The 71,823-nt window shown below is 43.8% G+C and overlaps 2 long non-coding RNA genes across 2 annotated transcripts; both read left to right on the forward strand.

Moving 5' to 3' along the window:
- Positions 1-5,959: 5,959 nt before the first annotated feature.
- On the forward strand, positions 5,960-30,626 carry LOC112958701. The gene is made up of 3 exons (XR_003251480.1): positions 5,960-6,021; positions 14,512-14,684; positions 30,128-30,626. It is a non-coding gene; the product is annotated as an uncharacterized LOC112958701 (long non-coding RNA).
- Positions 30,627-37,920: 7,294 nt separating this feature from the next.
- On the forward strand, positions 37,921-41,489 carry LOC112958730. Its single transcript, XR_003251482.1, has 2 exons — positions 37,921-37,981; positions 40,698-41,489. It is a non-coding gene; the product is annotated as an uncharacterized LOC112958730 (long non-coding RNA).
- Positions 41,490-71,823: the final 30,334 nt, after the last annotated feature.

The following is a 71,823-nucleotide window of genomic DNA, read 5'->3' on the forward strand; positions in this document are numbered from 1 at the left end:
GGTTTCTGCCTGCTGTGGAGCAGGTCTGCAGCCACAGTTAAGCCGTGGTTAACAAGTCAGTGCAAACAGATTTTGAGGAAATTCAAGCTTTGGTGGTTAGCGTGAGGAAGGGAGCTTTGAGAATCCGAGGCTGTGATTGTGACTCACCTTGTGACCCAGGGCAGAGGACTCATTCACCCAGTGCCTCTGTTGTTCTTCTCATAAAACATGGATATCACGGGGCTTAATATTTTCTTTATGCAATCCTTGGCTGGAAGAAGCAAGCAATAACAATAGTAATCAGAGGATTAGATGGTGAAATAAAGCCTCAGTATGGCAGAGTTCTTGGTGCCAAGGTGCTTCATGTGGCTCTTCTGTAAATCCTGTGTTTGAAAGAGTGACGCTATGGATCTGTGGAATACTTCAGGCCGGAGAGGAGAAGGCATCACATCCTGCAAACACCATTGCTTCCCATCCCTAAGAATACAAGCATGAACATGATGCTCTTGGGATCCACAAGCTGGGCCAAGTCTTGCATTGTGCACTTGGTTGCTTGGCCTCCACTGGGAGAAGAATCCAGCAGTGTTAGTGGCATTAAAATCCCTCCTGAATCTCCGCTGAAGCAATGATGCAGAGGGTCCAGATCTTCTCCCAGCAAGAATGAGCTTAATGGGCACATGGGCATTAAAAAGTCGCTCCCTGAAGCATAGTCACCAAAAAAACACTAGCTCCAAATCCTTGATTGTTTTTTCTAACAAAATCTCTGTGGGTCTGTCAAGAAGATGGAAGGACATGTCAGAGAAAGCTCTGTTCTCTCCATGTTGCTGTGACCTCCTGAGATGTAGCATGAAGATCAGACATCCAAGCACAGTCATTTTAAGGGTGCTAAACTGCTAGCTGTGTACATGCTTTCCTTAGCAAACCTGCACCAAGAGGATCTCCAATTCCCTTCTGTTCTCACCCTATTGACATTTTGCGTTAAACCAGTTGCGTTATTTTAACCAGTGTCTCAGTCTCCTCCCCATCTCCTTTGGAGTTCTGATATTGCTGTAATATTGTGAAATTCACCCTGCAAAACACTCAGGGCAGAAGTTACTATTTCTCTGCAAGAGGCAATGCATAGAGTTGAAGTGGAATAACCCAAAACGTCTGCTCCTGGAGCACATCAGCAGAGAAATCTAAGATCTAAGTTAAGTTTAAGCTTGGAATATTTTCCATAAACACTTTTTTTTTTTCCTTTCTCTTTTTTTTTTTTTTTTTCTATTTTAAGTACACTTTCTGAGTGTGATTTGTGTGGAGTATTTTTTGGCTAAGTAGTGCTTGTTTTCAAGGAAATTTAAGTTTATGTAAACATTGCAGTATTTTGCTCAAAAGACTATATTTTATAAGGGCTGTATTTGTTGTGAAAGGAGAGTTAGTTCTGCATGAAAACTGGTATTTTTTTTTTTCAGAGAGAGGTTTGACACAAAAAAAAACGTAGAAACTTCCAAGTTAAATTTTTGGTATTTGTTTTGGTAGAATAACTGGCCTGCCTGGGCCTTGCTATAAGTCTTGCTGACTCATGGTACGAATGTAGCCTTACCTTAAACCTAATTAAGCACTTAAAGACAAACCTATGTTTGATGCCACAATTTAAGAGACCTTTATTATGTCCCTGGTTCAGTAAGTCTGAGTGATAAAACACAGCGTGGCATCTTTATGAATATGCTTCAGTCTTATTGACTTAAGACATCTACAAGTGGGATTTGGAAGCATAAATGGACATATATATAGTATTACATCCTTTGCATGATGATTGTGATCTGTTTTATAGCAGTTGTTGTGTTTTGAAAAGATTTTATTGGCAATTTCTGGCTGTTTAAGCCTCTACTCATCAGTGCTAATGGTGAAAAACAGTATTATAGGAAGTAAGGAGCTGTCATCTGGGAAGAGTATGTTGGCTGAGCTAAGGACTAAGCACTGAGAAAAAGAGGAATGTGATTTTTCTTCATGGCAACATGGCTTCTGTGACCTGTGGTTACGTGCAGACCAGGGGAGTGATGCGTCCGAGCTGACAAAGCAAAGCAGAGCGAAAATGGGAATAGAACCAAGAAGCCCCGAGTCTCCTTTGCCCCAGACAGTGGCACAGACCACACATCAATACTGCATGGCAGGTTATAGAAAGCAAAGGGTGATAGGACATCTAAGTGAGACATCAGATAAGGAAAGAAAGGTAAAGACGGGACATGAGATAAAGTCGGGTTGCGCTGATAACGTCTACCTTTGGAAAGGATGCCAAGGAGAGAGAAATGAGTTTGCTGCCAGTGTGCTTGACTTGGGACTTGCCCAGGAAAGCTGCCTGGAACTGATTCTGCTCCCCCTACCCCTGTGTCACACCAGGCTTTTTCCACTGGCAACTTGCAGGGACCTGAGGGGACTGAAGCTCGTGAAAGGTGAACTGGCCCTTGGGGCAGGGGATGCTGTGGAAGCTGTTGAGCTGAGCTCCCTGGAGGAGCATTTAAATTCACACCCTGCAACGTTTGCATTGGTTTCCTGCCCTCTCCAGGGGGCTGTTTCCACTGGATCCCTGTGCTGGGAGCCTTCTCCTTCTCTAAATGACCACTGCATTTAATCTAAACAGCCAGGTGACTCCAGCACAAAGCCAGTGGCAGTAAGCTCGTGTTAATAATTACCCTGGGCCTCTTGCACTTATGTAAGCCTGGACGTTCTGTAACACAGGCGCTTGGCTTCAACCTGCCCTTTCTGTCGTGGAGAAATACCAAGAACCTGCCAACGCACATAGAAAGCAGTTTGGAGCGGGCTGGGATTTTCCTTCTCCCCTTCTGACAGCACCTATGAAACTTGTTAGTCACTCACTTCAGTGGTTGCCGTGCTTTGTTTTCTTGTTATTCAGAGACATTGCTTTTAAAGGATGGGTTGTGCTAAGCTCCCGCTGACTTCAGGACAAGCCAAGGACTGTGACTGGCGTGGGTTATCCGGGGAAAAAATCACAGCTAAGGCAGGGACCTCTGATCTTGCCAAGTCCTTGGCTTCTCTTGATTGTTGCTTCTGGGACCTTAGTGTTCTTGTGGCTTTTATTTAGTGGCTTTAAATTTCTGCTGGGGAGGAGGTTAGTTTGAAGATACATGTTGTGAGAAAAACAGATGTTGTGAAGAATCTCCTGGTCTTTACATCTAGTGTGTGTTTGCATGCAGCTACAGCAATGGGACTTAATGACTCTTCTTTTCAGATGTTCCTGTATCAGAGGGTTGTAACTAGCTGGTGCTCAGCATCTTACAGGTGCGCATTTGGGTCTGCTGTGTCAGCTCACTGCAGGTCCTCCTCCAGCTGCAGCTAGAGCAGGTCCTTCATTCCTTGCTGCAGTCCCTACTCAAGTGTTTCTGATGGTTTTGTGGTCAGAATGATTCAAAGCCTGTGTAAGCACTTGCTCTTGTCCACAGCTAAGGCTGGATGAGCTGCTTGGCCCGCTGAGGAGGGCGCTCTGGAGAGCTTCCATCAGCTCACCTGTGTTGCCCAAAGGAGCGTATGTGCTTTGGCCTGCATTTTGCTGAGCCATGGCCTGCTATCTGAGCAGCCGGTGGTTTAGAGCAACGTCTGAGAAGGCTCCAGCCAGCAGGAGCAGAGGGCAGCGCTATTATGTTGTTATGTAAAACGGGAGTGAAATGCATGAATGACGAATAACTGCCGGGAGGGCCGTGATCTTGTCTTGCTTGCACCGATGCACGTCGGGCAACTCTTCTGCTCTTCATATTGGAGTCATAGCCATTATGAGAGGTTACGTTCATCTCAGGTGAACGTGGCCATCTGGAAGGAAGCAGAGGGAGGAAGACAGAAACTGAAGCACTGCACAGTTTAACAGGCACGATCTTGTCTTCTCCAGAACAGAGTGATAGGGCTCCTTCGTGCATGCTATATGGCAGAAGAAGGGTCATCTCCATTAGCAGCCAGTGTCAAAGCAGCCCATGTCCAGTGCTTGGAGGCAATAGCAGCCTTATGGCAGGGGGCTTAGGAGGGGGTAGTTCCAGGCCTTGTGCCTGGGATAGTTGGCAGACATAAAGAAAAAGTACTGGAAACTCTCAGGTCCTTCCTTGTAGAAGGATACTGCTTTTTCCGTTTCTCCAGCTTGTTCCAGAGAGGCCATGAACAGTCTTAGCATATCCCCCCGCTCAGTCTCCCTAAACAGAAATCTTTTTATCTTTTATCTGAGCTCCTTGGTGGAAATGTCTGTCCAGGAATTGTTTTGCATGTGGCTGAGGGTGGCGTCCCAAAAGGAGTCCAGCAACCCGCAGAAAGAAAGGCACAAAGAATTACTGTTCTGTACCTAAAAAAGCCTCTGGCACCTGCTTCCCCTACTGACTCCAGTGGGCATTGGCTAGGGCTCTGCTTGTTATTCCAGCACTAGGGTTGCAAATATAGAGATTGGGCTATTGGGCTGAAAAGAATCCAGGCATTTAATAAACTTGCCTTCCATAAGTGAAGGAGAGATGTGAACGTTTGGGTTTGGCTAAGGTCTGCTAACTGTTTCTGAGAAGTCTATAAAAGGCAGCCAGGTAGTCTCTCACTTTTTGTTTCTGGCGTGTGTTGTTTTTCCATGGACAGCATGTCCTGGACCTTAGAGAGCTGGCTGGAATTAGATTAATTCAGGCCGGCTGTCCCTAGTGGCGGAGAACGCCTTGGGAAGACAAAGGGCTTGGAAATTTCATTATGTCAGAAGGGCCGCCCTGCAGCCGGGGCAGCTGGAGAAATCCCTGGGCGCTGCTCGCAGCGGTGAGTGGGTTCCTGGTGGGTTCCTGGCCTGGAGCCTGTGTGGGCACCAGCTTTGCCGTGCTGATTTGGGGTCTGGCTGTAGCACCGTGGGGCTGAGAAGTGGGTGTGGGTGTCCAGGGAATCCAGCTGCTCTAAATGGTACATCTCAGCCTTGGCTGATGTGAAGACACCTTCTGCTACAGGGAAGGCGGATGCTGGTCTTCTCTCCTGGAAGGGATGGCTTTGAGAGAGGAAGTGGCAAAGGCGCTTGGGGAAGATGAACGTTGGCGTCACTGCCCTGGCTCTGCTGAGGAAGGCTGGGACGGGCTGACGCGCGGTCTGTCCTCTCTCCCAAAGCTGGGTTAGTCATTCACCGCGGCAAGCTGGCCGGTAAACTCTTCCTCTTGCTTCCTAGGAATTAATGGCACAACTGGAGGCTGTTCATTTACCTGCCTCCTGGTACCTTTTGTCTCCTCACAATGTATTCCAGCAGCTGATAAATAAACACACACTAGTAACATATTTCCCTGCAAGAGATCGTGGGTTTTCTTTGGCTAACAACCCTTCTCAAGGACTGCCTGGTTGTTGGAGCACTTGCCCCCCACTCAATATTACTGTCAGGGCCTCGCAGATAATCCAGGCTTGTGTACGAGATCAGTGACACTCATGAAAGTTTAATGCAAATCAATCCCTGTCATGCTTCAAGAAATGATTAGCAAATTAGAAGGGGTCCTGATGACTTCATGGTAGATACCTGATACCCTCTCAGCGATCCCTAGTGGATGGAGGACCACGAATCCAGAGAGAGCTGGAGCCACCCTCTGCACTTTGCTCCTGTGATTTCACCCTAATTTTAGTGGAACAAATTAGCTGTGCTAAATTAATAATAATATTTGGCACTTCTTTATCACCTTCCAGCTGAGGACCACAGCATGCTTCTCAGCAGGGAATTAAGCTTTGCCATCCTCCTGAAGAGTAGCTGCCAACTTTATTATGCAAAGCTAGCAAAAAGATTTAATTGATTTGACCAAGATTTATTGGGGACCTTGTGGCAGAACTGTAGAGCAAGCCCAAAAGCACCACTTTCACCAGCCCAGGCCTTAATCACAGCCAGAATCACTTCTGTGTGATTTTAAGACATACAGATGCAATTAATCAAGCATGATGAAAAGAGAGGGAACCCCCCTGGATAAGACTGAGGTCTGTGCTGTTGATAACCATGAGGGCAAGTGCAAGGGATGGTAAATGTGTTCGCTTTGCTGATGTGTGGGCTCAGTGCAAGGGAAGCTGGAGGAGGTATGTTGTGCTCCTTGAAGGATCCTGGGGAGCGTGACACAGAAGGGTGGCTTTGGGGCAGGAGGGGAACAGTCTGGGCCCATCTGCTTGTTGCTTTGAGTCCTTATGAATCCAGCCTTCAGTGATCTCTGCCAATGGGCTCGTGCTCTCCATTTCTGATGGAGATGACACTTGTTCCCATAGTAAAGTGGTAAAAAATAGAACTTCAGCTTCATTTCTTTTTATTGATGACTTTATAATGTCATAAAGCACCTCTAGGCTGCTTAAGACTTTACCCTTATGCATGGTCAAAAGCAGACTGGTCAGGTGTGGGGTGTTGTGTTTTTTTTTTTTTTTTGTTTTTTTCGGGGGAAGGAGGTGTAATATTTTTTTTTGTGTAATTTTCAAACCATAATGTTTTTTTTTCTTTTTTTTTTCTCCTTTTTTTTCCCCCCTTCCCCCCCCCCCCCGGGCTAAAATCCAACTTGTTATCCCTTCCTATTCATCTTCCTGATATAAATATATATTTTAAATTTGATTATTTTGCTGACCAGGACTCTTCTTAAGCACATTCATTTTAAAGAAAATAACAGATCATTGATTCACTGTGAGCTATCTATCTAGCTGTTATCTATTAACACAAACACTTTACATTGTGTAAGAGTTCCTGATTTGAGAGTTAGTACAGCAGAACTGTCTGATTCAATCTCTGCTGGTTATTATGATCTTCTATTCAGTTTCTGGAACTAGGTAACTTGTTTTGGGATTAATAAACTCCACCCTTCTTGATGAATACTTCTGATTATTATTATTTTCAAGGCACTTTATTGGCTCAGCAAATAACTAGTCACTAGCTAGAGTGATGAGTATTGAGAGAGATTGAGGGATTCTTATTCATAGTGACTAGATATACATAGCCCAGCTATATACTTGGTCTTATTGTGGTCACATAGCTCTGGCAGGACTTACAGCTGGGTTTCATGAGCATCCATTCAGGATTCTGGGTCACAGAAACACTTTTCTTCTTGGAGCTTTTCCTCAAAGGTCCCTCATCAGGTGACATATGTATCTACATTAACACAGAAGGCCTCAGCCTACAAGGAGTGAAGGTCAGTGTACGTGGTGGAGGGCTCTCCATAACACATTTGCCTCTGCTCTCTTCTCCTCTACTTCAAATGACATCTTCAAAAAGAACTGCTTTTGTTGAAACTTCAGCAATTCTTTAAGAAATGTGACTTTCGTAACAAAAGCATAAAAAGCTCAATGGATCAATGCTAGTAGACATTTTTCATTGGAGAAAGCCATTTCCTGCTTGCCTTCAGAAAATACCACCTCAATGTCCTATGTCTACAGCCTCTAAGTGCAACCATATGATAAAAGCCCTTTGCTGTTCCCCTTTCTTGGTGTCAGTCCCCAGACTCCACCCATGAAGACCATCTGAGGGCTATTTTCATACTCTGGGCAATCAGAGTATGCTAAAGAAGACTAAAGGACTCGGTGAAAGTCTTCCTGTGGAGGCAGCCACTACAGAATAATATATCTCATTAGTGTTGCTTATTGGCTAGGCACTTTCATGAGCAGAGGAAAAAAAACCATGAACTTTAGAGAGAAAAAAAAAATGCAGAGAAAAGAGGTTTATATCTTCAAGATCATATTTTCAGTCATTTCTAATCTGTGCTCTCCACAACTGTTTTTGCCAATCAGATATATTGCTTAGGCAACACTAGGGTATGAGTTCCCCTGGCTTTTCAGATGGCGACAGGGCATCGGTGACAGAGGTGACCTCCTTGACAGAGGCAGAAACGTGATGTGCAGCTGTTGACGTCCTGCCTCGTGTTTAATCTGCAAGCCTGCGGCTGCCAGCTTGATAAGCGGCACGTGGATTTGTAGACTGCCCCATTCAGGCTCCAAGTGCAGAGACCAAAATGAGAGAAGGGCTCTTGCTTGGGGGCAGCCTTGGTGCTGCCGCTGAAGACAAGAGCCTTGCTGAAGTTGTCAGAGCTCTGGTTTCACCCTCAGTTTGTACCCGAGCAACCTTCCTGCTCAGGCTTTGCTTGCCAGGGCTAGTGCTGGGACACAAAGGCAATATTGACCGGGCTCTGAGGCTAATCAGAGGCCTTGGATGAGGGCATCAACTGCCTCCTCCCACAGAGGCTGCTCCAATGAAGGGGATGGCAATGGGGTACCTACAGTTTGAGGCAGTCGGGAGAGAGTTTGGGTGCGAATCGCTCCGGGGTGAGCAAGGAATGAAAAGGCAATGGAGAAGGAATGGGCAGATGTGAGTGAGGAACTCTAGAGTAGATATTGGGTTGAGGGAGGCTGTGGATGGACTGGTTGAACCTTCTAGGTTTTTGTTCTTGCTTTATTGTTTTTTGCCTCTTGTGGGAGGAGGAAACAGGGTCTCTGGAGCAGGGGGAAAGGGTTGAGGTTGGAGGGGGCAGAGTTTTTGCTGGTGTTTGAACCCACACAGCAATGAGTTGCAAGGAAGCTGAGGTGCTCCCTAGCCGAGGTGTCTGACCCTGGGTCCTCTCAGCTTTCCATCTCCCTAGGGAGAATGTAAGGCCTGTCTTTGGTTCAATTAGATGTCAGGGCCTAAGTAGAGGGCACATTGTGTGCCTCCTGTTTGTGCTCCTTCCTGGGCCCTTACTCCTTTTCCCTCCTCTCATACACCTTTCTTCTGCTCCCGTGTCAAGCTGTAAAAGCAAACCTCTTGTTAGACCTTCATTTTCCTCTTTGCTGAATAAGTAGGCTGTGCTCTGAACCGTAGAGGCAAACCTTTGGGCTGTTGGGCAGGGGGAAGGTGAGGAGGAGCGAACAGTTTGGCCTCTGAGCTCGAGCATTTCCTAGTATGGGGCACAGTCCAGATTTTTCCACATGTGGGCCGGAGCCCAGACATCACCCTGACAACATGCAGGAACATAAATACAAACAAAAATAACTTCCAGATGAGGGATGTATGCAATGTTTTGTCTTGCTGGCATTTATGCTTGCTTATTTGGCTGAGGATGACAATGAGCCCTGTTTATTGCAACAGGGCAGCGGGAGGGTGCTAAGAACAGCAAAAGTGCCTCTTCAGCTGGGTCTTCATCCTGAGGGGGCAGGAAACTCATGGCAGCCACCTCAGGGAGGCCCTGTGCAATGGTCAGAGGGAGGAAGGAGGCAGAAATTGCCATGTTAGAGGGTCTTTTGGGAGACCCTGAATCACCGCTAAAGGTTTGGGGGCTCTTGCTGTCCCATCTCCTCATGTTTGCTGCTTCTGCTTCTCAAGATGCTCTCTCCTTGTGTCCTCATTCATCCTTCATGCTCAGGTAAGACCAACCCTCCAGAAGTGAGAGCAGCCTCCTCAGGAGAAGACATTTGTATTTTATCTTCTTCACTTGCAAATGATATTTGCGAGTGACATCAAGGTGATTTTGGCTAGGAGAAACTGTGTACAGCCAGATGGCAGTGGGAGCAGAGGTGGTTTGAACATGGGGGTATTTCTCCATGGGGGAAAAAGGGAGCTGTAGCTCCTCATCTTCCTGTAGTACTATTTGCTCATCCCTTCCTGCATCATGTACCCCAGTCATAGGCTACATAGTCCATTTCCAACATCTCCTGTAGAGATTTGTTGTGTGCATACAAAAGATTCCTTTTCTATCAGAAGATAAAAACGTGACCTCTGGTGTATATGTGTGCATATATATAAAAATAGATCGATATATCCCCAAAGACTGTACAAAAATATGCTGCTCTATGCAGTGCTAGGATACTCGAGCATAATTCTGTGCTGCAGCCCTCAGAGAGGTCACAGTCTACCTGGCCATTGAATTCCGATCTCATTTACCTGCAGCAATTTAGGGCAACAACACTGAGGACAGGAGTTTAAAACAGTTGAAAGAAAAAGGCTGACTGGTGCTGGTTGCCCTAAATATCCTCTTTTACTTTCTGGAAAAATCAGGCTGTGGATATAGCATGGGTATATTACAATAGCTGGTCCCCCACATTGCTGTTTCATGAGTTTATCAGTCTAGCAGATCTAAAAACAACCAAATAAATCACTCAAATCAGGCAGGAAGCTAACAGATTTGCCCACCTGTTTATTAATAAGCACATACACACGAACCTATATTTCTGTATTAGACCACGGCTCTGTGTCTCCTGTGGGTATAAAAAGAAAAACACCTGGCAAAGAGTGAATGCAGCAAGGCAAGCACAAAGTTTCCACAGCAAACATATTTGTGTTTGCTGAGCAAGTGTTGCCTTAGGAAGGCAGGCGAGGTGAGCAGCTCCCGCTCTAGCAGAGCTGGTTGCCGAGCTCAGAAGGAGCTGGCTTTCCAACAGCTATAGCTTTTTGGATCACAGTTAGATAGAGGACAGAGATGAAAGACGGTTCCTGCGGGCATCCTTCCAGCCCCTCTCTTGGTGCAGACCACGCATTCCTCCACACGCTTCTTCCTCGGAGCTTGGCTTCAGCAAGGAGCCAGCAGACACTGGGAAGCAGAGCCTGGGTGTTTTATTTTGCTGGGGTTGATTGCATCCTCAGGGCTGCAATCCTGTTCCTCACCCTTGTGGAAATGGCTCTGCCCTGTGTTCGCTCTGCTGATTCGCAGCAGAGCCTTTCCCCGCATCAGCACAGAGGGCAGAGGTGTTTTGCAGTGAACCTTTCCTGGGTGGATTCATGGTCACTGGCTGGCAGAGCTGTACAGGGTAAAGGACAAAGCTGTTAAGGGGTAAAGGACAAAGGAGACATGGGGAGGAAGCTGCGGGAAAAGCATGGTTAGGGTGTGAGAGGGCCAGGGGTACAGACCCTGGGAAGAAGAACGTTGGGAATGACTGGCTGTGTTGTTCACATGCTGTGAGATGGAGATAGACAAGGATGAGTAGGTATGTCCATCCTGATGACTCCTCTTCTTTTGCCTTCTCATTCCTGCGAAAAGGAGATGTCAGGTTCATGCTAAAGTGTGCTCTGAGCCTAGTGGTCACGCCTAGGCCTGACTTCTCTAACATATTTATAAAACGTTGGGTCCTGCTGCCCACCTTGCTCCATCAGTCATGACCATAAAGATTCTTTTTATGAAACTGCTGAACATCACAACCATATTCCACAGTTTTATTTAACATGGTGAATTTGCAGAGCACTCAGAAGCAAAATCTGACTGTTTAAAACAACCACTGTGATCTTTTCTCAGAGTTTGGTATGTGAGGGAAGGAGGAGCAGAAGTGCTGGAATGGGCTGTGATTCAGCTGCAGGTATGGCTGATAGCTGGAGTGACCTGCATTTTCTGCCTGGGATCTGCTCTATTTAGCCAGAATTACAAGATGCGGTGAACCACCATTCCATCCTTGCACTGAAACCCTTGAACAGTCTGAACAAATAGCATCCAAATGTTTTATGTCAGCAGCTACTATCTGTAATGGGATCTCTCAAAGAGAAGCTTTGGAAGACAGCAGGCAAAGGATTTTTTTTTGGGGTGGATAGAACCCTTTTGAGCCAGGATTGAAAGTAGAGAGGTGTTCTCATGTTCATTTAGGGTAAGTATCATCAGAAACATGTAGGAACTAGTTTGGACAGATTGTAGCTACAGCAAATTGCTGAAAATAATGGTTTCCTGAAATCCTTTGGCCTCCCTAGACTGAGGGAGGTCTGCTGTTTTAGGAACTAACCAAACTAGGTATCTCAGATGCAGCCTTCCTTAATGGGCAAGCATAAAGATACTCCATCTACTAGGCCTGTCTTGGCTGTTCCCAGATGTTATTTCATTAATGAAAAATAGCAGTGAATATTGAAAGCTGTGGAAAGTATAGACTGCCAGACATTTGAAATAGCAGCGAGGAAGGCTAGACATGTTTAAGCAATAGCAGGGGATGGGTCACCTAATTTTGCTGCAACAGTCTTACTTCCATCTGGTTCTGTCTGCCGGGCCCAAGGCTAAGGATAATTAACCTGTGGAAATCTTTGCCAAAGCACAAAAATCCGATGAGCCTACAAATGGGTCGCACTCATTCTCTTTCACTCTTAAAATAAAATAATGAGTAATAGCATTAGTTTGTGGAAACTGTTAAAAGCAACACACTTAGTTAGACATATGCACATTAGGTGACTGCCAGACATAAAAGATGAGGGAAATATCTCTTTGCATAAGTGTGTTGTTGCATGATTTCTGGTAGGAGGGCTTTGGCAAATCTTAGAGCCTGCACCGCTGAGCGGCTGGACATTGTTTGGGATATGTATGAAAATTTCAGTGATCTGGTCGTTCTATAGCTATTTCTGAAGGAACTTCAGGAGGCAGCTGCTAACACAGCGAGCTGCATACTTTTAAACAAATAAAGGGATTTAGGTTAAATATTAACTTTTGGTCATTTCAAATCTGATAGCTTTGGCCTTCAGGTTGATCATTTAATGAGCTCCTTCCCGTTGCTACAGCAACTGCAGCCCTGGAAGACCTTGATGTTCAAGTCAGCAAAAAAAAGAAAAAATAAAATGCAGCTAGGTCTGAAATTTGTTTAGGCTTCTATTGATAAGTGTCTGTGTTGCGAGTCAATTGTTCAGACAAACAAGGCTTGGAAATGTACCATGGAGTTTAATGCAATCCTTGCGAAACCCTATCCTAATCCATCGGCTCTTGCGCATTTGGAAAAAAAAAAAAAAAATTAAATTTGTGCCCTCCTCATGACATGCACTAAACCATTCAGTGGTGTTGTTTTAAGAAAGCAAACATACTCGTTTGTTCTTCTTGCTGAGTTGTCGTTGTACACGATGTAATTTTGGCCCGTGAATGTGTTTGCCCTCTGCAATGCGCCGTGCACCACTGGGACGTCGGAGGTGTGATATAAGCTAACTTTTGGGAGAACAGTCCTCATTAGTGTCCCCCTTCAGCACGTGTTTGTTCATAGCATCGCAGCAGACATCAGCTTCTTCTCTATCCCTTTCAAGTACAACTTCTGGCCAGAATGTCCTTCCATTTGGACCTCTCTCAGATTTAAAGCAGTCACGATCTCCCCTCCTTGCTGATCTCTTGTTCAAACAGTAGCTGAGATGGCTCTTCAGCTGGGGTGGATCCGTATTGTCTGATGGGAGTCCCTGCAGCTGCACCTTTTCAAGCCAGATGAGGAGTTGCCTAGTCCTTTAGCAGGAGAAACTCTTTGGTTCTGTCCTCTCCTCCAAATATTAATCTAACCCTGTGCTTTGAGTTATCTTCCCCTTAATTTTGAAGGGCAACTCTTTGGTTGTAGTGCTGTGCCAGGACCATTGCACCTCACCTCTGGTAGGAACATAGATCCAGAATGTGGATGTAAGTAGAATCCACATATTTTTCTTCCCAGGGAGAGGTCTCTCTCATGGAGGTATCATCATTTTAGTGGAATTTAGAGCTACAGATGTCTACCTTAGTGCTCACCAAAGCTGCTGTTATGTTTGGTGTATAGCCCTGAGGGCACGATGTTTGTGTCATGTTTCACAATTGTTTTAAAACATAAAGTTTTATGGCTTGAGCTAAAGTACAGCTGCCAGGAAATGGCTTTTCCTGTCCTGTGGAGTGCTTGCAACTGTCAAAAACAGTCTTGCTCTGTGCTGAGATGGACTGATAGCCCTCAAAAACTTGAGCACTGAAGTAGCTCATTGAAACTAGCTAATGCTCTGGTAATTCATGTTTCTTTGGAGGAAGGAGAGATGTGTTCAAATTTAGTCTTAATCAAGGATACCTGGATCCGATTTCCCCTGCACCAGGAGTGGCCAGCTGGGCCAATAATTAATTGCTACGTCAGGTTTTTCTGTTTCTGCTTTGCTTTTGAAAAGTCTCGAGATCAATTTTGTAGTGACAACTTCAGTAGAAATGCTGTTATTTCCAGAACTATTTCAAAAATAGTATTTTTTGTCAAAACTCCTAGAATATTTTTTTATCCAAAGCCTTTTGAAGTCGGCGAAAAACTCTTCTTTGCTTCAAGAGAATTTTAATTTATTTTCAAAATACTGGGCTAAATACACAATCACATTAGGAACTTGCTCTCTCGATGGAGGTCTGTATCTATCATTGCTTTTCGTCTGCACTGATGAAAAAGAGGAAGGGGCCTATTAGATAAAAATCTGGGCTTCACAGTGGTTTGGAGAAATAAGGTGCAACAATCACAGTGGTTTGGAGAAATAAGGTGCAACAATCATTTGGCTTTCTTGACTGCTGGAAAATAGCCCAGCAAGGACAGCTTGCTGCAAAGGACAAGCATGACCACACAGAGACATCCTGGTCACACATGTGTTAACATGAATTCACTCTGTGATTTAAGAGGAAGAAAAAAAAAGGAGGGGGAAAACAAAAACAAACTCTAAACCAGCAACACAGCCCTTCCTTCCCCCTTGAAATTTTTGGCTGATAAAACACCATAGATTTAAACAGGTCTGGAAGAAATTCAAGAGGCAATAGTTGCAACATCATTGTTTCTTTCCTTTTTTTTTTTTTTAAGCATCTATGTAATTAAAACCAAACGGCAACAAAAGACAAATGAAATCACCTCTCCACCTAACTTCTTCCACAGGCCCGCGTGCTCGCACACACACAGTCTTGGTGAGCTCTTAGCCTGGACGTGGTTCAAGTCGTGGAGGGATCCAATTCTTCTTGTGAAGACGAAGAAAGGAAAGCAGCCAACTTCATGCATCAAGTGGAACACTAATCCTGAACTACGAGGAACAACTTCCAAGCCTTCAGATGGTGAATTATTTATCTGCTGACATAGAACAATATGCACTTTGTAGTCAATGTACGAGATTCCCCAGTGTGTGTCGCGCTAGAAAGTAAGGGGGTGTGGAGTTATATAATTATCTTCCTGTTTTTTTTTCTTCTTTTTGTTTTTTTTTTTTTTTTTCATGGGGGCAACACCCGCTCCCTCCACAGCTCTAAAATCTCTAATGAGCCACAAGGGAATCCAAATGTCTCCAGCAGCTCCTTTTGAGGTGTTTGATTATTATGTTTCTAGGGCCAAAGGATGGTTTTGGCAAAACTCATAGGAGTCGAAGCCCTGGGATTATCTGTCAGTCCCCAGGATGGTTTCAGCAGAGCATCCCAAAGGGCCCCAATCAGTGTGCTAGGGTTTCCTCTTAGTTCCCTCCTTTTTTTTTGTTTTTTTTTCCCCCTCTCCTGTGTTTTATTATTTCTCTGGCTTTTTGTTTTGTCTGCAAGCGCTCACTGCAGGACTGTAGTCTCCATCACTGCCTGTAAAACACTGATCCCACCCCTGCTGACGGGAGGAGAATAGAAGCAGGGTTCATTCTTCACCAGGCAAGAGCCACCTTGGAAAGCGAGGCTTTGCCTTGGCATCTTCTGCTGTGATTTCTTTGCTTGAAGTCTTGTGTCTTGTCTGGAAAGGCCTGGACTTGGGTTGTTTCTAAGAACTACCCAAGCTGTCATGACTTTTCTACAGCATTGTAAAAAAAAAAAAAAAAAAATATATATATATATATAAACAAATTAGCTTTTATAATTAGCAGCTATCTAGAATGAGAAGACTTTATATCTCATGACTGAATCTTCAAACTAGTTTTAATTCTTTTAACTTTTCTGCAGACCATTGCCTGTGACTAGCGAACTGGTGTCGTGCTTCCCATCATCCCTGCAGCTGCCTGAAGTGCCAGAAACAGAGCTAGTGCTACCCCTTTTCTAAAAGGCCCCTGCGTATTTACCCTGAAGGATGTAATTCCATCTTATGAGCCATAAAAAAAGAAAAAAAATCAGCTATTTAGACGTGTTGAACACACCGATGTCCTGATGGGAATGAGTGCAGGTGACTGGTAGACAAGTATCATTTCCTTGCAACCGGACCAGGAATGTTCCTGCCCTCTGTGTCAACTTTTTGAAGGGAGGCCCGGGGCTCAAGAGAGAGGGGCTTTTCCTGCAGCTGGTCACCCAGGTCAGGGTTCGGGCACATTGCGTTGCCCTTCTCTGTTTGGTAGATCAATAGAGGACTTCAGTCTCCACCATTTCAGCACCTTTCATCAGAGCTCTGCTCTCTTGCATTCAATGTGTGAACCAGTTTCATGTGCAATTATTGTAAAAGGTATCTCAAGATTGCACCTGGGGATAAGGGTGCAGGTATTTTTTTGCCCAGGTGCATTGGCTCTGCTCTTAGAAACGACGGCTTTTGGTGCATAGCCCTCAAAGCAGAAAAGCATGAAAAAAATACAGGGCTGAGGGAACGAAAAGAAGGTCAGGGATGTGATGGTTCCATCTCAGATTCTGCCATGAAATAACTTCACACGTTCTATTTCAGAGAGCTCAGTGGGAAACGAGGCATCTTTTAACAGCAATATTGTGGACAGGATGCCAAAAATAAACCTTTTTTTGTGTGTGTGTGCCTGAGGAAGCCACTGTCAGCTCTTGCAGTGTCATTCAGAGCAGGAGAAAGCAATGTGGAAGCGCAAGCAAATGCTTTTTTTTTCCTGGGCTAAAGTAAGAACTAGTTCTCATGGTGGTCTGGGGATTTACTGGTGGAAAGCTGGCGAGACCTTGCTGTGTTAAAGGAGATGGGAGACCAGCTCTACCGAGACTGCTCAGGCTAAGTATCAGTGAAGCTGTGGATTGCATCTGTTCTCTTAGGCTCAGCTCCCTACCTTGGTGGTTGTTTTTGCAAAAGAGCATTGATTGCTGTAACTGCTGATTAGCACTTTTTTTGATAAAGGTACTATAAACCACAGCTTTATCTTGTGTTATCAGCTCCAGCAAAGGGAGAAACCACAGACGTGAAGCTTTGCAACCTTTTCTGCTTTCAGCCAGCCAGGTCAGCACAATAACAGAGCTCACGTATATATCTCCTTTAAGGGTCTTTGTTTCTTTTTCTCAGCATTGCAAACATGTGCAGCGCTCTCTGCAAACATCTAATCCCCAACCATAATGTGCCTGAATGGCCTAACTATTTCCAGCCTTCATCACCTTCACTGTCCTGGGCAGGGATTGCCAAAGTTGCTCTTTGCCTTCGCTTTCTCTGTGCTTGCACAATTTTCCTGTTGAGCACGTTGCAGAACAGCCTGGTGCCTGATGAAATATCTTGCAGATTTGACAGGACACAGTGTAGATCTTCACGCTGCAGGCTCGCAGCAAAAAGCTGCACGTTGCAATGGGCTCTGCTCTGAAGCCAGAAGGCTTCACACTTCCTGATCACTGTATTAATGCTAAAGGCAATGCTGTGGTCTGGTGTTCTGAAAAAGAAACAACTCAACCTTGCACTGAGTTCAGATTTGCATTCAGAACCGATGGCCTTTCATACTACAGAGTTTTCTGCCTTAAGACCTTTTCATTGATAATTTGGGGATGCCAGCAATGCCAAAGCGTTTTGCAGTATGTATTCAGAGTGATATTCAGTGCAATGAGCGTGCATTAGGGGTAGAGGTAATGTAAGGGTATTTGGGTTGTTTGCACTGCTGAAATTCTCTATTGCCTCTTTAGAGCTGCACGTGCCCAGGTCTCCTTAATTCAAATTGTGCTGCTTCTGTGCTCGTGTTTGCTTTGCACTGGTAGAAATGGCTCTGCCTGGGTGTCAGCAGGAGGGGTACATGTGGGAGCTCAGCTGAACGTGTCCTTGGTGGTTGCAATTGTGCTGCCCTCTCTGCCCTGCCATCACCTGGGCCTGCACTCCGCGGAGCAGAGATCAGCCTGCATCTCCTAGAGAGCTGCCTGGGGACCGAGAAGGAAAGTGCCTCCGGAACAGGCGTCTGCAGCAGGGGCTGAGGTGCTCCTCTGCCTCTAGTCCAACACGATCTCTTTGGTCACATTTGGACACCAGGGAAGCGGGTACAGGAACGGCCCAACCTTGTATTTCCTGATGAGCTGCTCAGCATCGTTTGTGGTCATCGTTTTGTAAATATTTCTTCAGGAGAGGTTTGTTCTCCTCCCAGCTGCAGGTTACAGCGTGTTGTGAGATTGGCTTGCAACAGTTTTGTACTCAGAAGCTCAGGTGCTTGGTCCAAGCATTTACTTAAAGATATATTGTTCTAGATTCATTTGAAATGTGGTTAATTTTTTGGACAATGAAGCAGTTGATTGCTTGCTGCAGGATAACTGTGCACACCTGTACAGGCAAAACAACACAGGTGACTGCTCTAAGCACCCTAAGTTACATTTTTTACATTCAATTGGTATGGGTATTTTAGCACCCAGTTCCTTAAAGACTGGAGAGCTTTAAGGAGGAAAGATTTTCCCTTTGCTTTGGAGTTTCTCCTTTATCTCTTCCCTTTCTAATAATATCACTCTTTCCTCATGTCTTTGCTGAAAGCTTTTTCTGTGTTAAATAATGCTGCAGATGGAGCAAAGCAGCCTTGCTCAGGAGTGAGCAGTGCCTTTCTGTGTAGAAACGGGCCACCAAAAGCAGTGTCCTCTCCTGCAGCCTCCAATCTCCTCTGGAGAGCAGCGTGCTGATCTCAGCAGGCCTTGTACCTCCCCCAGGATCCATATGGCTCTGTGTGCTGAGTGGATTTGTCCTGGGTGCTATGACAATGCCAGACATTGTGAAATCTGGATAGCTTTGACTTCTATGAACTTGGAGGTGAATGTGTGGCTTCCTAGGCTGAGGCCTGGTAGGAATCCACATAAGAATAAATAAGTTTGTGTTTCTGATGCCCTGAGCTTTGGAGAACTTGGCCTTTAGTTCTCATGGGTGTTTGTTGATGGCAAGTCCTCTCCTCCTGAGAAAGGCACAGCTCTGGGACTGCTGACAAGGCTCATTGAGCTGGAAACGTGACCCTCTGTAACTCTTTTTGGACCCTGTATCTGCTTAGCAAGTCTTTCACTTTAACCTGTGCACTCATGTGGCACGTTTTTAATCCTTCACTGTTTCTGCAGAACAGTTAAAGTGAGGGATCATCACTCAACCTTCCATGTCCCTAACAAGGGCACCGAGCGAGCCAAGAGGAGCGTGTCGCATGTGCCCCGTGCAAGATCAAGCCAGGGCCTGGCAGGAGGAAGTCGGGGCACCAAATTCTGCAGTAAGGTGATGCTACAAAGCCTGGCCACAGTGGGTTACCTGCCCACAAACATGGGCTCTCCTCATTCCTCGTAGTGATAGGGCTGCAAGGAGCTGAGCGTTTCTGTGAGAAAGAACAACACAGGAGTAAACAGCCTTGAGCTCCAAACATGTCTTGGTTGGTTGCTCCTGTTTTCCCATCTGAGAAGCAGTTCAGCTAAGGGAAAGGTGATTGAACTGTTACCAAAGGGGAAAAAACACCTATTAAATGTCTGAACATTGAAATACTGGAAACAGATCCCTTGTGTGAGTGACTGTTTGCCTTGGCCGCTGACCTGTCCTCACCAATCTTCTCTCTCTCTTTTTTTTTTTTTTTTGCTGCTTACAAAACTGTGTTTGAGAGCTCTAGGATGGTCACTGACATGGAGAGGAGCAGGGCTGCGATGGTGTCCTCGTCTGTACCAGTAAACAGGGTAGCCTGGAGAAATGGTGACAACAACAGGACATTTGAGCCCTTTGCGGATATCTGGAGATTAAGGAAGGGAGAGGAAAGGGACGCTCGCTGCACGTGACCAAAGTTAGAGCATTGAAAGTAAAAGGCTTAGACTGAGCGATGGAAACTGTAGGTTTAAATGTCAGAGTTTATTTCCTAGCTGTTTTCTGTCAAGTTGTTGGATAATCCCAAAGGGAAGAGGTGAAAATCTCATGCACAGAGATTTCTCAAATTTTCTTTGGATTAAGGGTGCTGCAGAGAACAGATTCTTGGGGGAGAAAAAAAAAAAACCCAAAACCCCAAAACAGTTGAACCAGATAATCTAGGAGTCTTTTCCCATCTCTAAAGTGTGATTTATGCTATAAACGCTGCCAGACCCTGCAAGTTAATCTGTTGTGTTAGAAGTGACTCAAACGCTCTTATCTTTTTATACCCCTCATGATGTTAAACATTTGGTTTGCCTGGAAAAGTTGGAGTTTCCAGGACACACTTCACTGTGAATGGTTTTTGTGAACTGTAATTAAGAGGCAATAAATCCACATAAGAGGGAAACCTCTCAGCTCTTGTGCTGGCTAATAGGAAAGGATATGAACTGATTATTTTTTGGAAGGTTACATTTTTGTGTGAACTTGGAAGGAATAAAAAAGCAAATGGTGCTTTTGAAGGTCCAGTTGGGGCAGAGGCCACCAAATCCTTCTTTACATTAACTGTAAAAAAATGTATTTGTGCAGCTATTTCTTGGATGGAAGCTAGCAAAGTGACAGCTGGTTTAAATTAGGAAAGCAGATGCAATAGCCGAGCAATTACAATTTGATCATGGGCCTATGCGAGACAAGGGGATTGTTTGCAGGCCAGGCTTAAAGTGCTGGTTTGGGCAGGATTAGAACTCCAGGTGAGAAACCTTGCACTCACCACAGCCGTCTGTGGAGGCTGCTGGGTGTAATTCTTTTCCCACTGCAGTTTTTTCCATTAACATTCTGGTCCATCCCTGTGTGATTTGGTAGCGGGTATGGATCTTTGGAAATGACCAACTGAACTGTGGTCCTTTGGCTTTATTGTAGTGTTTTTCTGACTCTCAATGGGATAATAGACAGGAGACCTCTGTGGCTAGCTGTAACTCTGGGCAATTTCCTACCACTGTTCTGGGGATGATTGCAGATATTTCCTTCGTGTTGCCTGAGGAATTTGCTCCCAGGCAACGCTGTAATTGTTATCAATGGATATAGGGTTATTACAGAGCTCAAAAGGAGTTTCACATTGCTGCAGAGATATTGAAAAAGGTAATTCTTTGTCCAAAAGAGTTCATATTCACTAGAGTTACTTCTTACAGCCGGTTTAATGCCTGCTTGAAAAGAGTTGTTCCAAGACTGCCACAGGTGCAATTTTCCCTCCTACCCTTTCTACTCTTTCGCTGCTGTCCTCATCCTTAGCTCTTTTGCTGGCTCTTCTCTCTGGAATGTACCTCTCCATGACTGTGTCTAAGCTGTAAGAGATGGTGATGCCATCATGGTCTCTAGATTGAGTTCAGCAAAGATTTAATAACTGAGATTATATTAAAAAAAAATCCCGAGAATACAAGTCCTGGACCCAATACAGGTGCTAGATGTCTGTATGTATTTATATGCCCAAATACAGACTGTAAAGGGAAGTAATTAAAACTCCCAGTTGGCCAAGCTCAGCATTATCGTGTTGCTATCAGTCGTAGGGCTGCACTGGAACAAACATCTCGCACAGCCGAGAAGGTCAAATGCGAAGTCATCAGAGGAAACATGCACACTCATGCATTTAAGGAATTATGCAAAAACACAACCTGTAACATCCTATCAACAATAGGAACATCTCCTGTGAGGCCGTTCCTGCCCTCTGCCATTCTCCCCTTCAGCTCAGAGCCCATTTAGGCTAAGTTGAGAGCAACCTTTTTTTTCAGACTTAGAATCTGGCCCTTGGGCTCTAGGCCTGACCCTGAAAATAGCAGCCCTGGCCCATATGAGGCTGAGTCTTCTCCCCTTCTCACTCTGTTTAATGTCACTGACAACTGTGTGTAGGAGGATTATTCTTGGCATGTACAAGAGTACTCGTGAAGCATCGCTGCGCTGATTGAAACGTGGAAAATGGTGCCAGGTCCTGCCCCATCCCTCCCTTTGCTGCCTTCTCCTCAGGGAAGTTTGCCAGGATGGCCAAGTGAGACCCTCTTTAACCCCTTAGAAAGGGGAGAGTGGGAAACCCAAAAAACAGTCCCTATTCTGCAGCTTTTTGTAAAAGTCAGGCTTAGACAGCTCCCATGTCAACATCAGTGTGATCCCAGAGCTCCCTGATGTGGCAATGCTGGGCTTGGTGCCTCCATGATGTCAAATGATGCTGAATTGGAGACTGTCCATATGGGGCAAGAAAAGGGGCAGAGGACCTAGTTGTTGGAGGAGAAGATATGGTTTCCAAAGCTTTGAGGCTGGACGCTGATCCTGACAACTGGTCGTTAGAAATCACAGCTGGGTCCTGAATCAGCCCGGTTCCCTCCTGTCCGGAGCCGGCTCCTGTCCTGGGGGACCTGCTGTTTGCATCTGGCTTTGTAAATGTCTCTCTTCATCTGCTCCTCTGATTTGGACCCTGAAATGGTGACCTCATGTGATACAGCAAACGGTGTGGGAATCTCCCTGGCCTCCTTCAGAGCGTTGGTTGATGTGACTTCAGCAGCTCTGTTCCTTTCAGTCTTGTCTTCGCCTCCTGCCCCAGCTCCAAGCCTTCTCTTATGCTATTTCCTCTATTTCTTCCATGAGCAAAGCAGAGCAGGTGTGCAGTCTCTTCCCTTGCCTTATTGTTCTAAATCCTCCCCTTATCACCAATCCTTCCTCTCCTGGTGTCCTCACAAAGGATGTGCAAACTACTGTCCTGAGCCAAGGAGATGGTGTGCTCCTTATCTGCTGGTAGTAACTTCTGCACAAGCCAGGCTTGTTCCAAGAGGTCTCTTGAAGGAGCTGAGAAGGCTCAGAATACACAGAAATTTTATTACACATACTAGACCAGCCTTTATCTCGCAGCCTTTGATCACTGAGTTTGTTCCTTGGCTAGATGCTTTTTCATTGCAATTCCTGCTGTGTCTTTCCCAACACTACCACTTTTGTCAGTCTATATATTTTTCTGATGGGTCAGTAAATCTCTGGATAAGCAGTATCGAGTACTAATTTGAATATTGTGCAATTAAGTGATAGAAAGCTCCTCGGAAGCCAATGAAATGGCCTGTGCTGCACATAGTTATCACAGTGCTCTGGTGCTCTGTTCCCTTTTGCTTTATTAACCCTGGCCCTGCGGGCATTGAGCAATGGTCCAAATGATATCTGTGTGGCACACAGATTGGCTGGCCACTTCTACACAGGAAGACAACAAGTCAGGTTCCCAAAGCTCAGCACTTACAGTTGTGCAGGGATATGTTTATAATGTTATAAACTAACTTTTGGTTGCAACCATCCACTGTGCATGCATGGCTGTTGAGCCAAGACTTGGGCATGGACTCGCCTTAAATTGATGAAGGAAAATTTGTCTCTGTACACTGGCCTCAGCTAGAGCAAAGTATTCTGCCTCCCCCCTACCATCTTATATCTGTGATTATTTTTTAATAGTTCATCAAACGACTCAGTGACAGTTATTTTGCTTCCTTCACGTAAGATATAAGGGATTTGTGGTTTTCTTTTGTCCCAATGAGCAGGACGTATTCCAAAGAAGGATTTAGAGAACGATATGGAAAAGAGCTGTCTGACGCAGAAGAACATATATTCTCATTTAGAAGAGCTTATTTCAGTATCATGCAATGGCTTTTTTTTAAAAAAAATTATTACATCTGATGGTGTCTTTAGAGCTTTGTTGGCTACGTGACAGCAACATACGAACGATATTACTCATCAAAAGCTACCTGGCACGACTACCCCAAAAAAAGGACAGAGCAGAGAATAAATACGGCGCAGAGGGAAGTGACGACAGCAGCCACATTTTAAATAGGCTAATCTTTGTTTAAATGCCTTTTTGATGAAGGAGGATTAAACAATGTTCTGAAAATGGTGTACAGTATGACTAATGAGAGAATTCACATTTGTATGTGATAGGAGAGGAAATAGAAAGGATATAAATGATCTTGCATCCACACACTTGTGGATCGTCAGGAGGAAAAAAAATAGTTGATTGGCAAAGGATACCAGTGTTAGCTGTTTTTATTAATCATGCTCTGAGTTGTTTCAGCCTTTTCAAACTCTCTGGACAATCCCGAGATGGAAAACAGGGGTTCAGAAGTGTCTTGCAGCATCTCCAGGCTATGCCTGCGTGAACAAGTGGCCTGAGATAAATCAGAGCTTGTTCTAGCTTGTTTGGCACTGCCCAGTAGCTGTTGCCCACTTGCTTGCTTCCATACCACGGAGGGCAGGGTGCAGCGACCCAGGCTTTCAAGGCCAAGGAAGCACATGGACTTTTATCCAAGGGTGGGAGCAACATGCTGGGCGGTTCTTTGCAGGAGGCACAAGTGTGGTAAGTTGTTTGTGTAGTTGTACTCAGGCAGGAGAGAATGGCAGGAATGTCACAGTCCCATTGATCTGCTGATTTGATGAGAGGGAAGCTGAAGCTTTTGATTAAGTGATGAGTATTAATATCAACATGATGCATTTCCTCATGATTTTTCCAGTATTAATGTTCAAATATCCAGCCCCTTGCGATGGGTACCAGCAGGATTAGCAAAGTATTGTAATAACAATACATCCAATAAATGCATGAAGAAATGACTTAATATGTGCTTGGTTCGGGGCTAGAATAAAATGCATCTCCAGCAGCTCTCTGAGAAGTTATACTACCATAGCTGCTGAGTGAGGTTTCTGCTTTCCAAAAGCTTCAATATTTCAGCCATTCCATTGTGTTGGTTTTGGTGCTTTCTTGGCTAAATTACCTGCAACAAAAGGACCAAGGAATCATCCTGTAAAGAGTTCAGGACAGGGGCTCCTTATGTGGTGTAGAGAAAAGGTTTGAGGAGTATAAGGTCCTTTACGGCTATTTTGCTATGAGACATTATTTAGCTAAATAGCATGAGCAAAACTGGATAATGAGGTGGCTGTCCAGATCAATCAGAAAAACGTAGCTTATTTCAGTGGGATGAAGCAGAATTTGCAGTGATTTACCTTCCATTCTCCATGAAACTGTGCTATAGCCCTTTGTGCAGTTAAATCACAGCCATGCTGGTATCTCAGCACCTTGGAGACACCATAGAATTAGGGTCACAGCAAGGTATCCCAGTGCTGCAGGGACCACACAAGAACAGCCTTTTCTTTCTGACATATCTTTGATTGTTTTGATTGTGCACAGTGGCTGGCACTGGACACAGGTCACAGATAGGAAACTATCAACATCAAGAAGACTTCTTTGCCCTTTGGTCAAGGGACCTAGTGGTGAGGTGGAGCAGAGGCGCATCCTGTGTGTAGTGGGAGTGAGATGAGCATGAAATTACAGATTGTGTATTCACGTAACATCTACTAACACATTTGGAGAGTGCATTTAAAAGCTCCCTGCGTGATGGCATCTCATCAGAAGTTCTTTTGAGGCATTTCAGTTGTTCATTCTGATGCAGGATGGTTATTCCAAACTCCCTAACTTTAGAAATATCAGATGTGAGAGCTCAGAAATATTAGATCTATTAGCCCAAAATGCTGCTTGAGTGCCTGGGAGCTTAACATCCCCTGCTTTCCAACCACCCTTCTTCCATCATGACCATATAGAAACCTGACTGAGTCCCTTTAGTTCTTGAAACTCTGGATATTTTTTTCTCTAAATTTCCCTTTTGAAAATCCAGGAGGATTTCTCATTTGATATCTCTTTTAGAAGTATCTCTCTCTCTCTCTCTCTCTCTCTCTCTCTCTCTCTCTCTCTCTCTCTCTCTCTCTCTCTCTCAACTGCTACCTCTGATTCTCCAAGTTTCTTATTTTCTCTCAGTGCCTTTTGATGAATCTATCCCATCTTTCTTTTAACCATACTGCTCATTTGACCTCCCAAAATCCTCCCTTTGCTCTCCGGTACCCATCTCATGCCTCATTCCCCCTGGCCACAAAGTTGGCTCTGTTCCTGAAAAGCCAGACAGGATTTTAATAAACAGCCAGGCAAAAGTGGCTGGTTTTGTGTGGCAACTTGTGGGTGCTCATGTGCTTTTTGCACCCACAAGCAAGGTCCTGTAGTCACTGCCTTCTGCCATAAAATAGCTGGGTTTGAGCGCTGCAGACATCAAGAAACCTGGGGAACCTTGGTTTGCTTATGACTGACTTTCTCTGAGCAGCATTTAGCAACGCAGGCTAAAAAAAATGTGCCTGCAAGTGCATATATATGTGTGCATATATGAACAGATCTAAACAAACCACAGAACACACTGCAGTGCTTGAACACGCTCCAGGGTGTCTATGGACATCTTGTTCTTTCTCTCCTTCTGCCCTTGAGGTATCAGGTTTCCTTGTTTACAATCTGCCTCATTCAAGATCTGGAATTCCTAAAGAGCGGCAAAACACTATCATGTGACTGAAAACTTATTTCTAGGAAAAGCGGAAGAGTTTCTAGGAAAGGTCAGCCCTCACCTACTCACTTGCTGCCATCAAAGGGAGAGAGGATGGAGGAGATAAAGCTGGTGTGAAGTGATTTTTGTTTTCCTGATGGAGCTGAGGCTGAGCTCTAAAGGAAAAATCCAGTGATTGATGCAGAGGTTTTTTTTCAGTCTGCATGTTTTGTTTCATTTTTTTCCTCTTTAATTCTTTATTTACGTGAGATTTCACACACCAATGGAACAAATATCATATGTTCCATTGTTTTCCTTATCTTCTGAATGGTTATTTTTGTGTGCACAGTCAAGTGTGGTCATAACCCTGCCTGTGATTCCACAAACAATGCTATGGGATGCATCCAGGCTATGGTCCATGTAGGGAATTGGACATTAATCTAGTAATACAACTAAGTAGAGAGGAAAACCCAAACCAGCAACGCCCTGGCTGTCCATTCCATTCACAGAGATGATCCTACAGCTCTTCTTTCGAGTTAGGCAAGTGCAGATTGAATCTTGACTGCATGGGATTATTTAGATGGATGGGATACTGGGTTGCTGTCCGACCTGTCAAAAGGCCAGCTCTATAGCAAGTCTGCATTGTCTCTTTTCATGGTGCCCCAAAGGTCCCATGGGCCTGGCCTCCTTCCCCTCGTGATGGAGCCATTTTGGCCCCCTCCAGGACTCTACTTTTTCAGGTGTTGTGATCATGTTCCCAGTACCCTCAAGATGTTCCCAGTCATGGGTGAGATTGAAGGATGATATGAAGGATGAGCAGGGCTGAAGCCCAGCATTGATGTCATGTTCAACAGGGAAGAAAGGGATGGATGGGATGGCGTGAAGAAGTGATGGAAATATAGCAGAAACCCCCAGTTACCTGGCCAGTGGAAGACTGGAGAACAGTGTTCACAGGGCTGGCTCTTGGTACAGGCAAAGTGGGCAGCTGACAGCGGTGGCAATCTGATGATGGGTCAGTGGCCTGGCTGCCACTGCTGTGCACGAAGAACGTGGTGTGAGGGACCCTGGCCACTTCTGGGGAGCTGTTGCTGACAGTGTCTCCTAGAGGCTGCAGTCACTGCTTCCATCCCTCATTTTTCTAGCAGGAGAAATGAACTGAGATTCCTTAGGCTCCTCATCTCTGCTCTGTGTTTTAGTCCTTCTCCAACTTCATTTCTCTGTACTAAGGGGCCAAATGTGATGTTTTTGCCCACTCTGCTAACCAGTGCCCTCCCCTGGTTCTGCTGGCTGAAAGCATGTTTTCCTTTTGTTTTCCTTTATCCACCCTTTTCTTGAAGTGTGGTCTGGCCTGGAAATCATTTTGTAATGTCAGACACCAGTCTTTCCTCAAATGATGTCATTAGCAGACAAGACCTACCTGGGCTTTGGGTTAAAATTCTTATATGAACCCCTAGGTGATGACAGATACTGAATCTTGTCCTGATGCCATTGTAGTCAACAGCAAAAATTCCCCCCGTCTAGATTTTTGCCCTGGAGCTGCAGGTTTTCCTGCTTTGAGGTGCTGAGTTTTCTAGTCTGACTCCAATCAGAGCATGTGCATGCACGCTCAAGTTTTAAATTGCAAGAATGCTCAAAGACTCATGTGTTTAAGTCCTTCCCAGATCCAAGCTCAAACTCTCAGCCCTAGGCAGGAACAACCCCCTGATGCTACTCTATTAGTGCATATATCTGTTGTACAATACACCTGCCTGGAGAGGTGCAGCAGGCCAAGGGTTTAAAGGATTCCCCAGGCATCCTCTGCTTGTGTAACCATCTCACATGACTATACAGGCCACCCACAGCAAGTCCTATTGCTCTGGCTGTCAGTATTGTGAGGGTCATTGGTGGGGTGGTCTACTACTGGTCTAAAGTGCTATACCCCCAAATACACCATATGGAAATAGCCAAGGCTCAGGTTCCTGGTATCAATCAGACAGTGCAGAGATGTGCTTGGTTTCCTCCTCAAATGTCATTGTCTGGTCACTGGAGTCTTGGTTACCCTGAGTCAAGGTTTGACTTTGAAGAGAAAGTCCTGGACCAGAAAAGTCCTGGAAGATGCTTGACTGATGCTATGTCAGCTCTTATTAAGTTAAAAAAAAATGGACAATGGAGTCTGATTGCTAAACAGGAGGTATTTCTGCTGCCAAGCTGCGATTCCAGGTCAGTTTGAATCAACAAATCTGACTTTTCCTGAGATCTTGTCTGAGGTGCTATCAGCTTGGATCCCAGTTGGTGGATCAATGGAAGCTCTGACGCTATAGGGAGTTGTTTTTCAGTGGCATTGATAAACCAGTGTTGCGAGATCCTCATCTCAGACTTGGAGTTTAGCTAACTGAAGGTTGTGAAATATCCAAAGGCAACAAGGGGGGAAAAAAAAGCAGAAACCCCACTCTCCCTTGTGTTGCAACTCTGAGTGCAATCAGTTGCAAACAATAATTCACTGGACACTAAGATTCTTTTGAGTTGGATCCATGGAAAGTCATTTCTAAATATATCATGTAGATGTCCAACCTGAGGATTGGAACAGAGAAATCTGCTTGCAGAAATGTTGCAAATGTAAAATTCTGGCACCACAGTCTCCAAATTCTGCCCTTGGCCAGTACAGTTTGTCTCAAAATTGTGACCACATTGAGCAATTGTACGAGGGAAGAATAGAACTCTGAACATCTGTAAACTAAAAGCCAGGTAGTACGATCCACCAGGAATGGAAATGATTGATTAATGAGCAACATTTGCTGTGAAACAGCTCCCAGGAATGCACTGGTTCTTCAAAGCATTCTTCCACATCATCCTGTGTAGCTACCGTTTTAGTTGCTCTGTGCTCTATATAAATGGGAAGACCTACTTTCCCTCGTTCAGAATTTCAGCTGCTCTCCTTTTTTTGGCTCATGAGGTGGGCTAGTGGCTGAAAATTGCAGGTCCTGTGTTTAATTGGATCTCATTCCCACAGTAATCAACATTTTTTTTTTTTTTTTTAACCTGGGACCGGAATAGAAGGAAAACTCTAGGAAATTCTGCTCTAGCTCTTTCCACATTGCAGAATGGGTTCATAGTAATATTTCAAGCTTCTGGGAACCCCTCAGAATATAGCCCAGAACAAAATTAATCCAATCAAATCTAAATTAATCAAATATAATTTAGGTCTAGTTACTATGAAATAACCATAAAAATACCATGTTCTGTGTTCAAGGTTGGCATCTAAGGCATTTTGACCTAAAATAAATGTTGACTCCCCACGGAGTCATATAGAAAGAGACTTGTTTGTGTACGGACAACATTCCTTACTCAAATTATCATTTCAGTGAATGGAAGTACACTGCAAGAGAAAATCCTTCTTAATGACTGTTAACAGAAGCCTTGTGAATACTTTTACTAGAGTCACCGTAACAACAGCAGGAATATGTCATGCTAGGACAATGATTAAGCCTCACCTCTTGTGAAATCACCATTCTAGGTGACATTTCTTTCAGCAAAAGCAAAATGTTGCACAGTCTCCTGCCTCAGCTTACCTCTAGTTTAATGGGCCTGATTTCAGTGACCTCCCACACACATGCAAGGAAGAGCTGGGAAAATCCTGCAACCTAATCTGTAAGAGCAGATGAGGAAGAAGAACAGGCCAAAATCCCTCATATCTTTTAAAGTAGTAAATGATGTTGCATATGCAAGGGAGTAAGCGCAGAGATTTTAACATTTTAGATAGTTTTCCATTTTATCTTGACAACTTTTTGGTCATTAAATTTCTATATTTGTAAGTTATGACATTGATTTCTGTATGTGAGAACTTACGTCAAGAGAAAGTGATAGCATTTTCCGATTCGACATTCACATGAAAAAAATGTGTTTTTTTCACAATTTCATTAAAAAAAAAAAATTCCTGAAGTGACTGGCACTTTATTAGCTAGAATTAGAGCCTGATCCCTTTGTGCTAAGAATACTGATTTGCTCCATACAGTTAAATGGGATTACTCATATGGCAAGGTGCTATTCAGCATGAGTACAGGCATGTGAATCTGATGCCTCTGGTGAAGAGCACTGAAGTCCTCCAAAGGGAAGCACAATACAGGGCCAATGTGCTATGAGTTTCTTTGTCTTTTTATGACTCATGTTGTACAAAGAGTGATCACGTGCTGTTGTTTTGAACATGTTCTTTTTTTCTTTTTTCCTAGATCTACCTTTGTGATGGCCACTCCCAAAGTAATCAACCCTGGGGAAATTCATGTCTGGACTGATGGAACTCTGTTTTAGTTTCATATCCTTGATAGAATATGAAAGTTTTTTTTTCCCACCTACATTTTTGATCCAAGGCCTTCCTAAGATTAAGACCAGCAAATTAGTTCTGCTTGCTTCTTGGATGACTGCTATTCCATGTCCTCTGCACATGGTCAATTACTTCTAGGATCCCCAAACCAGGTGGTTTGGAAGCAAGATGGTCATATTAATGTCGAATTTGGACCAAGACACTAATGCCTGGCACTAAGTTTGATAATTATCAAGTAGATATAATACCAAGCTACTGTTAGGCTACTGCAACTTGGCTGAGTCCAAACAACCTGAATACCTCTGTACTGTAATTACATTTTCTTGTATTTCCCATTTTAGGTGGAAAAATGGCTTGTGATTTGTCTTTTGTCTTTTTAGGATATCTACATTATTCTGTTGAGTTCAGCCTGATTTGTCTTCTCTCTTCCTTAATGAATGTTCACTGAATAATATTTCAGTCCCAGAAATAGACCATTTCAAGCCCTACACATCAGCAACAGAGTGTGCACACAAAACCACATTGTTAGGCAGAGAGGATGAGGAGTAGGGTTGTGAAAAGGGTTGCTTGATGTTATGGACCTAGTGAAAGCTCTATGTTCCTCCAGTGGTGGAACTAACCTGCCTCCATGCCAAAGCACTGCTGGCTGGCAGGGGGAGAAGCAAACCATGTTTGAAGATTCCACATTCTGAAAAAAAAAAAAAAAAAAAATATATATATATAAAAAAAGGAAAAATAAAGTGTTTCAAAATTTTATCCCGAAGGAAAAACAAATTGACGTCTAACAAAAGACTGATTTTCTTCCCCCGTAGAGAGGTGTCTGCCACTTACTCGAGCTGGCAAGGCAATGTCTCAGAGGGCAGTTTAACCAAGTTGCATAAGGCCTTGGCTGGGTGGCTGTAAAAATACAAGGCCTCTTATCTGCGTGCTGGCCACAGCTGTTGGAGATCTTGAAGGAATTATCTCTGTGCCTGTCAGACATCTGCTTTGTAAGCAAACATTGAAACGCTAGCAGTGTGTATGACCCAGTGCGGCTCATGGGGCAGAGCTAGTAAATGAGAACTTTCTTCCCCCTGGCATCAGAAATCCCACATTTTATGAGTAACATGGATGGATGGATGGGCCTAGTTCCTATGTATTATCTAGATCTATACCTTGTCATAGAAAAGTAGTTGCTGTGGTCCAAGAATTGATCTCTGTGTCTCTGGTAAGCTAGAAATCATTTATAACTCTCATGAACACTCTCAACTGTAGGCATGTAGCCTACAGAACTACCTTTTTCACTCTCACCATCCAGGAATTATTCCATATGAATGTGAATTGGCCCCAAAAGAATGATATTAAATATGAGGACAGGTAATTGGAGCCATTTGACATCATATATTTCTTTTTTTCTGTCTTCCCTTATTTTTCCATATATTTTTCACTACATTAGATTCAGTGTTTCATCTTTGACTCAAATTAACCCCTTGTTAATTGTCCATTGCTGTGACTCTTTACACATAAGCATTTGGGTACAGATCTAGTCATCATACAGTGTGGACGTGCACATTCCCAAAATGTACGTGCTGTGGGTGAATCTAGCCCAGATACAGGGACCAACCCTCTACTGATTTTGTGGTTTTGTTCCTTCAAAACTTTCCTTATTTGTGCTTCTATCATGAAACTTTGGCCCTGAAGAAGTTGATAGTGACAATGAATGGGTGAACAAACAGATGAATGAATACTTACGTAGACAGGAATGTCCTGAGGTCTCTGTTATCCGTTTTTCTTGTGTCAGAGAGCTAGTTCTGGGTGTTCCTTCAGCATATTCCTGAGCTGTTTATCCATGTCCTTCTGAAATATCTTAGTTCAAAGTGACGCAGCTACACATTTTTTTGTAGGTATAATCAAATGTAAACAATTAAGATTGCCCAACTGATTTCTGTGCCAACAGGTAACTACAGTTCAAAGAGCCTTTTCCTCAGTTAACAGGTTGGATGACATTTCCTCCACACCCTTCAAACAAAGCCTTGGAAGGTAAAACATCCATAGAGCTTTCCTGTCAAAACCTCCACTCCTAGGGTAAGCTCCAAGGCTCTGGTTGTGAAGGGCCCCACTGGCCTGAGTGGAAAATTAATGCAAGTTATTCAGTGTTTAAGTGGAAAAGTAGGAATATGTCCTCCTCAGGCTTCATCCAAGATGTTCACAAGGCTAGTGCCAGCCCTGTGTGTGTCAGCTGGACAACAGAGAAGTAGTACCACCTTGCAAAGAAGACAATCCCACGAAGAGCTGCCAACAAATTTGCATTCCAGTTATGTTGGTGCAATTTTTATCTCATTACTCTTGATGAGACTGGGCATGGGAGGTGTTGATATAGATTGTGTTTATAGCTACAGCTTGACACAATAAAGCACAGAGACTGGGTTTCGTTCCAGGCTTTGCCATAGATCTGGGTTGCATAACAAACCTGTGCCTTGGGGGTTTTAATCTGCAAAGTAGTGTGCACAATTACGTTTAGCTGTGAAACTAAAATCATTATTGCCTTTAAAGTGTTTTTAAGGAAGTTAACTGATGTATAAATAGCAACATTGCAATGCAGGTGGCTTGGGTTGGGCTGTATTCAGGATAGATCACCATCAAGTGCCTGCTCATAAGCTGTAGTGCAGAGATTCACACAGTTTGGTTTGTGCTCGTCTATCACTCACGCAGATAGCTGGAATTTGAATCTTCAAAGAAGGAAGAGCAGCAGGGAATGGAGTTGGCCAAGGACTAGCTGTGAGATATGGGGCTTTTCAGCTCTCAGGTTCAAATCCAATAAAGTTAATAGATATCACGTGACTTTTCTTGCAATCTGGCAGACAGTTGGGAGCTTGTGTGCATTGTATTGATGAGTTTTACTATCGAGTTACACGACAAGTAACTTGTGTTAAGGACAAGCTGGGAACAGTGAAGAAAAGCAAATAAACCATACCATCTCAGGACAGTGGTTTGGTGCTTTAGGGGGGTAGCATGTGTGAGAGTAATGAATTAGGTCTTAGTCTCATTAGTCACAGAGATTTCTTTTGCCTTCATTGTCCAGGAAAATATGAATGTGATTACAGGGGAGAGATGCGGTGACTACTTGGCAGCATGGCCAGTGCAGCTGGCAGGACCTAAAAACATTCAGTGACTCATGGATGTGCAGTGACATTTTAAAACCTGCAGCAAGTGTATGAGCCATGTGCACTGATCAATAAACAACACTTTGAAATAAATATCCACGGGGCATTTCCACAACCAGCACCCTGAGATCTTTGGGCATTGCCCTACACTCTTGGATGTCCTTAAAATGTGCAGGATGACTATTTAGGCCACAGGTTGTTTTCTCTACATACTGCGGCCCTGTTTTTTTCCAGTGATAACACTAATCACAGGAGTCAGGGTACTTATGGGCTCATCTGTACCAAAATAAAACCAAGAAAGGCTTTGGAAAGCTGTGGAAAGGAGAACTGCTGGGAGAAAAGCAGCTCCCTGGTGAAGAGGCCATGGCCAAGGGGTCCATGGCTTCATCACGGCCTAGGTGAGCTCCAGAGGTGCCTGGGGAAGTCAGTTTAGTGCTTCCTAATACGGCTGGGACACTGGGGCAACACGTAAAGTGTTTGTGGGTCTCAAGTGGGCCAAACCTGGACGCTTGCACTGCATGGCCCTCGGCAAGGCCTGCATCTGCCCTCCGTTGCAGCAGGCTAGCCAAAGAACCCTGTTTTCTCCCCAAGATCCAGGCCTGGAGTCCTCACATCCCCTCCAGGTTGTGAAAAAAACCAAGAATTTGAAAGGGGAGCCCCAGGCAACTTGTGGTCTGCCAGGGAGGAAGGGGCTTCCTACCTCTCCCCATGGTCCCCATGGCCTGCAAGAGCCAGTTTCTAGCAGCAATGGAGGGCTAAGTAGCAATTATCCTTGTGTGAAATGCTTTCAGGAGGATGTTTTTGCACCATATTTTTTTTTTTTTGCCAGAGTTTGGAGCTTTTGAGATAGTGACAAAACTGAAGGAATTATTCTGTGAAATAGTTGCAGTTTTGAGCAGGGAAGGGCCCCCCAGTCACAGCACTGTAGGTTCTGCACCACTGCATGGCCTCACTCCTCTGGCACTAGGGGAAAAACAGCTATTTTGCAGCAATTTCTTAATTTTCCTGCAGCAGGGAGGCTGCAGCAGCAGGTGAGATAGGCTGGGGCCCCTGATTGACTAGAAGTGCTGGAAGTGCCCATGGGAATCATCTTAGCTGAAGGTGGTGGAGATCTTGGGAAGTCCTGGTCAGTGGTGGCCTAAGTATGGTGATGGGTTTCAGGTGTGTGCCAGGAACAGCTGTGTTATGTTGTGTCTGCTGCAGGAACGAGCTGTCTGGTGGGGTGAAATGAGAGGAGAAGCAAAGCAATGGCTTTTCTGCACCAAGTGTGCTGGAGGAGACTATGGTGCTGGTGAGGCTGCTGATCCCAGTGGGAAGTGGCTGAACCAGGAGGTAAGAGGCTGTTGTCCATAAGGGTTGTTTGTGTGGGGGTTGTTGGCTTGCTGGAATTAAGAGGGGTTGTAGTGAATGTGGAGCAGAAGTGAGTGCTTGCCTGTTATCCTAGGTGCATCTGTGTCATCTTCATTTGGGGCATCTTCATGAGGTGGCATCTTCATTTGGGGCTCTGGATGTGTATTTTTGTGGCATGGTGTTTGGTTGTTCTGTTTTGATTGTGTTTACTTTATTCATCTTTATTTCTTGTTTACCTGTGCTTATTTGGAAAAATAGCCCCATTTTCCTCTTCAAGGCTATTTGTTGTTACAGCAGCCTGTTTGAGGTAGGACAGTGCACTTGCCCTGCTGTCTGGCTAAAACTGATGTATTGAGAGGCCAGCTAGTACAGCCCAGGCTAAAAGAAAGGTCTAACTGTAGAGGAGTTCTTAACCTGTGGACCCTAAACCTTTAGGTTCTTATTGGAGCTGCCTTTGTTCCTGAATATTTGGTTTATGCATCTATTAAATTTAACTTTGTGGTCACTGAAGCAAACCTTGGTAGATGTAGCTGGCATAGTGATTGCATGAGGAGTTTCAGCAGGCGATGGAGAGTGGTTCTGGTGTTTCCAGGTGGAACTGGATGTCCTGGGCTGCGGTCAGAGCTCTCAAAGTCCTGAAGAGTTAGCAAAAAAAACAAGTAGTAAATCATAGTTACATAGAAACCAAGTAGTGAATCATAGTTAGTATGTCAGAGTAACCCAGGGGAACAAACCAGAACCACCATAAGAAGTTACCTGCATTCCCTCAGCATTACTAAATAAGTATTAAACTCATGATTGTGCAGCTTGCAGAAGCTGAGACTTGATATAACTGAGAGCACATGGGGTATGTGTGAGAGCTTGGAGCATCACCTGGGGATTCCTCTTGAAGATTATGGTTAGAACTGATGATTTACAGTATCTTAATTTGAGAACCCTGAGGGAGCCTGATTCTTATTTATTTATTTACTTATTTATTGCCCTTGCTTGCAAGGGCAATAAATTTATTTTTTGCTTGCTTATTATTGCAAATAAATTTATTTATTTGCTTGTGTTTACCTGTAGGAAGTAAGGTACCTTATGAGCACAGAAAAAAACCCTTAGTGCGTTTGGCATGTTATGCAGGCTCTGAGAACCCTAAAGGGACTAGCCCAGAAGCATGTGTTTGAGCATTTTTTGGCTTGACTTGACACAGGTAATAGAAGGCTGTGTTCATAGAGAACTAAATGTTCAAGTTTATCAAAACACTGGTAGCCTGTTGTCTTTCTCCAGGATAAATTCCTTGTTTTCTTTCCTCATACTTGATGGAGCGTGTTGAGACACAATTGAGAACACTGTGCTGCGCTGCTTCAGAAGCAGGGAGTGTTCCTGTGAATAGGAAAGCTCTGTTTTGATTAATCAGGGTGATTAGACATCTAATGGCCTTCACAGCCTTTCTGGTGGCTTAGATCCACTGGATTAGCTGGTGTGAGGAATTGTGTGTGTGACAATGAGTAAAACGTTGCATGCAAGGGCATGTGTTTAACCATATGTTTAGGTATGAACATGAGATCTTTTTTTCCAAGCCTGGCAGTTTTGTGCTTTTGAGTTTAAGTCTTAGAGTTGTCTAAGTGATCTCTTATTCTTTTCCTTACGAAGTTAGCATTTTATGAGTATGCTTTTTTTTTTTTGTGTGTGTGTGGTGGGGGAACTTCTGAAGTGTCGTAAACACGTGTAGATAAATGCCAGTAAAACAAAAACAACAACAACAACAAAAAACCCAAACAAAAATGGAAAGTTTTAATTGGAACTCTTATTTTTTGTGCTTGATTTTATTATTTCCCACAGGCACCCTTTCTTATGTTTGCTATGAGAGAGAAAAATCTTGTCAGATGTCTAGCAAAGCAGTTTTGAAGTGAAATGATTACTAAGTTTCCTGCTTCCTTGTCTCTGCCATTTGTGGATATTCATGTATTAAAACACACAAGATGTCTTTTTTGTTCTCTGTTTGTACAGCCCCTGCTCAGCAAGATAATTTATGGCTGAAATCCTTGATCTCTTCATGGATATCAAAAACTAGTGAAATAAACTACAACTTGGGGTGGTCCAAATCCCAAAGTCTGACCAAAGGGGACTAGCGAGGCTCCCAAAATGCCAGATAGGTCATCTGCCAATGTGTTTTGCCAGCTCCTTGTGGAAAACCAGAAATGTGACTCAAATTGTGAAACTGTCTAAAATCTTGCATAGATAATAGTATGTGATATGAAACTCATAAGCCGTGATGAAGCCGCGAGAAATCTTGTAGTGTAAGTCATACTTTCTGGGAAGGGAGCAGTTGGACAAAATAGCAATTTGTCTGACTTGCCAAACGGACATAGTAAGAAAGCTTGGTGTATCTTAGGAGGTAACTGTTGGTGCATCTCAGGAGGTAACTGAAGCATATCCAAAGACTGTGCAGGCTGGAACGTTACAATGAACTGTTTTGTCCACATTTTCAGAAGGTACCTCTCCCAAAGCAGCTCTACTGAGACTCACTGTAATGTGGTGTCTCCCTGCTACAATGGCACACCTAAAGGCAGCTATAGGTCATAAATCCTACTGCATAGGTAGTTAGAATAGGTAGAATGCGTACCTGCATCCTGATGTCCTCAAAGAATGAGTAGGGCGTAGGGTAATTGGAGCTCAGTGTGGTCTGAATGACTGTCAGGGTGCATAGGGAGGAGATCAGCTGTTCGTTGCAGAGCAGATGCCTTGAAGATTGAAACCTAATGTTTTTGTAAGGTGGTTTCTGGGAGGCAAGATGCAGCTTCGTGGATTCCTGCCTGCCAACAGTGAGAAAGTGGCCACAGTACTTGGTTAAAGAAACCGCATGAAGACCTGAGCTCAGATTAACTATGCTTTAGGCTCACCTTTTCCTTCTGAGTGTGTCATCGATTTCTGATTTATGTGACCTGCAGCTTAACCTTTTTGTTGTATTGCTGTAATGCATACTGTGCTATATCAATGCTTATTTAGGTGCCCCAGGTACATGGGTAAAACTTGAGAGCTTTAGCCTTCTGTTTTTCTTCCCCTAAGGTACTGAGTTGAATCGAACTGATATTGAGGGCACATCTGCTGAAGTGGTCTGACCTTCAACAAGAAGCTGGGAAGCCCCAAATCACCAGTAGGGTGACTTGTCAAATTTGGAGGCTTGATTTTTTTTTTTTTTTGTCATTTTTCAGGCTATTGGAAAGAAATCTTCCAGGGAAAGATGACTTGGATCATGTGTTCCCACACGCTGGGAAGAGCAGGTCTGTCGTCTTCTCTATGGCTTTTTCCCTGCGGCTTCAATATGCAGCAATGCATGACCTTGTTCTGCTGCCTTCCATCCTGCACAGTGAGATGCTCCCCAGCCTACACACTGGTGAGGCCATGGCCTTGGGCCCCGGTTCCGCAGATGGGAGCGTCCTTACCCTAGTTCTCCTGAGCCGTGCTACAGAAACCAGCAGGTTTCTATGCTAAAATTAAGCAGAGGCAAGAATGTTTGTAGAACAGGGGCCTGAGAGAAGGGAAGCAAAATATCCCAGAATGTGTGCTTTTACTTTTAACTCTCTGACGTATATTCTCAGAATTGACTTTGACGTGTATTCATTTTGCTGTATCTACCTCAGCGTCCTTTTGCATCGAGGAAAGGGAAGGAGAACAAAAGTGCTTTGCTTTTGGGTTGTGATGGTTAGGTTTTGGCTGGGGAGTCAGCTTCTAATTTGCCAAGGTAATTATTTTTATTATGCCTTGCAGGATCTTGTCCAAACATCTCCTGATGTGCGGGGGATTTATGGGAGCAAATCTTCACTGCCAGTGGAATAATGGATCTCTTGGGGATGCCTTGGACTTGATGGCTGGTCAAGATACCTCCCAAGTCCTGTGTTTGAGGGAAATCTATGAAGGCACGGAGACAATGTCATTCTGTAGTGTGACAGGCTTTGAAAAAGTATGTACACAGCTGTTGTCTTTAGATGACAAATAACTTTAGAGACTGTGCTCAAGGTCTGTGCCTCAAAATGTTTCTGGAGATGTAAAAAACACTGCAGAGAAGCTTAGGAACTTGGAATGGAGCTCCAAAGGAGGACTGGCTTTTAGCGGTGCTATTTGTATTGGGAAATGTACAGAGCTATGCTGCTGGTGCCTTGGACTTTCTTTTTGGGAGCTGTTGAATTAATTAATTGACCCATAAATCAAAAGGAGTGAGTGTGTGTGTGTGTGTGTGTTAATTATCAAAAAAGCAAGAAAATAAACCACGAGCCCTTTGTTTTTGAGCATTTTAAATTTTCCTTGGATTTCCAAGTCTGTGCTACCACACAAGGCAAGGACAAGTCACAAACTGCTGGCTACAGGCATCAAATATGTTGCTTGCCAGGTCTTCCTTGAGTGACTGATGAGCACAAATTATGTGTCTGGAGGATGTTTCAGCCTGAGGTGGAAGTCTGAGACGTTTGATGAAATAACATCTGGGTGTGCCTCTCTACCCCCACAGACAATGGGGAAGAGTTACTAATTCGAGGAATTAATGTGGTAGAGATCAGAACATTCAGAACATACACAGAAGCTTGATCTCATCTGTGCTGCTGCCAGGGGGCACTTTTTTGGCAGAAGGATCTTAATGTGTGAGCTGTTTCCAGAAATGTTCATTTCCAGTGTCCAGTTCCTCCTGAGATCTTTTACCTTGACCCATGTGGAGTTACAACTCTGGAGGCTCCAGCAACTATGCTCTGTTTTGACTGATGGGTGGAGAGATCATTATAGGCTTAGACAGCATCCCTGAGCTGTGGGAAATCCTGTAGGAAATCCTCTTTAATGCAGTTGCTTGCTGAAGTGTGACACTTGTTTGATAGCACGTGACATAACTGCGGCTCTTTGGTGTCTGACAGGATTTTTTTTTTTTTTTCCAATAATACTGGGGAAATTGTGCTGGGCTTCAAAGGAAGTTCTAATGTCTGTGAAAATCATCAGTGCTGTGGAGACTTCAAGGCAGGTTTGCATTGCAAAACTGAAAGCTCTCTAGTAGTCAAAGGGAGATGCAATGAGCCTAAACTGCCATGGGAAATAGTGACAGATGTGATGTTTGTGTCTGCTTCTGAATATTCCTCCCATCCAGTTTGGGCCTTCAGAAGCAGTTCAGGTCTAGATAGAGCAGCTCCTAAGAGAAGCAGTAGATTTTCTTGCACCTGAAGCATCCACGGCTTCTCCTTGGAGCGTGGTGGAAAGGACAGTTTCTCGGTGGCAATCCTGGGTGTTGGGATGGAGAACATGGAGCCAATCCATGGCAGGGATTTGCTTCCTTTGAAGTGTAGTACAACCCCTGGCTGGGCAAGAACATGTGCTGAGCTCTTCTCAGAGGTTAGGTGTTTTTATCTGTGTGTGCTTTTGCTGCAGAAACAGCTGGAGGCCCTTCCCACTGCACAGGGTCTATCATCGTGTATTTTAAATAATCTGGGGCTAAAATGGAAGCCTTTGCTTTCCCTTCCTCTCCAGGCAGAGGCTAGAGGAGGCAGCAAGGTCTGCCCTAAGACTCGCAAGCAATTGTGCAAGGTCTTGGCAAGGAGAGGATGTGGTGTGTGCCCCCACAGCTGGGGAGCTCTTGCAGGAAGGGCTCAGAGGACCCTACGCAGGACTGTGGAAAAAAATGCCAACATAAAAGCTCAGCCTGGGTTGCCAAACGGCAACTCCTGGGGTGATGGAAGGGAATAAACTTACAGGAGTCCTGACCTTTGGATCTGTTTTCCTTATAAAGTGTTATGTCAACCACAAGTCTTCAAATTATGCAGAGGAGTAATTTTCTCCAACAGCGCACTTCTGTTTTCCACTGACGCACAGAGGTGAGCTGAATTGTAAGGAGAGAAAGACAAACAAACAACATGTCTAATTCGATAGGGCCCATCAGCAAGGTGCTGGATCACTTGTGGTGCGCCTGAGAATGCAGACTTCTGTGGGGAAGCAAGCACTGAAAGTGCTTGTCTTATCTCCTAGGAGGCCAAGGAGCCATTTGAGCTCACGAGCAGCTGTGGGACCTTGACTGCACTTATGAACAGTGGAGAAGTGACAAGAGTGGTTGTACAAACAAGAGTACTGGCTCTGTGGATATCTGTACAGGAGAGACTCTACTTCATATAAACACTCTCCTTCTCAGGTAAACAAACAAACACGGGGCGATTTGTGCCTGGACAAGAATTTTGGTTTTCCATCTTCGCAATTCATTTAGAAAAACATCATTCAGCTGCAGAGAAGGACTATGACCATACACCGATAATCCCTGATCAGTTTGGGCAAGAGGCTGTTTGTTCAGAAGATTTGGCAGCTACTTTCAACTATCAAAGATCTCCATAAAAATATGGACTGGGTGGTGCTTTGGTGGGGTTCCTCCTCTCCACAACCTGTTTTCCCCATATTCCTTCCCTTCACATGAACAGTACTCTGCTCTTTAGGTGCATGTCTGTGAAATGTAGGGCTCTTGCACACCAATGGCATGTGTTTCAGGTGCCTGGGGCAAATAAGAGCAATGATCTCTAAGGCAAGGAGAGAGTTGGTAGAAGTTGCCCTTGGTCTGTCCCACTTGTAAAGACAAGACACTTTTTGGCTCTTCCTGGATCTGGTGATAGAGAAGGGTTCATCAGGTACCTGTGTATTAATTTACTAGCTCTATGTATAGCACAAGATGGGGAACGCTGGCCTGGCAAGATGGTCTGGGAAAGCTGATCACTTAGGCCAGTAAGAGGATAGCCCAGACTGTCATCTGTGTGCTTTGATCTTCAACTCTTTTGCCATTGGAGCTGACACGTGTTCCCTGACCTCCTCTGTAAGGAACTGCAGGTGGAAAACTCCCTGCTGAAACTGTTTTCCATTTTTTATATATATAAGATATATATGTTCTTTGAAACTTGAGGCCAAGAGTGGATTCAACCCACATTACTTCTTTTTATTTTTTTTTAATATGCTAGATAATGGCTGATAAAGTCTCCCCTGGGTGCCTATGCATTCTTGCTGTCTCCTGAGGGCTCTGCCTGTTCACGTGCTCTTCCTCTATCAATCTGCTTGTTAGACAGTCCAAATGATGAGAGCATCTCTAGGGATTTCTCCTATTTTTTTTCTTAGCTAAAGGCCTCTTTTTTTGCCTCGCCACATCAAGAAAAAACAAACAAAAAAACCCCAGCATCTTTGTAAAAAGGACAATGCATATTTTATAGGACCCTTTGCTGGATCTGAGCCAAAGGATAACAGCTCTTCAGCTGGATGAAGCAAGGCAGGATAAGGATGGGGTCTCTTATCATAGTACTGGTGCTCTGCTCAAAGCAAAGGATTTATCTTAGAGTTAGTGCAGTGGGTTCTTGCAGAACTTGAGTGTGTATGAGAAGACACAGTTCTTTCAGATTGTTTGCTCTCATAATGATCTTTTTCCTCTCATCTCTTTGGTTCTGGGCTCCTACTTAAGCTGTTGCACCCAGTGGTTTGGGTAAGGGAAGATGTTTCAAACTTCAGTGCCCACAAAATAGCCACAGTTGTAAAGTTTTGGTGTGTTTAAAAGCAGAGGAATGTTGATTTCTCTTCTACCTCAACACAAGGAGTCAGCCAAGAGGGAATGAGGCATCAGACACTTTCAAAGGCATCAGATGACAGCTGAAATGAGAAGAATTATGGTCCATTCATCTCCCCTGCCTCCAACTCTGCACCCTGTGGTTGCATGACTTTCTTGAAGGCAAGAAGTCTTTAACACCAGAACTGAATTCTTAATGTGGGGAGAGTTATATTTTGAGTAACACTTCCTGTGCATAATCCAGGACTGAATCTCTGCTGGTGTAAATTAGCACAACTCCACTGACTGCTAATGACCCAGTTGAGTGTTCTCTGCATCTCCTGCTTTCTTCCTTTCAAGATCAGCGTGTCTGTCTTGCCAGTCTGTACCCACCCAGAGAGACCAGTCAAGTAATAGAGGGATGTTTCTGTGATGATCATTTGGGTGCTGAATACCAGAAGCTTCTCAGATCATTTCAAAATCAGTGTCATGTAAATCACAGGCCAGTAACTTATTTTGTAGCATCTGTCATTGATTATGCAACACATTCCTCACAGCCCTTTAAAAATGCAGAATATATAGGACACAGTAATTTATTGCCTCTACCGGGAATTACGTTGCAGGCTCCTTCTGGAATGAGAGTGAAGCTTTCTGTATGCGCTATACAATGGATTACTTGATGTTCCAGGTTAGCAGTACCAGACTAAGCAATAAAATGCAAAGCAGCACAAGACTGGATTATATTTCATGCGATTTAAACACCTCTTAAGCTACATGGCAAAGAGGACACCTCATATTTTAGTCACTGGAGTCATCCTAAATAATGCTGGCTGTACAGATACCAGCACTTTAGCCTTATTATAGAGTTTACTGAATGAGGACTTGCCCGTGGATACCCTTGTTTGAGCAATTACATTGAAGTTAATATGCATTAATTAGGTCCAGTTTGGGGGAACTGGGCCAGTTCAGGCCTTGGTATCTTGCTACGGGGCATATTACACAATAACATATTGCCCCAATAAATGTGGGCTTGCACTTGTAGCTTTTAGAATTGTAATGGCAACTCGGATCCCATTTAACCATGTGGATCCCATGTGGATTTTTCTGAATGACTTTGTTGTGGCTTTGCTCAGGTATGGGGTAAGTGCTTGTGAGCCAAGTAGATGTGGGGAAAATAGGGAAAAATGCCTCTATGTAAACATAATCAGAGAACGTTTGCATGCAACACAAAGGTCAAAACTTCTAATCTTTATGCTTAATGAGGACTGACATGTTAATAAGCAACTAAAAGGTGGTGAAGTCTGGGAGAAAGTGTAACGTAGATGATCAAAAGCATTTTAATTGCTTCTAGCCCCATCTGAATAAAACAACCATCCAACATAATTCCATGCTAGGCAGTTCCAAGCTACAAACGCCAGCCTAAAAGGTGTAGCGGGAGCCATCCTGCTCAGGTGTGTGCACCTCGGCCTCCCTGTGGTTCCTCAGATTCTGGGATGTCTTGGCTCCGAACCCTCTATCCCATGTTTTGCTTGGGTTAACGCTAAGCCCCGCAGAAGGAGCTAGACTTGGGTTTTGTTTTAACCTGAAGGGCTGTTTGCACTAGGGGAGAGAAAACAGAGGAAGGGTTTTGTTCTTCTTTGCCACACGTTAGTTCCAGTTGTGTAACAGGTGCCACAAGCTAAAGCTGATGGATTTTCACTGAATTGTGTGGTTGGATCTCAGCTTGCTATGAGTATGTTCCAGCTTCTCTGGCCCCCACAATAGTCTTGCCTCTGAGCCCTGCATTCACCTACAGGTATATTTTTAAAGCCTGGGGCCATATTCTGCTTCCACTTGAAGCTTCATAGCTCAGAAGAAGTAGCTCAGCTGATTACTGAAGTGGCTGTGACCAAAGCTGTCGTGTTTAGTGCCATGAGCAAAGCACAGGAATAACCGGCCGCTCTATCACTCGCTCAGATGTCACTGTGACCTTGCTTGATCACTATTGTAGACAAGTGGCTTTTGTCAGGCAAATTAAGTCAAACAATGACGTATAACCAACAGCTGAGAAATCACACCCCGTGTTTGCTTAACCTGTTGCTCTGGGGGAGCCTGTCCCCGCTACAGAATTGTGTCACTCTTCTGAAACAAACACTATTAAGGTCAATTTGCTTAGCTTGTGGTTCCTGCTAGGTAATCGTGATCTGTTTGCATTTGTCACAGGGTTTTTTTCAGTGCTCCTTTACGTTTCTTGATGGCCAAAGCAACATGTATGTGTCAGAAGTTCATGTGTTCTCTCACATAAACTGATGTGAGTGACCATTAAGGGAAGAAAGAGAGAATTTTTTTTTGTTGCATTTGCAACTTTCCAATGCGTATGTGGGGGAAAGCACTGTGTTAGATCATAAAGGTTGCCTGATCTGAGAGCCCAGAAGCTTTCAGCCTGTAGGTCATTTGTGGCTACTGAGCAGTAGGGCTTGCACTACTCAAGTGCTGCATGTGAAGTGCTCTGGGGATGTAAAATCCTTTGTAGTTGCCCTGTGTTGCTTGCAGAAATTCCTTACATGCTGTAAGTTTGCACCTCTTCCCAAATCCTCCTTTGCGATTCATAGTCTATAGTTGGGATAAATTCAGCAAATTTATTTTCCTACTTTAGCCTAATGTAGGAGCTGATGTATTTTCAGGGCAGAAGTTGCATGTGAAGCTGTGTTTGTGTTTTTTCCTCCCCCTTTGCTGTCTCTTTATCCCTTGCACGGGGCTGGTAACCTTCCAGGATTCAGGAAGTGTTCAGGTGGTGACAGACAGTCGGATGACTTATTTTAGAGTGTAAATTAGGATGTTAAAGACTAGTAAGATATGAGTTGGAATAGTTATAATAAAGGCACACTGGTTGTAGTTGCAATTGCCGCTTAGGGCACAGAGAAGTCTGCAGAAAGCCAGGGACAAATGGTCATCTGTTGTGCTGTGCAACTGCATCAGACCCCGGAGTCGTATCTGATGGGATTTGCACAGGGTTTACATATTGCTCATATTGAGTTTAAATGGAGAACAGGTTGCTGGGCGTTCAGTGGTGATCCCTGGAACATCTCTGTCTCTGCTTAGGAAAGCAAATTCTAGGTGTTGACAGTCCAAGGCCTGAAATATCACGTTGAGCAGCTGTCATGGCCAGGGGGACAGGCAATAGAGTGACCTCTGGTGCATACCACAAATAAACATATATATATATATAAAAAAAAATATATGTGTGTGTGTGTATGTGTGTATATATTTTTTTTCTGGTGGTAAAGATCCTGTTTGAGTGTTGTTTTTGCTCTTCTCACCTTATAAAGGTAGCTATAACAAGCCCAGAGCATTCCTTTCTCCTCCATTCAGATTTTTAATTGTGGCCAATAGTTATCTTTAGGCAGGAAGCGATAGGGTTTAGTCCCTGCTGAGCTGTCAGATTAACAGAAGCTCTTCAGGAGAAATCCTCTTTACGTAGGAGTAGCTGTAAAAGAAGGGAGTGGGGGTAGAGAAAGAAAGGGTAGTGTCAGGACATGCCAAGATGGCAAAGTGGCTACATGTAAACAAAAGGGGATAAGGAAGAGGCAAACGTGGAATTTTCTTTTAAAAAAGAAATAGTTCTTGCCTCATTAAACTCAAAGTAAATTTTTCTACTGCATACAGTATCTTGCTCTGCAAAGCGCCTGACCACCAGCAAATTAATGCCAAGTAAGACGTTTAGGAAGACAGAACTTGCTTAAGTATTGACAGGCAAAGCATGAGCAGTGAAAGCACAAGATTTTGTTTCTTTTTTTTCTTTTTTGTGCTTGTTTGTCTGAGGGAAATCATGTGCAGAGCCCCATGAGTGGGAAACACTTAAGAATAGTTTTAGTAACAGCAGCTGCACAGAGGGCATGTTTTAAAGGGCAAAGTAGAACAGTGTCAGCGTCGTCTGCCGCTGCCACGTGCGTGCCCATGCTGGCAGGCGGCACCTTGGGTCTAGCTCGGAAGGAAGAGTTCGACCGGCCGCTGGGTTCCAAGTTTGGTCAAGGGGCAATAAAACATGGGACTGGCAGAAGCGAATGATAGCAGCGGTGTTGAGTTCTCCGACACCGTGTTGGCCTGACGATGCTGTTACAAATATAGGCTGGGCTTAGGAGGAAAAGCAGAGTGGTGTTCAGTGGATAGGACGGGAAGAGCTGGGAGCTGGATGTTCCTGCTCAGATCTTTCCTTCCAGGCTGCCAGAGGACTGGTCTGCTCGGGTGACCTGCGAGGTCCCTGTGAATTGCTCTCCTGTGCTGGCAACTACCTGCAGGTTTTGGGGCACACGTTCCCCTGTACCTGACGTGGGTCAACAGGGCCCACAGAGCTGGGCACAGGCAGAGCAGTTGTGTAAAACAAGGTGAGGTGAATTATTGGACCACCCTCCCCACTGGGAAATTACTGCCCTTTCAGGATAACTGCTAATTTAGTGCATGGGGTCCAACAGCTTAGTGGATTTGAGCTGTGGCTGTCCTAATTAATGGTTCACGCTGTTTGGCAGCTTGGGAAGTGTCAAGGTGTTATAGTAATGCTGGTGTCTGATGCTTGCAGCTCCCTCACTTGGTTTGTCCTGTTGGAGCATAGGTGGTTGGGCAGCATTTCCTGAGGCAGTGGAGGGGACAGCTGGGGTGAATGGAAGGGGGAGTGGAAATAGCTGTGGAATCACAGCTCTGACCTCTTGAAGTTTCTGTTGACCTGAACCAAAAACTAAACTGAAAACCTTGGTAAATTCTTCAGATAATGGTTTGACTGAAAACTGATGCTCTCAGGCAAGGACTCTTGGTCCCTCAGGGGAAGCCACGTTATGTTTTCCAGCATGAGCTGGTGCAAAGTCACAAAACCCATAAACTGATGCCTTTTTAACTTTTTATTTAATTGGAATATCCAATTGTTCTCCTTGAGAATGGAGGGAACCTCTGCATGGGAGAGTACTTTTGTCACCAGTACTTCTGGCAGACCAGACTTTGGATGTGACCTGTGTGAAGTGCAGGTCTCTTCCACCTATGTTTAAAGTTTGAGATAGCTGTCTGATGGCCAAAATCCTCATTTCAAAGAAGGTGGAGGTGCAGCAACGCTGAACTGGAGGGAAGGTGAACGGACTGCAGGAGGAGAACCTCGATGGTGAGTGATTTGGGAACTAGCCCATAGGACTGGAGTGCTCGCTGCATTTGCATTTATTACCATTCTAAATAGCTGTAAAGGAGGAGCCAGTTGTCTCTTACAAGTCATGGTAGCCCCGTCTGGTGTTACCATGGGCAGAACATGAAAGACAAAGGGAAGCAGCACAACTTAAAAGGAGAATTAAATGGTGCAAAAACAAACAAAACCATCAAGTTGTCAAAGCTGCATTCCTCACACACTAGGCCATAAGCAAGGAAAAGAAAATGACTGTATCGCTGCTTGGAGCTGCAAAGCTGTTCACCCTGCTCCCCTTTCAGCACAGCTGCCTCTCTTTAGAGACAGCATGGGGCCACTTCTGAATGGACGGTGATGGTTTCTCTCCTCCTCCATGTCTAAAGTGCCTGCTCACCACTTCTAGTATCACTCCTAAAGCGGCATTAGACTTGGAGCTTCCTTGTTCCTGAAAGGAACTTGTTTGTCCTCGGAGCTGGAATGAGTTACTTCGGCCACCTCAAGTGCCCATTCACCAGGCTGTTTGATTGGTAGTTCTGTCGTAATGAGAAGTTAGGAGAAATGTTTTCTGATGGCTTCGAGAGTTGATGGATGTGATGTAGGGTAGTCTAGCATCTCTTGTTGGTTGCATCAGAGGAATTGTCAGTAGTTTCTGTAGTAAATTTCTGTAATGGCTGCACTGAGTTTTGAAGTATTTCATTTCTCTATGGTGTTTTTCTTTAGGGCAAGGTCCTGAAGGAGGTGGGAGGAATTGCAGTGATGAGATGAGCAGATACGAAATTGGGGGCTTGGAGCTTGTGCCATCTCTAATCCCAGAGTGCTGACCAGATGGTAATTTCCATAATCCCATTTTTACTTCCTCTCTGTTCTCAGCTCGTCGGAGTACTCTTTGCTTCCCTTTAAGTTGTCATGTAAGGTTTTTGTGCTAACTATCTGCTCTTCATTTCTTCAGAGGTAGAAGAGGAATTTCTCTATGGAGAAAGCCTGCAACAGCACTATTGACTGTGCATCATGATTATAGATAAAGACAAGCTATTATTGTAGGCATAAAGCTTTGCAGCTGATCTGCACAGTGTAACTCTGACAGTCTTGCACAACATTTGATTGAGACATTCTCTAAGCCAGTTTAGAGACTAGATGCTTGTTGCCAATGTGCATCTTGTTTCATTTTGTATTTTTATCAGGCCTGAAATTCTAGCTCTATCTGGGCCTGCTCAGAGCCTAATTCTTTCCAGGCCAATTTGCTACGGTGGAGTTAAAATAGGTTCACTGTTCTGAAGGATTTATGGAATGCCAGTTCCCCAATTTACCTCTTCTGGTACTGAACTGAGACGGTTATTCAGGTTAGCAAGATGGACCTTAGACTAGCACTTGAGAAAAAGAAAACAAAAAATAATTCAGCGGGTCTTCTTTGTGGTGACAAAGTTCTCTTAAAAGTAAAATGCCATTATGTAGAGCCCAGTGGTGGCATAGCCCAAACCCAATGTCTCCTGGCACAGTTGTGTGCAATGCTTATTCTCAATGTCATGCAAAGGATGAGGTGAAAACTCATAATTAGGGACTTGATATGTGATAAATACTTTGTGTGGCTTGCTTATAAAGCTTGATGATGGGTTTAAGAATAATATCCCAATGCAGAGCTTTGAATATTGTTGGTAACAGTTTCCTTGTGGGAAATGGATGTGAACACAAAACAGCGCTCTTTTGATGAGAGCAACTGAAGAGGAGGAGGAAATGGAGATATGACTCCTGGGATGCCAACGAGTGCGTGTCCCTGCAGGCTCTTAATGTCCTCCTCATTCCCCTGTAATGATGCTGCCCAACAAATCAACAGTGATGGGAAGAAACTGGGCATAAAGAAGCTCTGCCCAGGCACAATCGCGTCATTCATCAGGTTGGGTCATATTTAAGACCCTCTTGTGTCCTTTGCATTGAAAAAGTTAAATGTGTGGTGCTTGCTGGGAGGTGAATTTTGTTTTCTTAAACAGCATTTCTCAACAGAAAATGCCACTGTGTGAAAGAAAGTTGCTCTTCTATTTTAAAGGGAAATGAGTGGGAGGTTGCGTTGTAGAATTTCATTGTTTTCTTTCTAAATATAATTTCTTGGTTTGTTCGAAACATCCCATCCCCTGAGAGAGCATTCTTGTAGAAATAGGATCTTTCTCCATTCAGAGCGAAGATATTATTGTTGCAGTGAGTTTTGAAATTTTCCATTGTAGAGGGGAGAAAAAAAAAACTATTTTCTGTCAGAAAATGAAAGCTAATTAGTTCTCCACCCCAGATCCAGAAGTTTTCCTTTTTAAAATAAACTTGTCATTTGTAATGAAACTCTCTCTTGCACAAGTTGACCGAGACCCTGTTTTTCGTTTGAAAACAGTTGGGATAGGAAAAAGCTGCAGCTTGCCTTAAGTGATGAACAAAGTTGTCATGAAATAATAAACTATTTTTATTTTGATCTTTTTTAAAATAAAAACTGGGAAAAATAGAACCAATTGATTTAAATAGTTTAGAAAGGAATCTTGAAATATAGGATTTTTTTTTTTTAAACAGAATTCTTAGATACAAAAAATGTGCAGGCTCTTCATAGTACAGAGTTTTGGACAGAAGCCCTGTGGTGTTAAGAGCAAGCAAATATAGAATATCAGAGTCCATTCATCAAATGCTCGTACCTGTCTTCATATATAATTTGCTAGATATTCTGTAAGAGGGAATGCTGGTAATTGTTTTGTAGTTTCGCATTATCAGAGTATCAAATTATCCTTTCTTTATCTGACTTTTTAAATGTTTAAATCTGCTGATATAATTGACTGTAACAGCTTGTCCTATCAATCATCATGAGTATTTATTCCTTAAAAACTGTAGAGTCTGACAGGGAAATATGACCTGCTAAAATACAAAAACAATTGTTGGTAAGAAAAAGATTCCATGTTTGCCTGTGGCCAGCGAAAGTGAGGGAATTCGGGATCTTCGAGCAACTTTTGTTCTCCTCCTGTCTGCCCAAGTTAAGGTCATTTTCTTGTGGATCCATTTCTAAAGCTCAATGGCCATGGTTTATAAGGTCTGAAAGACCTTCCAAATTCAGTAAAGAAGATATGCAAGAAAGATAACCAAACTTTATTTAGAATATTTAAGGTTGGAAGGGACCTCTACAGATCATCTAGTCCAACCTTCCTGCTCAAGCAGGCACACCCTTTATTAAGGGCATTTCTCATTATATGGATTATATGGAGTAACGGATGGAATCAGACTTAATGAATTTTCTTACAGCAGTGGCATAAAATGGAAATTTCAAGGAACATCAAGGGAGAGATGTGTATATATGTGTATGAAATGAATATTGGAGTGGATGTGAGTGTGGGGAGAGTAGTCCAGCATGAATACTTACATATAACAGCTCAAGTCTGATCAGAAGACATGCTAAATTGTAATATTTCATTCTTTTTACTTGAATCTCAGTTCTCCACTGCTGCAGGTTCTTAGGGTCCTGATGTGTGGCATACAAATAAAAAATTGACCTCTGAAGGAGCACACTTTGCCAGTTACTACCTGGATTCAACCTGGCGGAAGATGTGGCCGTGCGAGAAACCTCCAGTTCAGTGTCTTCACTAAAGCTGCTCTTTAGAGCATGATTCAGAACAATGACCGTGTGCAATTGCACACTTGAATTTATCTAACAGCAGCCTTAATGCTATTTAATTATTTGCTATTAATTAATTATTTCCCTTAATGTTATTAGTTATTTACTTCTTGAAAAATGAAGGAAAAGACTCATTGTTCTCTGTAGCTATCCAGATTGAAGACTTTTGTCACATTACTGTTGAATCTTTCCCTTTTTTTTAAGAATGTCTTATGAATCAAATCTGTTCAGTCTCTTCAATAAGCCACAGTCTGAACTAGTTCTTTGTTTATTGGAAAATATTTGTGTGCTTTGAGAGGCCACTGAGTCAGAGCCATACGGAGCAATTAAAATTACAAGCAAATATTTTCCTTTTTCATGCAGTTAAGTGCCTAATAAATCCCCATAAACATGAACTGTGCTAAATGAGACAGCATAAATAAGCTTTATTAAGCCCAGACTTAATTTGCCCCACAGCCACTTTGCCCACATCTGGCAGTGAGGAAGAGCCTTAAAATGAATGTTGGTTGAAGTCACTAATGGTGACTTTGAGGCTGCAGCTGTGTAAATGCACTTTAATGTGAGTATGAACGGGGCTCGCTATGTCTTAGCGTTATCAGTGAGGCTGGCTTCAAAATAGATGTTCAGGAGTTGCTTTGAGCAGCAGATGACTTTTGTCTAAACTGAAGGAAAAGTTACCTAGACTTGTATAGGCTCCTTGCTGAGAAAGATGATGAGAAGTTGAGGTGATGGGAGGAGAAATGAAGGAATAGAGCGGGAGAGACTGGCTGTAAATCTGGTTCTTTTGAAGGTTCCCCAGAATATCTGAAGGTTTCTCAGCTAAAATCTCTGGAGGTTATGGGCAAGGGCTATGCTATTTGCTGCACCACGTGCAAAAATGAAATAGGTAATTTCACGTCTTCTTGGAGAGGCAAATTGGATGATGCTGTTGCTGCTGAGAAGCTGTATACTATAAAAACAGAGTTGAATTTTGTTTTTTGATTCAGACAGCAGCAACTAAAATACCTGCTATAGCTTCATTCCAGTGCTCAAAACCATTAACAAATTATGATTGTGACTGCACAACAATGGCTAAAAACCCCTTTCCTCTTGCTCCACTCATATCCAGAGCTGTGCCCAGGTTTATTGCAGCCCATGTTCAGATAACATCTTTCCAACTATGGGTCAAGACTATGGAAATGGGCCTCTGGAAAGCCTATGCATATGGGTGCAGAAGTTGGCATGGTTTTTAACCTGTGTTGTTGAGAGAAGGCCATAGGGGCACACAGCTACCTACTTCATTCAATGCTTTGACACTCAGTAGGCTGGGACTGAGTAGAGAACTGATAAAAATATGAGATGGCAGAAAATCCACAGAGTTTTTGCACTGGACTGATACTAAGCCAAAAGTCTTGTCATTTCTCTTCTGATTTCCATGTTTCTTTTGTGATGAAATTGTCTTAATCCGAGACACTAATGGATATGTCCACTCTGACACCCCAGTTGTCATTGCAGAGCTGCTTTGATGAGCTTTCCTATGTGGAAGAAAAGTCTGCATTTTTCTTCCTGTCAAAAAGGTGTTTCCTATAATTTGTAGCCAAGCACACTGGCTTAGAAAATGCATGTGTTTCTACACCCATTTCCAAGCAAAATATTATTAAATCTGTGGAGCTTCTTTACGTCAGTTGGCATTTTTGTCACAATTACAGAATGTACTTTTAGACTGACTGAAATGTGCTGTTAAAGAGAGGGGGGGAAAAAAAGAATAACAACAACAAAAAACCCAGAAACGTGCTCTCTAATAAGCAGACATGTAGGGAAAGAGTGTGGTAATGACTTTGGCTCTGTTTATTGAGTCTGGGCCAAATTCTGATCTCAGTCAAACTGGCCTCTGCTGAGCTGCTCCAGATTTTCACCAGTCTGACCAACTGAGCCCTTTTTTTGCACATTAGGATTTGATTGTTGGTAGTAAATGCGGTGGTGTTGGGCAAGGAGGAGTACAGTTTTCTTCAGTACAAAAATTTTCTAGAGTCCTGTCCTAAACGAGCAGTTTGGGAGCGCTTTATAGGATGTATGTTTTTGGTCAATAAGGATCTGTCTGTTGCAGGGCATTTGGTATCCCAAATACATACAACCTTCTAAGTAGTGTACATCTATATGGCTATTTCTGTTTGTGTTACCTTTTGTACAAAGTGCAAATACGTGGTGTCAACATCCATACATTCATCAGCATCGGTTAAGTCTACGCAAGACAGGAAAGTTGTTTCTAGAACACTACCGGGGCTGCCTTATTATAAACCACAGATTAACACATCACTAGACAGTGTACACTTCTGTACAGCTATTAATTTTAATCTTCCTGTATTATTTCTACACATGTACAGCTTTTAGCTTTATGCTTTAGAATAGATTTATATTTGAAATGAATATTGGACATGGTCTTGTCAAACAACGAATGAGTCTATAGTTCTTATTGGGCTGGTTTTACAAGATAAAGAAGATACATTATCATATGCATGATATCATTATAAAATAACAGAAACACTGATATAGATAGAATACTAAGTTTTATGTGTATTTACTTGTGTGCATATACAGAGACAAATGTACACTGTTCATAAAAACAATACCTAAATTGTTAGTCCAGAGGGGAGATTCTCTCTCTGTTGTTTTGCATGGGAATTGTACAAGGGTAGGAGGAGAGAGAAAACAAAGATGAAGTCCATACCTTTATATATATGGATATAGACCTATAAACCTAACCTGTAGTCTATGGATATAGACCTATAAACTTAACCTAAACTTAAAGTTGAGACAGTAAGTTGTCTCCAAGACAGGAATACAATCATCTGTGCCATTATAATATTATTATTATTGTCCCTGGCATGGGCTTGACCAGCTAGTTAGTGCTCTCCCAAACAATTCCTAAGTTTGGTTCAGGTACGAGCAGTGTATGTGGGAGTCCAGTGTATTTGAGTCCCATCTTTGAGTCAATGTAGATGTAGCTCAAGCTTCTACGTTCATTATCAGTTTGTGTCCATTGTGGTCGTTGCTTTGTGTCCCTCTTGTCATAGGCTTGACAGAGCACAGTGACATTGCTTGCCAGTTTGCTGCAGACCTGTTATTTACTTTGGCTATCCGCATGCCTCCAGGACTGGTCACCAACTCTGATCCCAATTACCCTGAGATGGGTCTGGGGTGATTCTGGTGGAGCAAGTTGTTAACGTTGCTTCAGTCACACAGTTCAGAAGATGTCCCTTCCTCTGCAAGCTGGTGCTGAGCTAAAGAAAGGCAGGGGACTGTAGTCGAAGGTGCAAGGACTCCACAAAACCCTGTGGAGGGAGGTCAGCCATGGGGAAGGGGAAATTCATGTGCACAGGCACAGTCCCTAATTATAAAGTGAGGGGATGCTTTAAATTTACAAAGGTATTCGGTTGAACCTCAGGCTAAATAGGATCTCCTTGCCTAGACTGGTCTAACTTGCAGTTTCACACAAGTTCCAAGCTTGTAACCCAGATTCCTATCTCCTGCTTGCATTGCTCTAGAGGTAAAATCCCATTGCTGCAGACTTTCACTGATGTAAGTGAAACCAGGAGCAGGTCAGGTGCTTGAGAAGGACACCTGCACAAGAAAAACAACCCCTTTTTTTTCCCTCTCCATATCCTTCTGCTCTTACTCTCCTTTCATCCAAATAACAGCTGTGAGGGTGTTTACATTCCAGGCTCTTAGACCAAGAAATACTTGGGATCATGGATGCACATGCAAGTGAATGCAAACCATAGTGATCTGGCTTATCCAGGGTAAACAGTGGTTATTTTTTCTCGATGCTGGACCTGCCCTGTACTTGAGTGTGCAGTATGATAGCTCCCCCAAAATAAACACGGCACGTGAAGAAAATGCAGACAAGTGGTGCACTACAGAATTCACAGCAGACTGTTGGCTCTGTGGGCTTGTGTTGGAAAACTCGAGAGCTCTTATTGCTGAGTGGGCATAGAATAGTAAAAGGATGTTGATTATGAAACATGGGAGGCCTTGGACAAAAGCAGTGCCTTTAGGTTGTGGGTGGGTTGGATGGGTGAGAATTGGAGCCACCAGCTATAGAAGACCCAACTCTCTGCGGGGGGAGAAGGACCATAGCTTCTGGTGCAGTTCCCTTCCAGGACACAGCTTAGTTGAGTTGATGTCTGACGGAGCATTGTGGAGACAGTTCACATTAGAATTTCAGTTTAATAAAAATTGTGTGGTGTATTTTTTAAAAAAATATGCATTGAGTTATAGTTGTGTTTGGAATACCTCCTATTTGCTGGAGAAGGGAGAACTCAAAGGAAATTTAGTAAAGGTCAGTACCCTCCAACTTGGATGTCTCCTCTCCTGTCTGCAGTAGAAAACACTTCTTGTAAGACCCAGACTTATATTGGTCAAACTCATAACCCAAGCTAATATAGAAGGGATTGTTGGCAGGCTTTTTTGGGGGGGCAGTGCTGCGTAATTGAAAGATCATGGTGACGTTGAGGCCAAAATATTTTGTGATCACTACTATTGAGTGACAGGTGCCTTGCTCCCAGGCTGTTTCTGGAAACAATTCCATATGTGAATTTCCAGTGAGATGCATACAGGAAAAAGCAAGATGTCTTGATACTGGCATCAGAGGGCATCTCTTACTGGGTAGCCTTAAATAGACAGAGCTGTCTCTGGGATTCCTCGGAATAGAAAGTGTGGAGTCCAGAGTGTTCCTGCTGTGGCTGAGCTACGTTTCTCCAAATGTCCTCTCGCTGCAGTAACTGACCCAAGATGCTGCTCCCAAAACTGGCTGTTCTTCAGAGCATCTCACAGATTCCTTTTCTTTGGCTTGGTTTGGAGTTGTTCTCAAGCTTCCATCATCTTAAGTTGTAAAGCAAAAGTCATGGTGCTTTCTTCCAAAAAAAATAAAAAGACATTCTAACAGACTACAAAAAGGGTTGACTAGCCTAGCTATTGGGTTTCTGACCCTTCCATTCTTGCTCATGTTGTTTATCAGTTCTCAAATTAGTAACAGGAGCTTTGAGACTGATGTCAATCTCTGACGTAGATTTTTTTTTTTTTTAGACTTCCTTGACCATGTACTTATGATCATTCCCTTTCATTTAATCGCTGTGAATTTCTCTAAAAATACCTGTTTGCAACATTTGGGTGTCTTTTAAGTGTTACTTCTATCATAGACCATTTTTGTAAATAAATATTTTGAGTTGACAAACCTATCTAAATTCTCATGCCTGCTGCAAATTAATTATGACATTTTAAAAATTTACATCAGTTTTAGTTGCTGTTTTTCTGGGATGCATGTTTAAGACCAAACAGGTTTTTAATGCTAAAATGATCATGTTTGATAGAATACTGACAAGGGGTGTCCTATTTTTGCCAGTAGTGGTCTTAGACTGCCAACATGTAGTGTGTGCCAGCATACCACAAGTGTTATGCTGGGCTATTTTAAGGTTATATTCTGTGAAAGAGCTGAGACGCTTCTGAAATACCTGTTAACGTTTAATGGAAACTACACACTGTTATATGTGCTGCTGACGGGCACGGTCATTATAGCCTTCAAATAACATGCTGCCTCTTTGTAAGGCAAAATAAAGGTTCCATCGTCCTTTTAGAAGAGTCATTCAAGTCAGGTGGTCGGTCATGAGCTCTACCCTATCAGATGCTTCAGAATAAGGTCTAAAATCCTTATAGACAATAATATGGTATCATAAGTTATATGAATTTTCTTCTAAATTCCTCTCGGTTAATATTTGGCTTGCATCCTGGAGCCTGAGGGTTTGTATCTCATATCCTGCTTAATGCTACGGTGGATGTTTTCTCATTGTTCATATAAATGTGGAATCCTATTCTTAGTCCTCCTAAGTATTTGGGTATATCTTGTAGTATTTGTTTTACTTGTGTCTTGCCCTGTGTGTTTGCACAGGGACACACATTGTCACTTGTGGAGTTTATCTAAGCAAAAATAGTCTTTGTCACTTCAGCTCTCCTGCCTCGTGATCCCATCACATGTGCCTTGTTCTTCTATTAACAATAGAAGGAAGTTAAGAGTGCCCAGATAGGTGAAATAGCTAATTCCTATTCAGGGAAAAGGCCACTGCCATGAGCACTCCTAATAGTTTGTTGTAAAATCCTTTCTTAGATCTTTAATGGGTTTTGGAGGATCACATCTTCTACGGGGAAACTTTTCGATTTGTTTGGGTGAATGCACCAAAAAGCACTAAAAAAGCCAAGAAGCAGCTCTGCATGCTTGGTGTGTGTTGCTTTCTATTTGTGATTACCATGTAGAGCTCTAATCATCCCAGTAATAATCTGCTTCCATGCAAAAGGAGAAACTTGGAAATACTCTTTCTTGTGGCTCTGGAGCAGATTTCACATCCCATCAGTAAACCGAGGTTCTCCTGCGACACTGGGCCCCACTCTAGTGACCTTCTCCCTTTCCTGTCCTCCCTAATTCTTTTCTCTATAGCTAACCCCACACTAGGTGTGAATAGAGATGTGTCCTTGTTGGTGCAGGATCAAATCACGGAGAGAGAAATCTAGTATGGATTCAGTGAGAGAAGATGCAGTTTACTACTGAACCTCTTTCATTAAAATCATAAATTTTCTGTTGAGGCCGGAAGGTCTAAAGACTTATGCTTTTGGTTATGAGCTTGCATCAGTAGAAAAAATGGGAGAATAATAAGACCTGGAGTGCTTTAACTTATGCAATCTGTGAAATGCATATTTTTCTCTTTTTTTTTTTTTTGAAGAGATTTTTATAGGTCAGATTTTAACTGATGTCATTAAGGACTCTAATGTCACGTAAGCCAAGTATTCCTGTTGGGAAGTGTAATAATGCCAAAGGATTAGCAGAGCTAGGGGTTAGCATTGCAATTTACAGACATTAACTTCAGTGCTAATGGCTTCAAGAACAGGAGCTATGCCTATCTCTTTACAATGCCGCGACACTGATGCCAGTGACAGGGAGACCTGCAGACCTTGGTAATTAATAGCTCTGAGTATTACAAGCTGCGTGGGCCTCTAAATCCACTTCTCCTTTCTGAACTGTGCTTATCTTGATGGATGCTTAAGCCTCTCTTATGGCTGCAGCTTTTCCTAGATTAGAGCATCCAGAACAGTGTCCATTTTCCCTGGACATTGGCCTCAAAGACCCGGTTAGTGTCTTGTTTATAGAGGGGGTATAAATGACCAGTCTAATCAGGCTCTCAAAAGGCATCTCCAGAGTGAAGTGTGTTCAACTTGGGTACTTTTTGCAACCTCCCCAATGTCACAACTGTCTTCCAGCACCTATGCAGAGATGCTCATCCAACCGATCTGCCTTTGACTGCTGTGGATGTCTAGCAGAAGCCTGCATTGATTATCTTAGATGCCTGAAGCTGGAGCTGAGCTCCATGCTTAGTCCCTCTGACTCTGTCACTGTGCTTTGCATGGGAAGAACTGTGAGATGTGAGGTCATGCGGTCGCCAGTTCAGCATGGGCCAGCAGGATGATTAATGCTGAAAGGAAGACAAGATTCTCGCCTCAAAGAGGCATCCTCAAACCACTGTCTTTCTCCTGGGTCTCTTCGGTCACTACCGTGTGCATGCCAGAGCACTGGCAGCGCTGACCGCAGCATTGCCGGACGTGAATATGTGAGGACAGACTTTGCCCTGATGTGGAGTCATGTTAATGGTCTGTGCCGAGCTCTGTGGTAGTTCGAAGACACCAAGACTTTCTGCGCAGGCGACGTTAAATCTGCATATGGGAGGAAGCATCTTTCTGCTTATTTCTGGCTTTTACGTAGTGGATTCGCTTACTGAAGATAACTTTAGACTATTCCCAGAAGGACTTCTCAGCATATGGGCTTCTTTTGGTTTAAGGAGTAAATCTCATACAGCTTAGCTTTAGGAACAGGAAAGTAAATGCCTTTTTCCTCTCTACCCAGCCCCATTGTTGTCCACCGAGGAGCCTTTAAAAGAAATTGGGTGCAAGCTCGAAGTTTTCAAGTAGCTCAAATGGCAATTGTGCAATGGGTTATTGTTAGAATTACAATGACAGAGGCTAATTAAAAAGAATGCTGTTGCCTTTCAGGAAGAAAAACAATTTTAATTGGTAACATCCTAGACATGTTCTGCCAGAGTCTTCCTCTCATCTTTTCCTCGCTGGTTTTGATTAATGTAATTTTAACAATAATTTCTCCGAATAACTTGGCTTCCAAGAGTGTCTCTGCCAGATTGCATTATTGTTCCCTGCTTGATGGAGCTGTTTACAAGCATCTCACTTGCAACATGCTCTTGGGGGAGCAGCAGTGTCCTATTGCCATTCCCATGTTCTTTCTCACAGGCAGAAATGTAGGAAAGGCAAGGTGAGGATGGGAGGGTGTGGTGGGAAGCTATGTTCACACAATACTCATTCCTAGGATAACTCCATGCTCGCAGTATTTGCTTAATGTCCTTTAAAGCAAGATGTGGTGAGTAGGTAGCAGGGTAGATGTGGGTATGTGTGAGTATTATAGTGATGAGTTGACCCCAAGTATTTTATTCCCATTAACTCCCTTGTTAAGATCCTCCCACCCTCGTGGATCTATTCCAGGAGCCGCTTTCCTCCAATCTATCCTTCCATCTGTCCGTTTTCTTTTTCACGGGGATTATTTTGAGACACTGTGGGTCTAGTACTAGGACTTGAAAAAAGGTTGCACTTTTAAAGCAGTGCGGTTTACCTGCAGTGCATTTTATAGGCTTGAGAAGATGATGATAATTGGTGTCACTTATGGGGAAATAAGGAAATAAATAACAGTGTTACTTGTGGGTACTATTTTTGATTTCCAGAGTTAAAAGGATCCTATGTGTGTTACAGAAACAGCAGCTCTGCCATTTTAACCTGTAGGTTTTATTCCGCCCACACACGGCTTCAGGAATATACAGTGAACAGACTGTGGCAAAAGCATCATTTTCATGTAATCCTAATGCACCAAAACATCAGCAGCTCAGTTTAAGTAAGGAAACGAATGATCTCACTTCAGTGACTCTGTGTGTGTTATAAATGAGGTCTCTATATGTAAGACGGGGAAAATCCAAATGTTGTGTAATCCTCCCGCAGCTTGTCGCAGATCTGTACTCGCTGTGTACAACGGGTGGAGGTTTGGGGGGAAATAGTGCGTTTTTGTTTTGTTTCCAGAACCCCCACTGATGCAGTTAAGCAGGAAATGGGCACACAACTGGGCTTTGCTGAGCTGGAGCTCAAGCCTTGCGGCGCTAAGGTCTAGTCCTACAAACTAGTGAGTAACAGACTCACCTTTCTCATGGCCAATGGGTCCAGAGTTCAACTTCTTGGGACCTGAATTAGACAAAACATGAGTAAGACTATTTCCTGTGTCTTGGCCGTGATGCGGCCTTCTTCCATGCAGTTCCTGCTGCGTGATGTCCCACAAGCTTCAGATTTAGTGTAGAACCAGCCCGTGGGAGGCCTGAGCCCTTTGGCAGGTAGGAAGGAGGAGCTGAAGGAGATGCTGGAGATGTACTTACCAAAGGCAAGCATGCACGGTGGCATGTGGTGCTTCCAGGAGATGCCCCTCAGACCAGATGGGGCCCAGACGTGCTCACGTGCCGTGTGCTGAAGGAGCTTTGAGGCTTCTGGGTGGTGTATCACTTCCTGGAGCTATCAGAGGCTGAAGGACTGCAGTTATGGCCTAGCTTTTAGCAAGGCTGTGCTTTTTCTCCAAAGTTGGCTACACTTTGAGGAAGACCCTTATGTTCAGGTAGGGCCAAAGATTGCCGTTGTGTGGCCTTTTAATTATGAGGTTAAAACACAAGGGAGTTCTGGTGCTTTTTCTCACCCTTGAGCCTCTTGCAAGGCTGGGCTTGGGGCTTCTAAATTTCAGCTCTGAACTGTCTTGGAGGAACCACTTCTGTCTCAGCATCCTGAGGCAGCTGACGTCTTGTTTTCCAGCATCCCTTGGTAGAAGGGAGGTCTGTTTCCCATAATGAAGAGCTCCAAATGACTCCCTTGTGTAACTGACAGATGGGTGCAGAGTGAAGTTGGATTCAGGCTTTGAATAAATCTTCTTTAAAAAAAAAAAAAAAACCTTAAAGTTCTAGCAGTTTCAAACCCAAAATAAAATGCAGATTAACCGCAAGCCTGCTCATATATATAAATCTTGACAGCTGCAACAGAAGTGCTTTTCCTAGTAGAGTCATTCCTCTACCAAAGCCTAATTCCCATACTGTGGGAAATTATCCGGACGTGTTTTGGTATTACCTCTGCTGACAACTCGTGAGGTTCGTTAGTGTTTCCCTAATGGGAGTTCAGAACTGAACCAAGCCCATAGATCCCAACTCTCCTGAACCTGAAGGGGGACCAAAAAATGGAATCGCAGGCAAATGCAGACTTTTTCTGGCTCGTGGTTAGCCTGAAACATAACTGGAAACAGAATCTTGCTTTCAGTCATGGAAATATTATTTATATTCAGTCCTGGGCCTGTTCTGCTGTTGCATAACTGCCCAGGTTTCAGTGGGGCTCCACCAGCTGGGAATCTGGCATGTTTTACCTCGCGCTGCGGTGTTTCTAATTTTCTCCCACACGTCTGGGAGCAATGTGAGCAGCACAGGAGAAAATTTGGGGCATGTGGGCTGTATTCCCAGCAGCGCTGTGGCAGCATGTGCACCTCTGAGCGCTGCTTGGCACTTGCATCTCCCCTATCTTTAAAGTTTCCCTTGAGATTCAGTTAAAATCCAGAGAGGGCCAAGGTCGCAGTGAGACCAATAGTTATTTCCATGATACGCTGAGGTGTTTGCCTGGCTCTATGACAACATTGGATGGGTGCACAGATAGGAAGGAGAGTGTGTGCACGGATGACACTGACCGTAGCAGGTCATGGGCTCCACCACTCCCAGTGCTAGTGACTTTTGGGGAGATTGGAACACTCCCGTGTTCATACTTCTGGCCTTATTTCTCTGCAATCCTGGATCATCTAGGACCTTCCAAGAGACCTGCTCCCATGGATTTCAACACTGCAGGAAAACAGAGATCAGGCTCTGAAAGACTTACGGTGAGAACTTTCTCGGCTTGCTGGGGATGTTTGTAGCTTCTCCTTCCCAAGTCTCTAAAAACAGCCAAAACCAACACTGAGTCACTCCCGACTTGCTCTTCCCCAAAGCACAAGCACATTCCCTGCCCTACGTCCATCCAGAGGCATATTCTATGAGGAGCTGGGAGAAGGGATGAGGGCTGGGTGCTGCATCCGATGTCCTCCTGGGACACAGGATGTCCTCCTGTGTGGCTTTTGCAGTTGCAAGGAGCATGGTGCTTTAGGGCAGAGCTCCTGTGTGGGTGCTCCCATGTGCCTTGTGGAGGGGATGGAGGGGGAAGGGAGCTGTGAAGACCTGCGGTGATGCTGATCTCGTTTATTCCCCCCGAACTGGAGCGGGGTATGGAGCAGGGCTGGCTGGGTGCTGTGAGCAGCTGTGTTTGAGGATCCCAGCACAGCTTTGGGAGGGCTTGCTGAGCACAACTCCACATAAATTTCCTCTAGGCTCAAGCTTAAAAGAAACCTTCATGTGATTGAAAACACAAGGTTGTTAGCCACAGCCATGGTCTGAATGTTTTCCAAGCTCCTTTCCCCTCACTAGGGGTATGTGTGGAAAAGTCAGATTGGCCAATGTTGTGTGACATGGAAAGAGCTGTGGCCCGGGGTTTTGCAGGGTGCCAAGGGTTGAAGGGACAGGTTGGGTGGCAGCTGCAGCCACCAGGTAGACAACTGGGCTTGGACACCTTCCTGGAGGGGCCCATAAACACCTGTGTGTGCATCTGTCCCCCTGTACAGTGATGCTCTACCTGTCCCAGCCCCATCCGAGGCGTCTCTACCATGTGGAGTCTCTGCCTGGGTGTTTCAGTTTGATTCACTATTCGGTGGCACGTGATTGATGAGCTGTGCTCGGATTTATGAGCTGTAGGACTGGCAAAGAAAGCCAGATCAGGCACTTGGCTATTGTGCAAACAGAGATGACACATACTATCCGAAGTAGAAGCACACAGGAAAGATAAAATTACACAGATTGTTGAAATGCTCTCCGCAGCTGTGTTGTTCATGTAGATGAGTAAAACCAGAATAAGGGTTGTTTGGTTTTGTGTATGAGTTAGAGTTTTTTTTAGCTCTTTATTTATTTTCTCCTTCATTTATGCTTCATTCAGCCCAGGCAACGATGCAAGGCTCCATAGGATGCCTGCAATATTAGATTTGAGTATTAGCATAAAACTCTTCTCTGGGTTTCTTCCAAGCCTAGATCCAACAGTGGCAGGATCTGGTAGCTGTGGCATTGCACAGAGGCCAACGCTTGATGACACACGTTGCCTCCATGAGGCACTGAAAGTCCCAGCTCTCCAAATGTGTCTGCTAGCTTGCCCGTGTGCCATCTATCAGCATCCCCACCTTCTAATTTTGGAAAGAAAACTGAAAGCTTGTCACAGCACCCACGAAAGGTCGCTGACCTGAGGTTTTAGTCACTGCTGTGTCATTGACTGGCATTTGGCTGGTAATCTTCATCCTCTGTTAGTCTACGAAGGACACAGTTAAAGCAAGTGTGGCCTAAGTGGATTAGACAGTTAGAGATTGACTTAAAATGTTCCATTTGCAATTCTTTTCAGCAGAAAAGCAAGTATTGAACTAAAAGCGAATGGTGGAAAAAAAGTCCACCTTCCTTAGTCTGACTTTTCATGGTGATAGAAAACCAGCCCCTTCTGCTTGTTATTTCTCTTGTTTGTTGGTAAATATGTTGTGAGCTGGGGTGTATTTTATTTCTTCCATTGGAGGAAAGAGTTCAAATCCTGAAACCTTGCAGTGTGCTTTTTAAACCACATGATTTTTGAAGCATCAAAGAATTAACTGTTTGGATGCTAGCACTTCTCTCTCAGGCTGCCACCCAGCTGGGTATAGTGAGAGCAGCAAATATTGTAGCTAAGGGCTGCGGTGACAGGATTTTAGGCTTGTGCAATTATCTTGCCAGAGGCGAAGGACAGTCTGGGAAATCAGCCAGGAGAAACTTGGAATAAGCAGGGCAAGTGGTATAAATGTAAGAATAGGGTGGGATGCTCGGATGTGGAAACAGTTGGCCTGGGAATGTGTTCAAACTGCATGGCAGCTTCAGAAAAGGAAGCTTGAGTGAAGGCATTTATAAATGCTAGGGCTTTGTGTAGATCTAGCCTATTTAAAAATTAAAAAAGTTGGGTGTGGGAGAGAGAAACATGTTGCCCTTGGGCTGTAAAGTCGCTTGGATCAACATTCGGGTACATACATCAGCGATTTCCAAGTAAAAAGGATCTGGCTTTCTTCGGGACCGTGCACATGACCGAGCAGTAAGCCAAAGCACTATAAAGCAAATGAGGAGGGAACACACGTACCAAAGCAGCCAGGATGTTCAGTATCCTGAATGTCCCTTTATTTCGGTGTTTTGTGCCGAAATAGATTGGAAGAGGCAGATCCTCTGTCTCTAGCCAAGTGTCTTATCTTCACTGAACTTAAGTGTTATTTATTCGCACATACACAGATCTAGTTCCAGCGTGGATGAGCTGATTCTCTGATGCAAATGTGTAAGTGTGCCGAACAGGAAATGACTAAAGCGAGAAAAGGTTAGAGGATAAACGAGTTTAATTCTTCTAAATGCAGGAAAGGACTTTGGAGGGAGCATGTGTCTCTGCTAAACAGGACACCAGAGGTTATATTTACTGCTGTAAAAAACACAAGGCGCACACAGAGAAAGTTCCTCTGCAAAGTCTTCTGGTGGGGAAAGTAGCTGAGGGTGAAAGTCCAAGGGAATAGAAAAGAGAAGAAAACAAACTCATGGAATCCGTACATTCCAGACATAACATCCTCAAAAGGGGGGGGGGGGGGGGGGGGGGGGGTTAAAAAAAAAAAAAAAAAAGGGAGGAGAAAGGAAAAAGAAGCTATTTGGTGAAATAAGGCCTTACGTGTTTCTCCAAAACCACTGAACTCCTTCAATTCCACTCCTGACTCATGCCAAGTATGTTGAGGTAACCACACTGTTTGAAAACAAGCCTTCTCATATAGGAACTGTGCCTTGCTGATGCCTCGTGCCTGTTCAAGCCCAGTGTTACCAGGTGTGTCCTCCTCTTCTCGTCCCTCCCTGGCTGAAGAGGGCCTCTTCTGAGCAGAGCTGAGGATGGGCAGGAGAACATTCTGCACCTTGGGATATCTCCCAGATCAGGCAAGGTATTTGTCGACAGGTTGAGTTTATATACTTAGCACTCCACCCAGTGTGGTCTCTTGGCTCTGCATCCCACTGGTTAAATTCCTCCCAAGCGTGGATATCAAGCTGACCTCCCCACACAATGCAGAGGGATTCCTGTTCCCACCGTGGTCACTTTTCCTGCCAGCCTCTTTCTCCCATTAAAACGTTCACTGAACAAGTGTCCATCTGACAGTCACAACTCCACCCTCCAAGCCAGAAGCTGAGAAGTTGTTGCTAACTCTCACATCAGCAGGTATCCAAGGCATTGATGGCAAGTTTTGTAGATCCAGTGTTGCCTGTGCCTGCCTAACCCTCTGCTGTCTCTGCCTGCCACCGTGATCTGTTTTCTCTGCTGTTACTCACATCCGTGATCCAGTTATTGGCATCAGACCCTAACTTGCCTGCCTGGTGCCCTGGAGTGTCAGAGGTTCACAGTCCTCTGTTCAGTTGCTGCAGTTTAGAGGCAGGGCTGGCAGGAGGTTCTACTCTTCTAACACCCACCAGGCTAACGAAGTCAAATCACACAGCCTTGGTGGGGATTTGGGGTCAAAAAAAAATGAGCATTTTTATCTCACTACTCCACTTCCTTTGCAACAATGTCTGGTGAGATGTAGGAAAAGTGTAAATCATTCCAAGAAGAGTCGCCATCCCTGTGGCTTAAGCAAGATGCAAATGGGAAACAAGAAAGAAATAGAGAAGAAACAGCTATTGCACTATTCCTTAAGCCTCTTGGAAGCTGTATTTGTTACTCTGGGTTGGCTGTAAGGTTAGGTCTTATGTTTTCTCCCTGAAAAGAAAAAAATGGCTACAGCGAGATTTTTATGAAGTGCCTGTTTTAAGGTAGCACAGGAGATGAAACAACTTCCATCTCTTTGGAGCTTTAGCAGAGGTGAATGCATGAGGTCTGTGAATCTAAGGGTTGTGCGATGATGGGAGTATTAACCAGCCTTAAAAGCAATAGAAAAGAAACAATTTTACCCTAAATGACTCACAAAACAAGAAGGCTCTGTTTGGTCATGCTGTACAACCGATTCAAGTTTAAAACTAGAAATACCATAGTCTGGAACATTGCTTTCAGATGGTGAAGAGATTCCTTTCCCATCCCTGTTCCTATAGTCGAGCTGCACAGCTGATGTCTAATGTAGGTTAACAATCTCCTTTTGGCTGTGCAGACGATGCAAGATAAATGTCTAACATCTCTGCTATTTCCTTTGCTTCTGTATCCAGCTCTTTTCTTTCATTCTTCAGAGGACAGCTCACTTCCTTCAACAGTTGTCTATTATATACAGTACATACCAACATAAAAGAATATTTAAGCATTCAAGATGTTCCGTAGCTGTCCATGATGATTTTGTTTGTGGGCCTCTGACAAGCTGCATTAGCTTTTCCTCACTTGTTTGCATTTTGCTCGCACATAGCGGCTGGTTGTGCATATGGAAATACTTGGGGATGACTGAAGGAAACTGTCACTTCCTTCACCTTGTGTATGTAGGAGGAATGGGTGGAAAAATAGTAAAGATAACACTGAACAGCATCATCTGTTTATGACACATAGTGAGTCTCTGTGTTTTGACTCATATTGCATCTTTGCCTGGTCATAGGAAGTGGGTCATCAAAACTTTCTAAATCCCCGTCAGTTGAGTAAAGCAGATTGCCATTGATGATGCCAGATCATCTGTTTCTCCCGGGAATAAATGAAGATAAAAATGCCAATGCTCCTCTTATATCTTCTGCTAAATGATCTTGATCTGTTGACTGCAAAGAGCTCACCAGAGCAGCTGTGGTCAGTGGCAGCAATGGGTTGAGTTGTGTTTGGGAGTTCAGTGCTCTTGGGGAGTTCTGGAAGGTAATTTGTCTGCCTAACCCACGAACTCTTTGCAGGCATTACTGAGACACAGACAGTTGTCTTTTAGCATAGATACAAGGATAGGAGGAAAGTGAATAAAAACACTGAACTCCATACAAACCTGTGAGGTACAGTGCAAGAATAAACCCGGTATCTTTCCCAGCAGCTAGTTAAGGGTAAGTCGACTTATTTTTTTCATCTAGATAAAGCCAAAACAATCTAGCGGACTTGGAGGAGACAAACTGGTTGGGTAGTTTCTATGCTCCAGACAAAGGCAGTGCTGTACCCATTTAGGTCTGGCTTTCTCTTGCTTTAGGGAAACCTCAAGAGCTGGATATCTGCATTGGCCCAGATTCTTCTTCTCTACTCAGGATCTCTACCTCTTCCTCATAACTTTCCACTCATTTAATGCATTGAGTAGCAAGGAATGAAGTGCATATATGAATATTAGAATGTCAAAAGCTCTTCTGATTTCAGAGTTTTCCAGGAACACTTTCAGTATTAATTTAGAAATACTGTAAAGGCTTTCTCTCCTTATTGCATACCTTATCTAAGCAGAAGCTTCCATGTGAGGAACCCGGCATACAATCTGCAATGTAATGTTTTTGACCTAGGTTTCTGAAGCAGCACGACTTAGACATTCACTTTGCGTGTCAGGCTTCATCCTCCCGCCCTAATCCCCTTGGTTGACTGCAGCTGCACTGGACACAGATGTGGTAGCTCGTTGTCTTCCGAAGTGTTTCAGAAAAGCAGCAGCTGACATAGAGGGAAGTCTGAAAAAGTGCCGTGTCTTCCAAGAAGACTGGAGATACCAGGGAAGCTCCATGTCACTGTGGGAGCTTATCCTACTTAGGATTCCAGAGGAACCACCATCAAGATGCAAGGCTATAGAAAGCTGCCCTTGATTTGTTCCAGAGCACGTTTTTGCCATGTGCTCTAGGTGACCCTGCACGTGCAGGGGGGTTGGACTAGAGGATCTCTAAAGGTCCCTTCCAACTTTAAGGATTCTGTAATTCTAGAGCTCATGGAAGAGCTTGCCACTTTCTGCAAGAAGTTTGCTTTCTTGGGTAGTCAGTGCTTGAATTTTAGTTGTCTTCTGCAAATGTTACATTTCTTCCCAGACACTTGGGAAGGCTGATTTGGGGAGAAAATTGGAGGAGGACAGGCTGAGAGATCCAAGCTGATTGGTCAGTGAGCTTTCCTGTTCTATGCGTTGCTGGGATTTGGATGGATCGCTCTGTAGCAATGGTTGACTTTTTATTGTGATAATTTATTAGGATAACTATAGCTTTTTAACTGGGGGGCAGTACCTTTAATTGCTAGTTCATAGTTCCTTGGAGATCTATATAAGCTGGAAGAAAAGACCAGATTGCAAGAGGGAAAAAAAGTGAAAAGGTCACAAGCATCCTTTATGTATAATAGAGTTATATTTCAATTACAATACAAATGATTTATTTACTACAGAGTAATTTGTACTGATAATAAAATCACATTTCCTCTTGGATTGCTGTTTGCAGATCAAAACTGTTCATTCATGAAGCTCCATATACAGCCCCATGTCCCTGTGTCTCGGGGGTGAGTCTCATCACCAGGTGCCAAACACAATCAGCACAAATTCTGCTCTTGATCACACTGGTATCAGCCTCATCCAGCAGAGAACTTGGCTTCTAGACCTTGTGTTGTGCTTTAAGAGAAATAATACTGACTCAGTTTGACTCAGTTTATTTCAAAATTATTGTTTATAGCCAGCAAATTTTGAATCAAAACAAGCAGACGTTCTTATTCTCCTTGCTAAATAAACCGTGGAAAAGGTTTCAGTTTGCAGACTTTTTTTTTGTCCCCCAAGATTACTATGTTTCATGTGTTTTACTTCATCCCAAGATCATGCTATTGTTCTCTTTAAAGTTTCCTGGGCCGTTAATCTTTCTTTATTGTTTCCAGTTGGCCCTGGGATAGGTCAGCTGGAAATTGCATTGCCAGAGAGTGCTCTGGTCTTGACCGTGCTCGAGCGCGCACACACGTGAAGTGGGGAGAGCCTCCAAATACTGCCAGGTCTTCCTTCAAAATGTATAACCAAGTAAACCAACCAACACGTTATTAAATTCTTTATCTTCTCCCTGCTTGCAGAATTTACTGGGCATCAGCCATTCTCTTCAACAACAGTTTGTGTTCTGTTATTTTACGAAAACAAACTCTTTGCCCATCTTATTTCCCTGCAGCTCTTTATTTTTTCCTTCTTTTTTTCCACCTCATGTCTTTTAACTATCCACTAGGGTCCACTCTATTGGATATGACAGCTCAAAATGTGTATTTCAGGCTCGGTGACACACAGCTAAGGCTGCGGCCACAAAGGAACAGTTATGGCAACGTGGCCACGTGAGCCCCTCTGGTGTTGCAGATCCATCAGTCTTTCCATTGTGACTCCTCCCCGCTCCCGAAGGATTTATAGACGTGTTTTTGAGAGGGCTCCAGTAACTAAAATAAAGATGTATTTGTCTCCGCTGAAATGCTGTAGCCACAGCATGTGGCTATTTGGAGAAGACAAACAAAACATCCCCAAAAAACCAAAAACGTGAAGCTTTAGGAAGCTCATATGCTGTAACAGCTCCAGTGGTGGATTTTCAAAGCTTTGTGCATTTGTCTTAAAGTGAATTGCTTTTACCACTTTTTTATTATTATTTAAAGCTGCATTTACTGTTTAATTTCAAGTACACATCAATCTTCTTAAGACAGCCCCCACTTGGCCTCTAGTGCTGTGTCCTGACTTCACAGCATGGTTCAGAGCACCGGTGTTGGACTGCCTCTTTTGTGGTTTACACTTCATTTGTAACTCGTTGTGACAAGTGGAAAGAACCTCTAGTGATAAAGCCATGCTTATGAACATTGGACTGGACTTGATCCTGTACCAGAAACTGGTTACAGAGCGGTGCCAGTCAGTCATCCCTGAGCCATACAGCCATTTCTCAGCAGCCCAGGGGCTTTTGCTAGTAGTCCTTGTTGAAAGCTATCCCAACTGTGTGTGGGCTCATGCAATGCCATCCACAGAAGCCTGGGTGTCAGTGACTCCCATCCTTTTCCTTATCTGAAGGAATCCCATGGCATGAGGCCCTCTCACTACAAGTAGCTTCAGGTGCTGAGCAGGTAGCTGCTGAACTTTGTGGAGCATCTCAAATCTGTTGCTTTTCAGCCCTCTTTCCATATGGCACAATAGGTAGGTGCAGATTTTGCTGCTTGCCCACTGCATTTCTGCTCTTCTCCCTTCCTCAGAGAGGACCAAGAGAAGGTTCTGCTGCTGCTTTACCCTTAACCTACTGCTGCTGTGGACAGATGAAGTAGGTGGTCTGCTAGACTGCAGTGACTCAAAACACCGAGTTTAGCTTAAGTTTTTCTCTAGCTGCTTCTTCTCTTGACCATAATACTGCTGTTTGCTGCCCAAAGGTACCACCCTAGTTGTGCTAATACAATTGCTTGACCACCTAGTACACAAGTTTTGTTTTGGAAAAAGTCTTCATCCTTGTTTGAGCTCTTCCCTCCCTTCCCTTCCTTTCCCTCTTTTTTTGCTAGCTTGTTTTGAGACTCGCTGGCCATGGGATGTCCATAAGGAACAGAAAGGAGGTGAGACTAGTATTGAGAACCTCTGCTGAATGCTGTGTTAGAGCCTTGGAGATGTAGCTCACTGGAATTCCAGAGTCTTAGCCAACCTGCATAGCTGGGACATTGATTATAATGTTACAGAGAAGAAAAATGGGCAGACTTGCATTGACAGAACTTGCCTGGATTGTCCACATTCAAGTGGTGATAGAAGCCGCAGACTGTGACTAAGCAGTGACTGTATCCAAAAGAAGAAGGAAAACTTACAGTGTTGTTATCTCTGTTCACAGCCTTTCATAAAGCTGGTACAGTCATAAGAATAATGCAGAATTTCACTCTAGTCCTGATAGCAGAAACCCCTTGTATTCGAAGGGGCATAAAAGTACACTTAGGCAAGCAGTCCACATCTGCTCTGCTCTCTTTACAAACTATTTCCACTGCAAATTTGATTTATGATCTATGCAAAAATTCTCATCTGAATTCTAATCTAGCATCTGACCATGTAGTGCTTGTCTGTAGCTCTTTCTAGGAAGGATCTGTCTCATTTAGTCTCCAACAATCCTTCATTGTTAGCGAAGTACTCAAGTCATCTGGATTTCAGCTGTTGCTCTGTTTTCTTTTTTTCTCTCTCTCTAAATTATTTGAGACATAGTTATCTTCAGAAAAAGAGTGTATTGGGGGTACAGAAAGTCTGTTGTTGTGTTAATCAAAAAGAAACTGCCATCGTGTGAAACAAAACTTGGCCTAGGACAAGTGTGAATCGGGAACGCCCTGGTGTTTTCAGACTTGCTTCTGATCTTCTGGAGCAGATAGGATAAATCGGCAACTGATAAGCTTGGAATAGCTCAATACTGTGTTTTGAAGCAGGGTAATAAAAATTTCAAAAAATAACTTGAATTGTGAAAAATAAGGGTATAGATATCTCCTAATTGGTTGTTTCTTTCCCATCTGAATGCGTGGTACGCTTCTGTAACTGCCACTTGTGTGCTTACAGATCAAAAGAAAGGCTAGGGAAAAATAGATCAGACAAGGAGCATCACTGTTTATAGGGAGTAACTCGGTTAAATACCTGGGAAGAAGAAGCTCCTTTGCTCTCGTCCTGACAAAGCTGTTTTCCCTAGGCTGACAAAAGAGAAGTTAAAAATAGAGTGCA

Source organism: Nothoprocta perdicaria, unplaced genomic scaffold, assembly GCF_003342845.1.
Source record: "Nothoprocta perdicaria isolate Ctin4 unplaced genomic scaffold, notPer1 scaffold_9, whole genome shotgun sequence".
Lineage (NCBI taxonomy): Eukaryota > Metazoa > Chordata > Aves > Tinamiformes > Tinamidae > Nothoprocta > Nothoprocta perdicaria.